Source organism: Hemiscyllium ocellatum, chromosome 5, assembly GCF_020745735.1.
Source record: "Hemiscyllium ocellatum isolate sHemOce1 chromosome 5, sHemOce1.pat.X.cur, whole genome shotgun sequence".
NCBI lineage: Eukaryota > Metazoa > Chordata > Chondrichthyes > Orectolobiformes > Hemiscylliidae > Hemiscyllium > Hemiscyllium ocellatum.
The window spans coordinates 106,837,457-106,909,545 of record NC_083405.1 but is presented as its reverse complement, the minus strand read 5'-3'; the positions used below and the strand labels follow the sequence as shown (position 1 = coordinate 106,909,545).

The 72,089-nt window shown below is 42.3% G+C and overlaps 1 protein-coding gene across 1 annotated transcript; it reads left to right on the top strand.

The window, feature by feature from the left end:
* Positions 1 to 64,496: 64,496 nt before the first annotated feature.
* Positions 64,497 to 67,521, top strand: fzd8a (frizzled class receptor 8a). The gene has a single exon (XM_060825096.1). The coding sequence runs from the start codon at positions 65,148 to 65,150 to the stop codon at positions 66,936 to 66,938; it is 1,791 nt and encodes a 596-aa protein (XP_060681079.1). The 5' UTR covers positions 64,497 to 65,147; the 3' UTR covers positions 66,939 to 67,521.
* The last annotated feature ends 4,568 nt before the right edge of the window (positions 67,522 to 72,089 follow it).

Sequence of the window (72,089 nt, the reverse complement as noted above, 5' to 3'; positions counted from 1 at the left end):
CCTCCCACAATGCAAAGATGTGCCGGTCAGGTGAATTGGCCATGCTAAATTGCCTGTAGTGTGAGGTGCACGAGTCAGAGGGCAATGGGTCTGTGTGGATTACTCTTCGGAGGGTCAGTGTGGATTTGTTGGGCCGAAGGGTCTGTGGGGAATCTAATCTAACCTTAAAAATAATACTAAGGAAGGTCAGTAAGAGCAAGATTAGGGGCAAAGGTTGTCTTCATATAAGGGCCAAATTCTAAACAGACATTAATTTGATGGGGTAAGTTTTGATGCTGAGACCCTGGATTCCAACATTAACTCTGCTTTTCTTTCTTCAGATGCTGCCACATCTGTTGAGATTCTCCAGCACTTTCTACTTTTCTTTCAGATGTCCACCATCTGCAGTTCTTTGTTTTTATTGGATGGATTTGATGGGCATTCTCTGATTCAGGAAGTTTGAATCTGCAATGTTAGCAGCAGAAGTTCAGACCCACCAATGTACCTTCTCAGGACATTTAGGAATAACCAATAAATGGTTCTTTTACCAGCAACATACACATCCAAAAACTGAAGAATAAACAGCAGGGATTTTGACTATAGTGTCTGATCGGGGCCATGAATAAAATGTGAGTATGGCACAGAGAAGAAGGTGAGCGAAATTCAATTTGGTTTCACTGTTCTCATCCTCTGTCCATAGCATAGTGGGCGGCACGGTGGCACAGTGGTTAGCACTGCTGTCTCACAGCGCCTGAGACCCGGGTTCAATTCCCGACTCAGGCGACTGACTGTGTGGAGTTTGCACGTTCTCCCTGTGTCTGCGTGGGTTTCCTCCGGGTGCTCCGGTTTCCTCCCACAGTCCAAAGCTGTGCGGGTCAGGTGAATTGGCCATGCTAAATTGCCCGTAGTGTTAGGTAAGGTGTAAATGGAGGGGTATGGGTGGATTGCGCTTCGGCGGGTCGATGTGGACTTGTTGGGCCGAAGGGCCTGTTTCCCCACTGTAAGTAATCTAATAACAGAGGTAGTTTTGAATTTATTTTCTTCTATTTTTCTTTTCCCTTTTAAAAATCGGCAGTAGTATATATCCCAAACTTTATTTGTGAAGGAGAGTTCTGAAGAAAAGTCATACCACACTTGAAACATTAACTCTATTTCTCTTCACAGACACCACCAGGATTCTCTGTGTTTTGTTCCTGTTTGTGAAGCCCATTTTTAAAATGGCTCACTGCAAATTATTTAGGACTTTTAAAAAAGGATTTATTACTGTATTCAAAACCATAACTGGGACAATGATTTGCAACAATTGTCCGCACGCAGGCACACACAGAGACATGAGAAAAGAGAGAAGTTATACATTACAAAATACTTAAAGTCAAATGTTTTGGAATTATGCCAATTAAAGATTACAATAGGTCAATGTCCAGTGGTGCTTCTTTCAGTGAACTCTGCAAATTGGTCACGTTCACAAGGACTCAAATGCAGTCAACTTGCTGGTGATGGTGCAGTAATTGTAAACTGGGGATTGGTTCACTTCACAAGTAAAATACAGTATTCTTTCCAGAAATTAGACTCTTGAGTGAGATTAAGATCAGAGGCAGCTATTAGCTAAGCATGAATCTACTGTCTGTTTTCTCTTTTCGTGTTACAAGCAGATTGAGAAAGAAGTCATAAACTGCAGATGATTGAAATAAACCACCAGTTTCAGTCAAGTGACTCCAACTTTGAGCTTAGCCATTCAATCAAATCGGGTGGTTTTTGATGTCCTAGCTGAAACACATCATGTTTTATACCTACAGACTTATTAGCCATTTCATATGTAATGTGCTTCAATGGTTTCCTTTGGTCAGAACTAGCTGAGATAGATGTCTCGCCCACTACATATTTTATAGTTGGCATAGTTGGAATTGTCATACAAATGATATGACATTCCAGAGTAGTCATGAGTTAGCATTTGTCCTGGTAGTTGCCAGAAACTTCTTGAAGCAGCCTACCTGCCCAATCTTTGTTCGACAGCAGACTTTTTTTTTAATCTAGCAAGAGTCAATCCTTTACAAAATAATTATATAAGATAATGTTAACTTTAAAGAAAACAATTTAGGACATGTCTGTCCTCTGGGCAATACATATTGATTAATTCATGAGATGTATAAAACATGTGCTGGTATATTCTTTCCTTAACATGCATCCGCTCAGCTAACAATTAGATTGCTCTCATGTTACAGTAACACTGAAAGAATATGAATTATGATCTTTGAGTTGGCTTCTGACACATCCTGCTTCCACCAAAGCTCTAACAAAATGAAACGTAAGCAATTTCTTGACTGTTTAATGTGATCTGTTGGATAAATTACTATGAATTAATAAGATTGACATTCTCTAAAGTTTTACATAAACTTTGATTTATGTTTCTACTGCTAGCCACCATTTTCTGTGCAAAAGTTATTTATTAACTTTTCAGCCCATTAAGGTTCATGACCTCCACTTTCTACAAAATGTTCTACAACCACGTCACACATTGCACCAGCATTGCTCCCATCCTAACAACCTCAATATTCTTAAATCAACACAATATGAACTTGAATGGTGTCAGGGTCTTTAAAGGTGAAAACAACCTGATCAAATTCTTTAAAGACTATTTCCTGAACTTTAGGGTGGGTCATGGGGAGGACAAAATGGCAGATCAAAACCTGACCCATGATTGCACAAACCTGAACAGAACTGTAGAATTTCTGGCCTGGTTCTATCTGATTCATGTACTTACTGCTTCACCAAAGTCTCAAGTGATTGAACAGTACAGAGAAAGTTCAAAGTTGTCCATGTATTCTTAGCAAGAGTATGGGCATTGACAACATTCAGTAATAGTATTGAAGATAAATGCTCCAGAACTAGCTGCCATTTGCTCTTCTAGTACATAGCGTCATAAAGTCATAGAGATGTATAGCATGGAAACAGACCCTTCGGTCCAACTCATCCATGCCAACCAGATATCTTAAACTAATCAAGTTCCATTTGCCAACACTTGGCCCAATCCTTCTAAACCCCTTCTATTCATAACCTTATCCAAATGCCTTTTAAATGTTTCAAATGTACCAGTCTCCCCCACTTCCTCTGGCAGCTCATTCCATATACGCACCATAAACTCTGAGAAAATGTTGCCCCATAGGTCCCTTTTAAATCTTTCCTCTCTCACCCTAAACCTCCACCCTCTAGTTCTGGATTCCCCTACCCTGGGAAAAGATCTTGTCTATTTAACCTATCCATGCCTGTCATGATTTGATAAACCTCAATAAAGTTACTTCTCAGCCTCTGATGTATCTCTAAAACATTGGCATCTACCAAACATATAGAAAATCACTCAGGTACACCCAAAAAGCAAGATAATCCAATCAGACCATCTACCACACCATCAGACTACAGTCAGCAAAGTGATGGAGGGAGCCCTCAACAGTGCTATATAATGATAGTGACTCAATACTAAACTGCTCTTTGACAATCATTTTGGGTTCTCCCTGAGTATTTTAAATTCTGACCCCATTACAGCCTTGTTCAAATATGGATAAAGGATTAAGGTTGGGCTGAAAGTGACTGCCCATGATACCAAGGCATCATTTCACCAAGTGTGGCATCAAGAAGTCCTCGTAAAACTGAGATCAATGGGAATCATGGAGAAACTCTCCAATAATTGGAATCATACCTGGCATAAAGGAAGATGGATGCAATTGTTGGAGGGCAATTGTCTTCAACCTAAGATATCAATGCAGGAGTTCCTCTTGATAATGTCTTAGAATTAATCATCTTTAGTAGCTCCCACCATCATAATGTCAGAGCGGAGATGTTCTCTGATCATAGCCCAATGTTCAGTACACTCAAAACTCCTCAAATATGGAAGCAATCTGTGTCAATGTGAGCCTTCAACACTCATTCCCTCTCACCACCATCACCACAGTGCCAGCACTATGAACCTTTCCCAAGATGCACAGCATAAACTCACCAAGATTCTTGAGACAGCACCTTCCAAACCCCTGATCTCTATCAATGAGAAGAGTGAGCTCAGGATATGCATAGGAACACCATTAACTCCAAGCCTGTCTTCAAGCCACAAATTATCCTGACTTGGAGATTGATAGCCTTCTGCAGTGAAGAATTTCACAGATTCATTGCCATCTGAAAGAAGAAATATCTCTTTATCTCTGTGCTAAATGGGTGAACTCTTATCCTGACATTATGCCCTCTGATCCCAAGAGCCTCCCTCACATCTTCCTTCTCGAAAAAAACAACCTCTCCACATCTAGTCTATCAAGCTCTCCATGAATTTTGTACTTTCAACAAGTCAACTTTCATTCTTCTAAACTACAATGAGTATAGGCTCAACCTACTCAACCACGGCTCATGGGACAATCCCTCTATACCCAGGATCAGCTTAGCGAACCTTCTCTGAACTGCCTCCAAGATCAGAATATCTTCTCTTAAGTAAGTGGAACAAAACTGTTTGCAGTATTCAAACTTGCCTTCTCTATATTTTCTAACCATTCATGAGATGAGGGCAATGCTGGCTGGGCCAGCATTTATTGCTGATTCCAAATTGCCAAAGGTAGCTAAGAGTCAACCACATTGCTGTGATTCTGGAGTCGTGTGTAGGCCAGATGAGGGCAGGATAGCAGTTTTCCTTCTCTAAAGGGCATTTTAATGAACCAGATGGATTGTCCCTGACAATTTTAATTCAAGATTGTTTTGTTGACTTCAAGTTCCACCATCTTCCAGAACAGGATTTGAACCTGGGTCCCCAGACCACTACTTGGATCACTGAATTTATGGATCTAGTCGTAATATCACTAGGCCTTCACCATCACTTTATGATTTATACATTAGGACTCCAAATTCATCAGTACTGTAGCTTTCTGCAGTCTTTCTCTTTTTAAATAATATTTAGCTCCTCTATTGTTCCAGTCAAAATGGAAAACCTCACAAAATGGACAGCAAGATTTTCTTTAAATATATAAAAAAGAGAGTAGCAAAACTGAACATGGGCCCCTCACAGAACAAAGCAGGGGGAATGATAATGGACGATCAGGAAATGCCAGAAGGGTTGAATAAATGCTTCAGTCTTCACTATAAAATACACGAATAACATTCCAATGTTACTAAATGATCGAGGGGCTTAAAGAGGAGAGGAAATGACAATAACTATCACTGAGCAATAGTGCTAGGGAAACTAATGGAGCTGAATACCAATAAGGCACATGGACTTGGTGGGATACATCCTAAGTTATGAAAGGAAGTAGCTACAGAGATAATGGATGAATTAATATGAATCTTGCATGAATCTTTCAATTCCAGGAAAGTCCCAGAGGATGAGAAAACTGACAATTTAACGCTATCGTTGAAAAGAAAGGAAGGACACAAAAACAACAGTTAACTACAGGCCATTTAATTTAACATCTGTCATTGTCAATGTTAGAATCTATTATAAAGGATGTAATAGCAGAACATTTAGAAACATATAATATGACCTACCAGAGTCCGCAAACAAAGGAGTAGCATATGCATATAATACACTTGGATTTTCAGAAGGCATTTAATAAGGTACAACACAATTTAATAAGATAAGAGCCCATGGTTTTGGAGGTAATATACTTATATGGATTGTGGATTAGCTAAATTGTAGAAGACACAGAGTTGAGATAAGGAAGGGTCACTTTCTTTAGCCACTCGTGGGACATGGGCATCACTGGCTGGCCAGCATTTATTGTCTGGTCCTGGCTGCTATTGAACTGAGCAGCTTACTAGGTCATTTCAGAAAGCAGTTGAAAGTCAACCATGTTGCCGTGGATCTGGAGTCACATGTAGATCAGACCAGCTCAGAATGGCAGATTTACTTCCCTGAAGGACATGAGTGAGCCAGATGGATTTTTTTTCCCAACAACCAGCAATGATTTCCACTGTCATGTGTAGATTCTTAATCCCAGATTTTTTTCACTGAATTCCAATTCCACAATCTATCATGGCAGGGTATGGGCCTGGGTCCCCAGTTACTGGATTAATAGCCTAAAAAAAATACCACTAGGCCTTTGCCTCCCCAACTTTCAGTTTGGCAACATTTAACTAGTGGAGTGCCACAGCTGCTGTTTACAAGTACCAATAATTATCTCAATTTTAATGACTTAGATGAGGAAATTGAATGTACAGTAGCCAGGTTTGTAGATAACTCAAAAGCTGTATGATGTGGGAGCTGGCTGATCCCATTGTGAATGGCAGTGACCACATCTGCAGCAAGTGTTGGTTGCTGGAAGAACTCCAGATCAGAGTTGATGATCTGGAATCTGAGCTTCAAACACTGCGGCACATCCGGGAGGGGGAGAGTTACTGGACGCTTTGTTTCAGGAGGCAATCACACCTGGGAGATTAAGTAATTCACATTCAGTTAGTGATCAGGGACATCAGAAAGTGACTGTAAGTGAGGCAGGTAGGGGGAACCTGAGTTCAGGAGTGCAGGAGCCTCAGCCCTTGACCTTGTCCAACAGGTATGAGATTCTTCCTCCCTGTATGGATGAGGAAAAGGACTCTGGATAGGATGAGCCAGCTGACCACGGCACCATGGTACAGAAGGCCATTCAAGAGGGGGGAGCAAAAAGACAAGTAGTTGTTATAGGGGATTCTATAATTAGCGGGACTGATAGTATCCTTTGCAAGCTGGATCGGGATTCTCGCATGGTGTGTTGCCTGCCCGCTGCCAGGGTGCGGGACATCTCCGACCGGCTTGAAAGGATATTGGAGCGGGAGGGGGAGGATCCAGTTGTTGTGGTCCACGTTGGTACTAACAACATAGGCAAAGCTAGGTTGGAGGACCTGTTTGGGGATTACGAAGCACTAGGAAGGAAATTGAAGTACAGGTCCTCAAGGGTCATAATCTCTGGATTACTGCCCGAGCCATGTGCCAATTGACATAGGGATAAGAAAATTTGGGAAGTAAACATGTGGTAAGGGATTGGTGTGGGAAAGAGGGATTCCACTTCATGGGGCATTGGCATCAGTTTTGGAACCGGGGGGATCTGTACCGTTGGGACGGTCTCCACCTGAACCGATCAGGTACCAATGTTCTAGCGAAGAGGATAAATAGGGTGGTCAGTAGGACTTTAAACTTCTGAGTTAGGGGGAAGGGAAAGTGACAGAAACAGGGAGTATGGAGTTAAATGGAAAGATAAGCAACAGGACAGCATATGTGCAGGCGGATTTAAACTCAAGGCAGATTGGGAATGCAGCAAACAGGAAGGATAACTTAGGACATCATATGATTTCCAATATTTCAAATGATAAAGTTAGCATTAAGGCACTTTACCTGAATGCTCTTGGCATTCATAACAAAGCAGATGAACTAATGGCGCAGATCATAGTGAATGATTATGATGTGGTAGGTATCACAGAGACGTGGTTACAGGGGGGGTCAGGACTGGCAGTTAAACCTCCAAGGATTTTCAACTTATCGAAAAGACAGGAAGTAGGCAGAGGGGGTGGGGTTGCCTTGTTTGTTTCGAACAAAATTAAATCTATGGCACTGAATGACATAGTGTCAGATGATGTGGAGTCTGTGTGGGTGGAATTGAGGAACCAGAAAGGCAAAAAATCCATAACGGGAGTTATGTACAGACCTCCTAACAGTGGTCAGGACCAGGGGTGCAACATGTACCGGGAAATAGAGAAGGCATGTCAGAAAGGCAGGTCATGGTGATCATGGGGGACTTCAATATGCAGGTGGACTGGGTAAATAATGTTGCCAGTGGATCCAAAGAAAAGGAATTCATGGAATGCTTACAGGATGGCTCTTTGAAACAGCTTGTCATGGAGCCCACAAGGGAGCAGGCTATTCTGGACCTAGTGCTATGTAATGAACCAGACTTTATAAAAGATCTTAAAATAAGGGAACACTTAGGAAGCAGCGATCATAATATGGTAGAGTTCAGTCTGCAGTTTGAAAGAGAGAAGGCAAAATCGGATGTAATGGTGTTACAGTTAAATAAAGGGAATTATGAGGGCATGAGAGAGGAACTGAGAAAAATAGACTGGAAGCAGAGCCGAGCGGGGAAGACAGTAGAGCAAAAATGGCAGGAATTTGTGGGCATAATTGAGGACACTGTATAGAGGTTCATTCAAGAAGAGAAAGATTATCCAGGGAGGGATTAGTCAGCCATGGCTGACACAGGAAGTCAGGAAATGTATTAAAGAAAAAGAATGATCCTATAAAGTGGCCAAGAGCACTGGAAATCAGAAGATTGGGAAGGCTACAAAAACAAACAGAGGATAACAAAGAGAGAAATAAGGATAGAGAGGATCAAATATGAAGGTAGCTGCAAATGTGTTGCTGGTCAAAGCACAGCAGGCCAGGCAGCATCTCAGGAATAGAGAATTCGACGTTTCGAGCATAAGCCCTTCATCAGGATATGAAGGTAGGCTAGCCAGTAATATAAGAAATGATAGTAAAAGTTTCTTTCAATACATAAGAAACAAATGACAGGCAAAAGTAGACATTGGGCCACTTCAAACTGATGCTGGAAGCCTAGTGATGGGAGATAAGGAAATAGCAGGAGAACTTAACAAGTACTTTGCATCAGTCTTCACAGTGGAAGACATGAGTAATATCCCAACAATTAAAGGCAGTCAGGGGGCTGAGATGAGTATGGTTACCATTACAAAAGAGAAAGTGCTAGAAAAGCTAAAAGGTCTTAAAATTGATAAATCTCCTGGCCCCGATGGGATACATCCTAGAGTTCTGAGGGAGGTGGCTGAAGAAATAGTGGAGGCATTGGTTGAGATCTTTCAAAAGTCACTGGAGTCAGGGAAAGTCCCAGATGATTGGAAGATCGCTGTTGTAACCCCCTTGTTCAAGAAAGGATCAAGGCAAACAATGGAAAAATTATCGGCTAATTAGCCTAACCTCGGTTGTTGGTAAAATTCTAGAATCCGTCATTAAGGATGAGGTTTCTAAATTCTTGGAAGAGCAGAGTCTGATTAGAACAAGTCAACGTGGATTTAGTAAGGGGAGGTCATGTCTGACAAACCTGTTGGAATTCTTTGAAGAGGTGACAAGTAGGTTAGACCAGGGGATGTGGTCAAAAGGCTTTGATAAGGTACCACATGGGAAGCTGCTGAGCAAGGTGGGGGCCCATGGTGTTCGAGGTGAGCTACTGGTATGGATTGAGGATTGGCTGTCTGACAGAAGGCAGAGAGTTGGGATAAAAGGTTCTTTTTTGAAATGGCAACCGGTGACAAGCGGTGTCCCACAGGGTTCAGTGTTAGGGCCACAGCTGTTCACATTATATATTAATGATCTGGATGAAGGGACTGGGGGCATTCTAGTGAAGTTTGCCGATGATACGAAGTTAGGTGGACAGGCAGGTAGTACTGAGGAAGTGGGGAGGCTGCAGAAGGATCTAGACAGTTTGGGAGAGTGGTCCAGGAAATGGCTGATGGAATTCAACGTGAGCAAGTGCGAGGTCTTGCACTTTGGCAAAAAGAATAAAAGCATAGACTACTTTCTAAATGGTGAGAAAATTCGTAAAGCCAAAGTACAAAGGGATCTGGGAGAGCTAGTCGAGGATTCTCTAAAGGTAAACATGCAGGTTGAATCCGTGATTAAGAAAGTGAATGCAATGTTGTCATTTATCTCAAGAGGGTTGGAATATAAAAGCACTATTGTGCTACTGAGACTTTATAAAGCTCTGGTTAGGCCCCATTTGGAGTACTGTATCCAGTTTCAGTCCCCACACCTCAGAAAGGACATACTGGAGCGTGTCCAGCGGAGATTCCCACGGATGATCCCTGGAATGGTTGGTCTAACATACGAGGAACAACTGAGGATCCTGGGATTGTATTCATTGGAGTTTAGAAGATTAAGGGGAGATTTAATAGAAACGTACAAGATAATACATGGCTTGGAAAGGGTGGACGCTAGGAAATTGTTTCCGATAGGCGAGGAGACTAGGACCCGTGGACACAGCCTTAGAATTAGAGGGGGTCAATTCAGAACAGAAATGCGGAGACATTTCTTCAGCCAGAGAGTGGTGGGCCTGTGGAATTCATTGCCGCAGAGCGCAGTGGAGGCCGGGACGCTAAATGTCTTCAAGGCAGAGATTGATAAATTCTTGATGTCACAAGGAATTAAGGGCTACAGGAAGAATGCTGGTAAGTGGAGTTGAAATGCCCATCAGTCATGATTGAATGGCGGAGTGGACTCGATGGGCCGAATGGCCTTATTTTCACTCCTATGTCTTATGGACTTATGTGAGAAGGCAATGGTCTACAAAGAGTCTACAGAGGATTATAGATAGGTTAAGTGAGTGGAGAAAAACTTAGCAGGTGGAATTTAATGTAGAAAAATAATGAGAAACACACCATAAGAATTAGAAGCGGAAGAAGACCCATCAGGTCTGCTTCACTATTCACTGAGATTGTGGCTGGCCTCATAACCCTCATCACCAAAACTACTTCAGTCAGAGGATAGTGAATATTTGGAATTCTTTTTCTTTAACATTTCCAAATATTTATTTCTGTATTTCTACAAACACAAATGCTGCTTCTCAAATCCAGATTTGTTTTAAAATATAAATAGTTACTGCAGGCAATGGTCTGTGGTAATGATGCTTCTCCACAGAACCATCTCTAACCATGATTAGGAAATGATTCTTAGAATGAATATATTTTCCATGAACCTTCCTGCATTTCGAATTGGTTGGACCTTTGCAGACACAAGGCCTGGGATACATGAGCCATTAACTCAGCTCTCCTCTGTTAGTTGGCACAACATGATAAAAACATATGTGGAATTCTTTACTGCAGAGACTATACAGGCTGGGTTGTTCAGTATATTAAGGGTTGGGATAGACTGATTTCTGATCAGTAAGAGAGTAAAGGATTGTCAGGAAAAGGCAAGAAAGTGAAGTTGAAGATTATCAGATCAACAATGATCTCATTGAAAGGTGAAATAGATTTGATGACCCAAATGGCCTAATTTGACCAAATGGCTAACTAGTCTCTGGGTCCAGATGAATTTCATCCTAGGCACTTAAAGGAAGTTGTTAATGAAGTCATTGGTGCTGATTTTCCAAAATTGACTAAATTCTGAAAAGGTGCTATCAGACTGGAATGTAGTAAATATAACATCTCCATTTAAGAAGGGTGGGAGGCAGAAAACATGAAGTTATAGGGAGGTTAGCTTGATGTCTGTTGTAGGGAAGACATTCAAATTGATCATTACACAGAGTATATCTATCCAAATGGACAAACTCAATGTATTCAGGAAGAGTCAGCATAATTCAAGTTAGGTATCCTTGCAAGGTAGACATCCTTGCCTACCTTGAAGAGGTTCTCCTCCTCTCTCCTCAAGAATCTCAGTGAGTCTCTCTCTCTCTCACTGCAACCCCCAGGTACTCTTTGCTACCTTTGCCCCAGCTTCACCCCTCTCCTGTTTATCTCTCCACCCTGGAGGATCCCTGCCTTCAGTCCTAATGAAGGGCTTGAGCCCGTAATGTTGATTTTCCTGCTCCTCGGATGCTGCCTGACCTGCTGTGCTTTTCCAGCACCACTCTAATCTAGACTCTGATTTCCAGCATCTGCAGTCCTCACTTTTGCCTCCATTCTGGGTCCTCAGCTTGGCATAATTTATAACAATCATTTATATGAGATGAGTGAGGGCATGGTAGTTCAATTCACAGATGACACCAAGATAAAAACAATATCAAAGAACTGCCTAGGGTTGAAATCAGAAACATAAACAGAGATTGCTACGAAAATTCAGCAGGTCTGACCACATCTGTGGAGAGAAAGCAGAGTCAACATTTTGCGTCCAGTGACTTTCTTCAAAACTGATTGTAACTAGGAAAAGATTTGTATATATGTTGAAGAAGGGTGGTTAGAGGGGAGGAGTGAACAATAGGTGGAGATGGAGCCCAGAGAGGATGAACAATAGTTGGGCAGACAAAGGACTGAGTAAAGGTCAGCCTAAGAGAATTAATGGCTGCTAATGGGGACCATCAGTGGCTGAGTTAGTTGTGGTAGCAACCAATGTGATGACAAGGACTCAAGTGTAAGGGTTCAGGCAAGGACATGGGAGAAGATGCTGAGGCTCAGAAATTATTGAACTCAATATTGAGCTCCAGAAAGTTACAGGGTCCCCAAGCGGAAAATGACGTGCTGTTCTTTCAGCCTGTGCTGAGCTTCACTGGAGCATTGCAGCAGCCCTAAGACAGAGATGTTGGCAAGGGAACATGGTGGTGTGTTGAACAGGTAGGCAGCTGGAAGCTCATTTTTGTGAAAAGAACATAGGTGTCCTGCAAAGCAGTTGCCCAGTCTGCGCTTTATTTCCCCAGTGTACAGGAGAACACAAAGTGAGCACCAAATACAGAGACTACATTGAGGGAAGTGAAGGTAAAACACGCTTTACCTAGAAGGTGTGTTTGGGACATTGGATAGTTGAGATGAAGAAAGTAAATGGACAGGTATTACATCTTCTGTAATTCCATGGCAAGGTGCCATGGGTGTGTGGGGCCGTGCTTGGAGTGAGGGAACAGTAGACTGGGTTGTCTCAGGGGGCACGACCTCTGCGGAATACTAACAAGGAAAGGGACGGGAATATGTATCTGGTGTTGGCATCCCAATGAGGTGGTGAAATAGCAGCTAATGATACTTTGGAAGTGAATGCTGGTGGGAGCGGCTTGTGAGGGCTAGCGGACCATATTGTAGGAGGGAAGAGAAGGGATAAAGCTGACGTGCTGTAGGTATGGGAGCTGAGGGCCCTGTCAAAACCATGGTGGTTAAGAATTTGCAGTTGAGCAAAAAAGTGGATATTTCAGAGGTCACTTGTCGAAGTTAGCACTATCGAAACAGATGCTATGCAAATGGAGGAACTGGGAGAATGGAAGAGAGTCTTTAGAGGAAGCAGAATTTACAGTCACAGTAACTGTGGGAATTGAAAGTGTGTTGCTGGGAAAGCGCAGCAGGTCAGGCAGCATCCAAGGAGCAGGAGAGTTGATGTTTTGGGCATGAGCCCTTCTTCAGGACTGTGGGAGTTGATGGGTTTGTAGTAAATATTGGTGGTCAGCTTATCTTCAGGTATGGAAACAAAGATGCCGGGGAAGGGAAGGGAGGAGTCAGAGGTAGGCCAGATGAAGGTGATGAAGGGCTTACGCTCGAAACGTCGAATTCTCTATTCCTGAGATGCTGCCTGGCCTGCTGTGCTTTGACCAGCAACACATTTTCAGATGAAGGTGAAAGCAGGGTGGAAATCGGAAGCAAAACATAAACTTTTCCAGTTCCAATTGAGAAAGGGAAGCAACACAGTCAATATCATCAATATACTGGAGAGAGTCTTGGAAGGGTCTCAAGCAGGATTGGAACAAGTAATGTTCCATGTACTCCACAAAGAGAGAGATATAACTGGGGCCATTGCAGATACCCATCACCACAGCTTTGGTCTGGAAATCTGCCAGATCTGCTGAGTTTCTGTCTCTGTTTCTGTGACTCTAATGTTGTGAAATAAATGTAAACAAGTTGCAGACAAATACAAATAGTTTGAGAAAGTTGGCAAAAATCTGTCAGATGGAGTTTAGAGGTGGAAAAATGTGAAGTTGTTCACTTTGGCCGGAAGAATATAAAAGCAGTGTATTGCTTAAAAGGAGAACGGCTGCAAAATTCTAAGGTGCAGAGGGATATAGGTAATTTGGTGCTAGTGTCACGAAAAGTTTGTCCAGCATGTAATCAAGCAGGCTAATGGGATGCTATTCTTGATAACAAGAGGATTGAACATAAAAGTAAGATTGTAATGATTCAGTTATACATGGCATTGATGAGACCACTTTTCAAATACTGTACATAGTCTTGGTTTCCTTATTAAAGGAAGGATGGATATCAATTGGAGACAGTTCAAAGCAGGTTTACTAGATTGGCAATGGAAAGAGTGAATTGTTTTATGATAGGTTGGGCAGGCTGGACTTGTTTCCACTGGAGTTTTCAAGGATGAGTAGTGACTTGTTTGGGGTAGGGTAATTAGCGAGGTACAACAATTGCTGGTGTAGCCAATGAAGTCACATCCCACTAATGAGGAAATTTTTTTAAAAAGTCTAACACACATAAAAGTCATTAATTGTGCAAAACCAAACTCTGCAGCATTGGTCAGCTTTCAAACTATTTCTGCTGGGTTTAAAGTGAATACTTTAGTTCCATGTTATTCAGGTCATCACATATGCTTTGGGAGGAGTCCTTCCGGTATTTCTGGTGAAATTGGAGAAGTTTGCTCTTTCAGAACATGTAATTTTGTTACAATTGCAACAGAGGATTGTTTTACAAATGTATTTATGAAGATGTTACCACCTTACAAACTGAAGAGCTGTTTGTAAACTACAAATATAACAGACTTCAGTCAAGTCGATGTTGCTGTAAATTTGAGTCCAAATGTTTTAGTGATAAATGACATTTGAAATTTGATGATCACCTACTGTAGCAAAATTAAAAGCATACTACATTTCAAAGTGTGGTTTGAAGATGTTTTTCTGAGAATCAGTTTTGACAGAAGTTAAATAATAACCACATACCACAGGGCATACAAATTTGGTTAATATTTAACTAGGCACTTGAAGTGTAAATAATTCTGTCAGCCTTACCACAATGTGGACTTTATTCTTCACGCTATCACAAAAGAAAAGCCTTCATTTTATAGTTCTGTTGTGCATAGGTACAACATTTGGCAAAGCATCTTAGATATGTTTATCCACCAGATTAGATAACATATGTTTAAATCTACTATATACCACTACGTGCAATTAGTGAAATGAGTCATTTCTATTTCTAGTGACTTAACTTTGCAGGACAATTCTTATCATGACAAGAAAACTTTACTCAGCATGCAAGTGAAATGCATAGCTGGAGTTTTAATTGTGTTTCAATATGAAAACAAGTGACAGAGGAAACACAGCGGATTACAAAAATTGCAAACACTGATTAGACAGTTTCCCAACCCCCTTTATGGTTGGCAACTTTCTGATGACCAACGGCAAGGTGTTTGTGCTTAATGATTTCTCCAACAAAATGTGTTCACTTAAAGTACATAAGCCTCCCCCAGAATCACCACAGTAGGTTTTCCTGCTAATGAAAAAGTATCACACAATCAGCCAACACAATGCATCTATTAGCAAGACAATTCAATCTGTTTGCAGAACAGCACTTTATCTACTTGGTAGCGAACACGTGTTAATTATTCTTGTTAGTAAGGTGTAAAATAATCATTATCACCTAACAACTAAGTTTAAACTCCTGCAGTTTCTTTTTCCCCCTTTGTGGGAAAGCTGTCCATGCTTTGTGACAGAAATTGTATCCTTTTAATGTTTATATAATGTATGGCTAATTGTAAGGTGCTCTGTGCTGATTAATTGTTTCAGGAGATTTTCTCTGGAGTTCTTCTTCTTCTGTGTGAGTGAATGCCATGCTCACTAGTTTAACATGCCAATGCCCAAAGGATATATAATTGACTGTTTATAATGAGGAAATACATTAAACTAAAGCAATTCCACAATATCTTAGGGCTTCTGGTGCTTTGGATTTGCTCCTGGGTCATGCAATGAAAAGAAGTGAAATGCCTGTATTTGCAGAACACCTTTTTCTGAGTCTCCCAATTAAACATACACCATTCCTCTTAATTTTCATACATTCATTCCCAGTGTGATAGCAGGGATTAGTCTGTATGAAGTCTGTACACACCGAGTGGAAAGAAAGGAACTGTCTTGATATCGTTGTCTCCTGCACCTCAATTCAATGATACTGTCTGTTCAGGGTTGAAAGTTCCTGCCATGCTCTTCGTGTAACAGGCCAAATCTTGGCCTGCGATCTTCAGGCACATGGAACAGGCCATCCCACGAAGTAATGGGTGGCATAGTGGCACAGTGGTTAGGACTGAGACCAGGGTTCAATTCCCGCCTCAGGTGACTGTGTGGAGTTTACACATTCTCCCTGTGTCTGTGTGGGTTTCCTCCGGGTGCAGGTTAGGTGAATTGGCCATGCTAAATTGCCAGTAGCTTTAGGTGAAGGGGTAAATGTAGGGGAATGAGTCTAGGTGGGTTGGTGGCTCGGTGTGGACTTGTTGGGCTGAAGGGCCTGTTTCCACACGGTAATTTCTTTTCAGGACTTTCTTTTCTTTCCTTCTCTGCTACTGCTCCACTTCGAAATTAAGCCATTTGGAGTCAAAGCATGATGCAACCAAGATTGTCACAATTCTGAATGATTTGTGCCAAATGTTTTCCAGCCATTCATGTCAATTCTGTTATTCTTCAAGGTGAATTTCAGATTGTTTATGTAGCATGTTGTTTACCCTCCCCAGAATGCTCGCGCTTTGGAGTTGAGAAGGGGGGAGATGCTTTCCAACCATTTGGACACAGTGTCCTGTTGAACACAGTTGGTTTTGCAGGATTTTTTGCCTTAATGGTTATAGAACTGGCTTCAAAACGAATACTAGCATTTGTTTGACAGTCCTCCCATTTAATCCAAATATGTAATGCAACAGAGCAATATGTTGGTTATTAGTTTTGGGAATATCCTGCATTAATATAGCCTTATTCACAAAGTCAGAACTGCCCAAGATACTAAATAACTTTTGAAGTCACCAGAGTAATCATTCAAGTAACAATATGGAAATTGTGTTGCTGCTCTTTGAGAGTTCAGGCCACTTTACAGATCTTGAGTACCTTTAAAGTGTAATAACTCTGCAAAATAGAGAACATGGCAGTCAATTTGCGCACAGCAAAGACTCATACACAACAGTGAGAAAACAACCACAGAATCCCTACAGTGTGGAAACAGGCCCTTCGGCACAACAAATCCGCACCAACCCTCCGAAGAATGACCCACCCCCCCCGTACATTTGCCCCTGACTAACACACCTAATCTACACATTCCTGAAACATTGTGGGCAATTTAGCATGGCCAATTCACCTAATTTGCACATCTTTGGATAGCAGGAGGAAACCAGAGCACCCAGAAGAAACTCATGCAGACACAGGGAGAATGTGCAAACTCCACACAGACAGTTACCTGAGGCTGGAATCGAACCCAGGTCCCTGGTGCTGTGAGCCACTATGCCATCTTAAGAAATGAGAGCTCGTCCAGGATTTGAACCCGGGACCTCTAGCATATATCCACCATCGAACGCCCAAAGCGAGCACCATACCCCTAGACCAACGAGCCCCAGATAATATGTTTAATTGAATTGAATTAGCTTTCAGCGTTAAAATTTCAAGTTGAGTGACCCTTCCTTGGAACTTTAAAGTTTACAAGTTGCAACTTATGGCACCATCTTAGGTACAAAATACCTAGGCATAGATTCTTCAGTACAATTCCTATTTTTAAAAAAATTCAAAAAATAAATAAATAAAAAGTGCAGTATGACCAATCATAGGAATAAATTAGAAAATAGGGAAGTAAAAAGTTCAGAACAATAGTCCTTCCATTCCAGTCCACACTAGCACCTACCCTCCTGTCTGCACCAGGCCTTGATTCAGGTGCCAGGCTTCACCTCGGGGCTGAAGGTCCATACTGAGGCCATGTCAGGCCAAGTGATCACCATAGATCTCGAGAGACCATCGTGCTGGGCTAAGAGACCATCAGGAACTGCTGAGAGACCACCAAACTGAGCAGCTGATGAGAGACCACCACACCAGGCTGGGAGATTGCCTGGCCAGGTTGAGTGACTGCCATGCAGGGCTGAAAGACTGCCCACACCAGACTGAGAGACCACTGGGCTCTGCTGAGAGGATGCCTCGCCGGGTCCTTGTTGAGGCTGAGCGTCTGAGTCCATGGGGAGGCGGGAGTTCAGGCAGGATACCACTGAGAAGAAAGAAGATAGAAAGATAGCCACAAAGAGAAGAAATTAGAAAAAAAGAAAAAGAAATGGACAGAGCAAACGAACATCAGCTGAAGCGTCCTACTCTGCCACCATCTTGGAATTTTAGTGGTGCTACTTGAGAGTTAATTATTGATCAAGGCAGAAAGAATGACTCTCCTGCTTTTCTTCGAAACAGTGCCTTAGAATCTATTAATCCACCTCAGAAGGCGTCGACAAAAAGTCACATTCAAAAACAGAAATTGAGAGAGAAATTCATTTGTTCTGGCACATCTGTGGAGAGAAAGCAGAGTTAATGTTTTGAGTCCAGCAACCTTTGTGCAGAAGTTCTTCAGTTAGCACTTTGTGTCCAGTGACACTTCTTCAGAACATCTGATGAAAGATCACTGGACTTCCTGATGAAGGGCTTTTGCCCGAAACGTCGATTTTACTGCTCCTCAGATGCTGCCTGAACTGCTGTGCTCTTCCAGCACCATTCTAATCTAGACTCAAAACATTAACGTTATTTTCTCTCGACAAATGGTGCCAGACCTATTGAATTCCTGTTTTTGACTTCCTCAAAACTGGACGAGGGTGGGGATTATAACCTCATAGTTTTCTGACTCAGAGCTAAGCAACATGATGTCCAAACAAAATGATCTGCTTTCAGTACCTTTTTGTTGTTAGTGCTCACCATGCTTTTTATCCTTAAAGATTGAAGGCTAATTTATTTTGAGAGGGTTGCAGTTGTACCTCTTTTCTAGCTGCAGTGTTGTCCCCAAATGCAGCACCATATCTAATAGTGTACCGCACACATGTACTCATGCATGCATTCACAGACACAGATGTTAACATGCAATTTCAAGATGGCAAACAAGCAATGATTACTTGAATGATATCAAAAACAGCAAAAAGACAATCAAATAAAACAGTAAAAGGTGAAAATAGGTTTGAATTTGAGGACCAACATAAAATGGTAAATATTCTCAATGATTGTTTAATCCAAATGAAGGTATGAGGAACAGGTCCTTTCAAGCAACGATATTCATTAACTGAACATTATGGCCCAAAGCAAATAAATATGAGGGGAAAGTGAGGACTGCAGATGCTGGAGGTTAGAGTCAAATCCTCTAGGATAGGAAGTATTTATCCAATGAAAGGGATGGGGGAAGAGATTTGTGAAGCTGACACTATGATGGCATAATTGGATGGATCTGCCAAAAGATTGGAAGCAGCCTAATGTGGTGAACAGAGCGGAAAATGTGTTGCTGGAAAAGCGCAGCAGGTCAGGCAGCATCCAAGGAACAGGAGAATCACCATTTTGGGTAGGAGCCCTTCTTCAGGAATGAGGAAGGTGTACCAAACAGGCTAAGATGAAAGGTAGGGAGGAGGGACTTGGGGGAGGGGCGTTGGAAATGTGATAGGTACAGCATCCAAGGAGCAGGAGAATTGATGTTTCGGACCTATTGCATTTCCAATGCTCCTCCCCCAAGTCCCTCCTCCCTACCTTTTATCTTAGCCTGCTTGGCACACTTTCCTCATTCCTGAAGAAGGGCTCATGCCCGAAACATCGATTCTCCTGCTCCTTGGATGCTGCCTGACCTGCTGCGCTTCTCCAGCAACACCTTTTCAGCTCTGATCTCCAGCATCTGCAGTCCTCACTGCACTTTGGATGCTGCGTGAACTGTTGTGCTCTTCCAGCACCACTAATCCAGAGTCCTCACTTTCTCCTAATGTGGTGAACATAATCAACAGAGATGACAAGACAGACAACAGGCAATTACAGATCCGTTCTTTGTAAAATCTTGGAATGAGTTGTCAGGTGTGTACCTGAGAACTGAATATTATAAGCAGTAGTTAGCTTGTGATTCAAGGAGAGGGTCTTGCCTGGCTGACTTCTTCAAGGTAATGGACTCAAGTGAACTATTGCAACCCTATGGCTTGGTGTACATTGACTTCCAAAGGCCTGTAACAGTCTCTGAAATGAATGATAATTAATGAGGTTTGGAGCTGTCAGAACTCAAGATAAGACTGGAAATGGACGAGAAATAAATGAGGGAGGAGAAAACAAAGAGCAGTTGTAAAGACACTGGTGTCTAATTGGTTGGAGATTCCCTCAGGGCTCAGCACTGGAATCACTACTCTTTCCAATTTACATAAAGCATTTGGGCTTAGAAATGCAACACAAAATGGACAAATCAACAAATAATTCAGTTTTAGAAAGTGCAGTAGGGCTAGCATGTACTTTTCCATTTTAGCAACATGTGGACGACTTCCTCTCATTAGTCATTGCAACACAGCATCTTCCTTATTTCAGTTCACATTCTGTGACATTAATACAATGCGAACAAGGAATGGAGGTTAAAATAAGTTAAACTACAATAATCACCTGCAAAAGCAAAATGTTGTAGAGGCTGGAAATCTGTAAAACAAAGACAAAATGCTTGAAATACTCAGGAAGGTCTGGGAACATATCTGCAGAGAGGAACAGAGTCACACTTCAGGTCAACGACCTATTATCAGAAGGGCTGTGAGAAAACGAAAAGCACATGCCTAAAATATTGGATTGAAAAGTCTAAGGAACAGACATGGAATGGGAGATGAAGAGGTGAGTCAATATAGGGAGGAAAGGTTCTTAAAAATAATTCCATATAATATTCCCACCACCAGGATCTTTTCCACAGTCAGGCAGGGAATGTGATTGACCACCATTCCATCAGGATTATCAACCAATAATGATGGTTAAAGCCCGATCTGGGGCTGATTTTACAGCCTGACTGGTATTTTACCAACAGCAGAACACCACATAAGGAGGTCACTTTCCCATCTCCTGCGACAGGCAAGGTCTATTTGAGACAAACACTCCATGTACAAAATGTGGTTGGTGCTGGGAATACAAAATGGGTCACTGCAAAAATGTTTCTCCTGGTGAACTTTCCCTTCTGCTCTGCTCTGTTGCTCTGCTTCAGCTCTTGTAATGTTTAAATTGGATCTCCGCCAACAAGGATGCCTCTGTGTTTATCACACCCTCTCAGCCCACAGCCTGTCTCACAGTGCTCACATCTCCCAGCAATGGGTGCTGAGGTTCCAGAAATGCCAGCCTTCTGTTTGGACCAGCATTATCCAGAACCCTCCCACTGTCTTTAACAGGATAGGGAAGCTAACAATTAAGAAATCATCTCTAGAAACTACTAAAGCAAATACATTTTTGCATCGTTAGCGCTGAACCTGCTATGTATTTCCAGCATCTTCTGTAATTGACCAAGAATGCTACATTTTGTTTCACATCAGAAATGGTAAAAATGTCTCAATTAAGTAAAACCGAGGTTTAGTGGACTCCTTCCCTAACATCACTGCACTATGAACAATAAAAGAAATCCAACATATCCTTGTAATGAACATTATGCAATAATATATTTCACATTGATGCTTTGAAAACATGTATTCTCCTTTAGAAAATAAAATGTATCTTTTTAAATGTTCAAAATGATTAAAATAGAAACAGTTTCAAATTGATCAGGTGGAGGGCATGGGAGATTAATAGTACAGTTCATGATGCAACAAAGACAGAATGGTTTGAGAAACAATGGTGGTTTTTGTATGTGCTTCAGTGCCAATTCCTGCCAGCTTGTGGTAGAGGTAGTTTGCTGTCACCGTCCTCTTCCTGTGACTAAGTCTAAGAGCCTTCTTGGTTTACAGTGGGGGAAGAAAACAGCTAGTGAGACTTAACAAGAAGGCGCTCAGGTCTTAATCAAGGTCTGGTTTATTACATGATAGTAATCAGGTACAAATTAGATAAAAATTGGAAGAGCTGTGGATGCAGAAACAAAAACAGAAGTTGTTGGAAAACCTCAGCAATTTTGGCAGCATCTGTGAGGAGAAATCAGAGTTAATGTTTCCCGACCAGTGACCCTTCCTCAGTTATGAAATTGTTATAAAGACATTGAGGAGACCAAGAAGGTCGGTCTTCACACTACAACATTCTAAAGTGCTCTCTTTCCCCACCCAAGTCCTTATGATATCATCAGATTGGACGGAGCTTAATACTCTCTCCAACATTAACCCTTCCAGCACCATTATTTTATGCATAGTTGCCTTCACGTGAGACATGAATGGCTGTACAGGAAACAACTAAATGCAATATAAGGGAATAAAGAAAGAAACAAATTAACCTGGGTAACAGAAAAGGATAAAACATGTGGAACAAAATGAAGCCGGAAGTTGCGATCTAAAATTGCTGAACTTTGCTTTGAATTCCAAAGGCTTTGGAGTGCCAAATCGAAAGGTGAGGTGCTGAACCTCAAACTTCACGATGCCTTACTGGAACAGGCCAACACTAACAATTTCAGCGAAATGGAGAATTAAAATGACAAGCAGCCAGAAGCTCTGGGTCATGCTTGCGGACTAGACTGAGGTGCAGTAGCAAATGACTCAACCATTTTCTCAGACCTTTTGCATGGTCTCCCCACGTAGAGGAAGACACATTGTAAATAGAGAATCACAGGAATCTAAATTGATGAAAACACACAGAATTTGCTTCATCACTTGGAAGGAGTATTTAGGGATGTGGTCATTGAAAAGTGGGTTTTAAAAGGCCAAGGGTATGGATCTTCTGCACTGGCATGGGAAGGGACTGAAGGGAAAAGAGGAGATGTCAGGGGTGACTTTGGAGTGGGTTATGGTGGAAGTGGTCCCTTCACAATGCTGAATTGGAGGAGGGGGGAAGGTATGTTTGATGGTGATGAGATTGTAAGCAATCTTATTTAGATAAAGACAATGGCGGTGGACGGGAATGGAATTGGTCATGAATCTACAGCTTTTGTGGCAAAAACTGAGGACAATAGCTTTGTTTTTCACAATTTATAACTGATAGCAGTGTGAATCACCAAATTTTGACAAACAGTTGATGGCACCAAGATGGTGATTTGAACAAGTGAAACGATGAAGAGGTTGATCTGATGGTCAACAGGGTAGATATAAATTCAGCCGATGGATGATAATGGCCAAAGAGTAGCGTGTCGATGAAGAAAAGGAGGGAGCAAGGATGAATCCTGAAATCTGAAAATATTGGCTAGTGCGAAGGAGGTTAATAGGTGGAGAATATATTGTAAAGAAGAGTCATATTCAAACTTGAAATGTTAATTTTATTCTCTCTCTCTGTAGATGATGCCAAACTTGCTGATTATTTCCACCGCTATTTTTGTTTAAGTTTCTAGTATTCACTGTATTTTGCCTTGATTTTTTGTTTCTTTCTTTAGGATGTGAATGATTGTAATAACTATGAATGGTACAATACATCTTAATTAGCATGGGAACTCAAGGGGAAATAGCGAGTCAGTCAGCAAACTTACTGGGATGGACTCAAGAGAGCAGAGGATCACCATAGCAGGGAATGAAAAGAGGAGTGGGAGGAGACAATCTATTGGTAGAAGCAACTTCAGGCCAAGGGCAGTAAGGAAACGCTTATGGGAAATTTTTTGGGGACAAATTAAGAGGTTGGAGGTGTGAGAGAGAGAGAGAGAGAGAGTGACTGAAGTTCCACAGCAGAGATATTGGAAGTCATGGACTAAATTTTTCTGATAAGAAAGCCAATGGGCCGAGCCTTTTATCAGCTAGGTGAGAGCCACATCAAATGTTTTGAAGAGATTTCAGTACAACAGTGATTGGCACTGTGCCAGGGACACAGGTTCAATTCCAGCCTTGGGTGACTGTTTGTGTGGAGCTTGCACACATGTCTGCGTGGGTTTCCTCCGGGCACTCCAATTTCCTTCCACAGTCCAAAGATTTGCAGGTTAGTGGATTGGCCATGCTAAATTGTCCCATAGTGTCCAAGGATGTACAGATTAGATGGGTTAGGCAGGGGAAATGCAGGGTTACATGGATATGGTGTGGACCTCGGATGGTTGGTGTGGCTTCAATGGGCTGAATGGCCTGTCCTTGCACTCTAGGGGTTGCATGATTTCTACAATGAGGTACGGTGAGCTTTCATGTCATATCTTACCAAGTTTGCCTTATTAACAAACTATGGCATCTCTCACATCCAATTACAGTTTCATCATACCATTCCTAGAAAACTCGCTACTGCCAGGATATCCCAGAATTAACAAAGATCCCTTGCTCACAATATTTTTTTTAAAACTGCTGTGCACCCAGGCAAGCACCCAGTCTGGAGGCTGCTTGTATGGTTCATTACATTTGCCCCAGACATGGCAGACAGGAGGTTGTAAGCACCCCACAGTGTGGACGGGGACCTGCTGGATCGGGTGTTGCAGAGTGATGCTTGCTGTTCCTCCCCTGGATTATGCAAAGGAGGTCACAAAACCAAACTATGCCAACCTGGTTGAGGTTGCCACCTGGGTCAAGGCATTCTCAGCAATCGGGGAGTTAACTGGCCCTGTAGGAGGAAGGCCAATGTCTCTTTCACTGCATCGGGGTAAATGTCGCCATCTTCTCTCTGGTACTTCACATTCACTCTATTTCTGCTATAGTAGGCTCTTTCCATCTGCAACCGAGGATCATCTCAACTATTACCTGCAGCACTTTCCCTTATGCTCTCATCTACATCTAGGAGCAAACAGTCCCCATTAGGGTGGAAAGAGTCAAGACTGGTGGTGAGCTATCCAACATTTGGCTCCTCTCTCCTTTTGTGGAGAACATCTTGTTTTTGACTGCCAGTGACTGCCAATGGCTGCTAGTGGCTGCCTGACTGTTCCAAGTCTATGGACCGTTATTGGAGACTGCCCTTGACTTACTATGATGGGACTCGCTGAGTGAAGGCTATTCCCCCCTTACTTGACTAAGGCCTGCAGACAACCATGGCAAGTTTCTACTTTGGATGGCATGAAAAGCAGAAGTTATACCAATCTGGTATCTCTGCCTGGGGGGACAAAGTAGCACAAAGGTAAGACAAGCCACTGCAAGGCAGGGATGCTCTGAGCTTCCAGGTAGGCCCAAAGTGACTGAAAACAATGTCAGCAAGTGATGATCCCCAGGATGTAGTCTGGTCCAGACCATGAGCTGATGGTGTGTTTCCCTGAGTGCACAATGCCTTTGCTGTGGCATTACAGTTTTAGTTACCAGTGCAGCCTGAGGTATACTGAAGTGCAGAAGCGTCTGTAACTGTCACGTGTGTCATGTGGGATCTCAGAGGCTGGCACAGGTTGGATGCTAATAATCATGGAGTGAGTTTGGCCAGTGACCATGGAGTGTGCCTGAAGATTTGGTACCCAGTGTCCAACGTGCAAGTCCTTCACAGCATGTCTCTAGGTACCTGCTCTGTCTTCTGGGTAAATGTCTGTCTTGATTGGCATTTGATAAGATAAAATGCTGAATATTAATGTGGTGTACTGGGCCATGAATAAGGCATTTAGCAAGCAATAATCCCCCTTAATTGGCAAATCATCACTGCCATGCCACTTGTCAAAAGAGTAAAAAATGGAGAGAACTGCTCCCGATCCTGTCACAATTCCCAGTATAGCCCACATCACTCAGACTCTGCCCTTTAACTTTTTTTATACTTGCTGGAGATGTGGATTATAAATTGTAAGAGAATGGGATTTTCATTGTTTTATTCAGTGATGTGTAGACCAGCAACATTATAACATGTATGCAGTTTTAAATGCAAGCCTCTTTAATGAATTCAGACAGTGTAAAATTATTTCATTTTCTTGTTTCATTCAATAAGAAGTTATATCTTATGCATTTAGCACAAGTTTTTTTCTCCTTCAATAATACTCAAAACATCAGCACCATGGCTTTTTAAAATTTTCACATTTGACTAACCCTCAAAAAGACTAAAGAAGCAGATTAGATCTGCCTCCGTAAGACGTAATGACTTGACAGCCACACACCGTTTTATCTAGCTTTGTAGAATAATGTTTGGAAGTTTAGTTAAAAATTTGGAAACAACAAGCAACCTGTGGGTAATGCGGGAGTGACACAATTCCTGATTTTAACAAAATGACTGAGGGAGTTAATTGAAAGGAGAAAGTGGAACACAAAATTTTATCCAAGGCTTAGAGATCTTTACTCTTAGGAATAAAAGCATGTGGAAATCCTCAGGAGTTTGTAAATACAAATCCAAAAGCATTAAAGAAAGAATCTACCAAACACAAGGCTAAACTAAAGTCTCATCAATTTACTCCCGCCAGGGAAGCCTTAGTTTAAGCTTCTATGCATGCATTCTTAGTGCTTGTGACAATAGCAACATTTCCTTTTTGGCTAATGGCTCCTGAGCCTTGTCTATTATTCACTGATTAACTGGCCCATTCATTGCTGAGACCACTAATGGCACACTCTTCATAGCTTTCCTGCATTACTGTAACCATTAATGAGACATAATTATAGCTCACACCAATCCTCTGGCCAAAGAAGTTCTAAAGTGCTTTTTGCCAAATGAGTTCCTTCAGAATAGTGTGTAAATTTACTTTATTATTACACGCGGACAAGGAGTTCTTGTTTGGGGAAAAAAAAGTATATACAGTATTTGAGCTGCCTAATAATTAGAATCTAATAGAAAAAAAGATTATAGTTGGGAACCAGATTTTAACTGAGATAGATTTGAGACACAAGAATGGTTGTGCGGTTTATTTGTGAGGAAAATAAGGATATTGCTGTCAAGAGAAGATTTGAGAAAGGAACAGGGTAGAGAGAACACGAGGCAGTTATCCTGAATTAACACATCTCAGAATTAGGGACAGAATTTAAAAGTTGTTAAAGATCTAAAAAGGTGAAAAGTCCTGAACAAACTGGGACTGATATCTACCTGGTGCTAATGGAGATCCTAATTGTTTCACACTTAATGAAATACTTTTTATGCATGGTCACCGTTATAATGCAGCAATATATTCAAATTTCACAATGTTGATGGGTAATTACTCCTGAAGTAAAAGTTCAAGAACAATCAGATGGGAGAGTGACAAGAACAAGGTATTCTTGAGAGAAAAGTAAAGGCCATAAGACCAGGTTAATGATCATCAACAAAACTTACTTTGATGAATTCAAATGACCGTTGATTCTCCAGAAATCAGAAAGCAACCAGGCATAACTTCAGCAGGTGCACTGCTTGCTGACTTTTAGAATTGCTGTTGGGCCAGAACTTCCTGGGGTCTTCCTTTATTAATTTGCGACTGTGAGGTTCCAAGTCCATTTGGAACTTGGTGCAAGAAGAATTTTCAGAGGCCATGACAGAAATCTCCACATCCCTGAAGTCTTAAAAGGGCTGTTGGTAAAATTAATCGAATGCAACCATTTTAACATCGAGGATGATCAAAGATTAGCTTTGAGAAAAGTTTCTAAATATTCACTGCGTTTTTTAGTTTTTCCACAAACTCCTTGGTAAGTGGAAACATGGCAGTCTGGATAAATGCATAAGCAACAAAGAGTATCTGTGTAAAAGAGGTGGAAGTGACAAAAGACTCACCACCCTATTTGAGAGGCAGGCAGATTGCCTTGTTTGGTAAAGACAACATAGACTTCGTATCGAGAAGGGTTATTCACCACATGCAAACCTGTGCACAATTTTAGTCTCCATTTGAATTAAAGCTCAAGATTTAATGGCCAAAGAAGATGGATTCATATTCCAGCCAAAAAAAGTTGAGTATAAATCTGTAAATTCTTCCAACGTGCACAATGGCAGGTATAAAGAGTGAGCGAGAGTTCTGTTCAGCTTTGTATAGAGTCATACAGCATGGAAACAGGTTGTTTTGGTCCAACTTGTCCATGTTGACCAGATTTCCCAAACTAAACTAATCATATTTATCTGCATTTGGCCCAATTCTCTCTAAACCTTTCCTCACCATGTACCTGTCCAAATGTCTTTTAAATGTTGTAATGTTAAATAGAGTCATAGAATCATAGAGATGTACAGCATGGAAACAGACCCTTCGGTCCAACCTGTCCATGCCGACCAGATATTCCAACCCAATCTAGTCCCACCTGCCAGCACCCGGCTCCAAACCCTTCCTATTCATATACCCATCCAAATGCCTCTTAAATGTTGCAATTGTACCAGCCTCCATCACATCCTCTGGCAGCTCATTCCATACACGCACCACCCTCTGCGTGAAAAAGTTGCCCCTTAGGTCTCTTTTATATCTTTCCCCTCTCACCCTAAACCTATGCCCTCTAGGTCTAGACTCCCCTATCCCAAGGAAAATACTTTGTCTATTTATCCTATTCACACCCCTCATAATTTTGTAAACCTCTATAAGGTCACCCCTCAGCGTCCTACGCTCCAGGGAAAACAGTCCCAGCCTGTTCAGCCTCTCCTTGTAGCTCAGATCCTCCAACCCTGGCAACATCCTTGTAAAACTTTTCTGAACCCTTTCAAGTTTCACAACATCTTTCCGATAAAAGGAAACCAAAATTGCATGCAATATTTCAACAGTGGCCTAACCAATGTTCTGTACAGCTGCAACTTGACCTCCCAACTCCTGTACTCAATACTCTGACCAATAAAGGAAAGCATACCAAATGCCTTCTTCACTATCCTATCTACCTGCGACTCCACTTTCAAGGAGCTATGAACCTGCACTCCAAGGTCCCCTCGTTCGGCAACACTCCCTAGGACATTACCATTAAGTGTATAAGTCCTGCGAAGATTTGCTTTCCCAAAATGCAGCACCTCACATTTATCTGAATTAAACTCCATCTGCCACTTCTCAGCCCATTGGCCCATCTAGTCCAGATCCTGTTGTATTCTGAGGTAACCCTCTTCGCTGTCCACTACACCTCCAATTTTGGTGTCATCTGCAAACTTACTAACTGTACCTCTTATGCTCGCATCCAAATCTTTTATGTAAATGACAAAAAGAAGAGGGCCCAGCACTGATCCTTGTGGCACTCCACTGGTCACAGGCCTCCATGTTGTAGCATGATGGAATTCTTGCCCGCAGAAAGCTGTGGATGCCCGGTCACCGAGATCACTAGATTTTTGGACACGAGGGTGAATTAGTGGATATAAGGGGAAGTTGGGATGGGAATGTAGAACTGAGATAGAAATTCAGTCAATGAGAGTTTGCAAGGCCTTGTGGCTTATGCCCTCTTCTTGTTCACATGTGGCGCCAACCACACCACACAATGCACAGAAACAGCAATGATTTTCACCCACAGCATTATGAACATCTGGGGCTGCTGAGACATGGGACCCCAAACAGATGGTTCATTGTCATTCAATCAATTCAGATCCATCCAGTTCAGGCTGATCTAGTTAATAAAAAAGGGTCATGATCATACTTTGAGGAAGTGGTCTTAAAGGAGCAGAGGAGAAAGTGAGGACTGCAGATGCTGGAGATCAGAGCTGAAAATGTGTTGCTGGAAAAGCGCAGCAGGTCAGGAATAGGAGAAATTCCTGAAGAAGGGCTCATGCCTGAAACGTCGACTCTCCTACTCCTTTAATGATGCCTGACCTGCTGCACTTTTCCAGCAACACATTAAAGGAGCAGAGGCGCACTTTCATCCAGCCTTTAGCCCTCCCACAAATTGACTATCTTCATCCACTGCAGGAATTTGTATTTTCTTATTTCAGCTGTTCAGAGTTGAAAGTCCAGCCCTTTAAAATTATCTTAATTATCAATCACCTGTTATTGCAATTTGAAAATTGACAGGAAACATTAATTGACTGAAACCCAATCGAGCCTGCATTCTCCAGTCCCATTTCACTTCGAGTATGTGCTGAGGCGTGGTCATGGTTTGACTTCTTGTTGCTACAGCTGAGTGTTTTACAGAAGTCATAATAGACTTGGAGTGTTCACAGATGTAATGCTTTTCATAAACTTCAAGTTTTTTGAGAATTATATACATCATATAACAAGAAAGAAATTAGCACATACAATTTATGGGCGGCACGGTGGCACAGTGATTAGCACTGATGCCTCACAGCACCAGAGACCCGGGTTCAATTCCTGCCTCAGGCAACTGACTGTGTGGAGTTTGCACATTCTCCCCATGTCTGCGTGGGTTTCTTTCAGGTTTCCTCCCACAGTCCAAAGATGTGCAGGTCAGGTCAATTGGCCATGCTGAATTGCCTGTAGTGTTAGGTAAAGGGGTATGGATGGGCTGTGCTTTGGCGGGTCGGGGTGGACTTGTTGGGCCAAAGGGCCTGTTTCCACACTGTAGGTAATCTAATTCATATGGCTAATGGAGATTCTGTAACTTAACTTACAAATGTTATTCACACATCTTCATTTATTTATTCAATATCTCAAACAATCAATCTCTGATGTGTCATAATGGTCATCACGTTTTCATCTGAGGATAGAAATAGATCGAAAGTGTCACATGCTCCAGAAGTTGTTGAGACATTTTCATTCTTGGAATGACATGAATCGAACACCCACATGTTGACTTGTAAGCAGTAGGTAGCTATTCTCTAAGAGCGTAACATTCCAAAAATAATGAGACAGTGGAAAATAAGTGAACATGAAGGTTAGGGGAAGATACATTTGCTAAATTAGCGCATTGGGCACGTGTGCTACCAACCAAGCAAATGAAGATTTGCATGTAAACACAATAACCCATTTGTTACAAATTTTGCTGAAAGTAATTCAACTTCTAAGCTGCAAAAAATATGAGTGATTTAAAATTTGGAAAGAGATACAAAAGAATTAGGGTGGCACGGTGGCTCAGTGATTAGTACTACTGCCTCACAGAGCCAGGGGCCCGGGTTCAATTCCAGCCTCGGGTGACTGTCTGTGTGGAGTTTGCACATTCTCCCCGTGTCTGTATGGGTTTTCTCTGGGTGCTCTGGTTTCCTCCTGCAATCCAAAGATGTACAGGTCAGGTGAATGGGCAACTTAGCATGGCCAATAATGTTAGGTGCATTGGTCAGAGGAATGGGTTTGGGTGGGTTACTCTTTGGGGGGTCGGTGTGGACTTGATGGGCCGAAGGGCCTGTTTCCATATTGTAAGAAATCTAATCTAATTGGGTTGCAGGTTCATAGTTCCTTGAAGGTAGAATCACATGTAGGCAGGGTCGTGAAGAAGCTATTTGGTACACTTGCCTTTATTGATCAGTGCACTGAGTACAGGAGTTGGGTTGTCATGTTGCAGTTGTACAGGACATTGGTTAGGCCATTCTTGGAATATTGTGTTCAAATCTGGTCTCCCGGCCAAAGGAAAGATGTTGTTAAACTTGAAATGGTGCAGAAAAGATTTACAAGGACATTGCCAGGGTGAAGGGCTTGAGCTTTCAGGAGAGGCTGAATAAGCTGGGTTATTTTCCCTGGAGCATCAAAGGCTGAGAGCAGACTACATAGAGGTTTATAAAATCAGAAGGGGAATGGATAGGGTAAATTATCGTGGTCTTATCCCCAGGGTAGGGGAGTCCAAAACTAGAGCACATAGCTTTGAAGTAAGAGGGGAAAGAGAGAAAGGGACCTAACGGACAACTTTTTCATGCAGAGGGTGGTGCGTCTATGGAAAGAGCTGCCAGAGGAAGTGGTGGAGGCTGATACAATTACAACACTTAGAAGGTATCTGGATGGGTACATGAATACATAGAACATAGAAAAATACAGCGCAGTACAGGCCCTTCGGCCCTCGATGTTGCGCTGATCCAAGCCCACCTAACCTACACTAGCTCACTTTCCTCCATATGCCTATCCAATGCCCATTTAAATGCCCATAAAGAGGGAGAGTCCACCACTGTTACTGGCAGGGCATTCCATGAACTCATGACTCGCTGACTAAAGAATCTACCCCTAACGTCTGTCCTATATCTACCACCCCTTAATTTAAAGCTATGCCCCCTCGTAATATCTGAATAGGAAGGGCTTAGAGGGATATTGGCAAATGGTCTGTTTATGTGCTGTGCATCTCTGTGTCTCTAATCCTGAAAATGCCCAGTAGGTTAACACTGTGGCTCAGTGGTTAGCACTGCTGCCTTACAGTGTCAGAGAGCTGGATTCAATCCTAGCCTCGAGCGACTGTCTGTGTGGAGTTTGCACATTCTCTCCGTGTCATTGTGGGTTTCGTCCAGGTGCTCCAGTTTCCTCCCCCAATCCAAAGATGAGCAGGTTAGATTATTTGGCCATGCTAAATCGCCCATAGTGTCCAGAGATGTGTAGGTCAGAGGTTAAAATGTAGGGGAATGGGTCAGCATGGGATAGTCTTTGGAGGATCGGTGTGAATTTGTTGAGCCGAAGGGTCTGTTTCCACACTGTAGGGATTCTTTCTAGATCAATCAGTATTTGAAAAGGAAACATCACTTAATGGAAATCTAAGACTAGATTTCCATAATCCAGTACCCTCCACTGATGCTCAATACACCCCACACCTCCCTACCTGTCAAATTCCCAGAATTATTTGAAAACCTGTCAAAAACCATTCTTGGTGAATGCTATTGCCCATCCAAAGGCCTTGCTCTTTCTATTGCTCACACAGCTGCTGCACATTTCCAGCAGTAGCTAAAAGGGAGATTATAGAGGAGAAGTTCCTGCAGTGAAGCTGGTGTTTGGTAGGTGTGTATTTTGAGAGTTGATCTGATTCAGCAATAACTGAAGTGGGTGGGAATTCCACAGTTTAAGAGCACAGCTGAAAGTGGAGTATTTGGTGAGGCTGATCCTGTCAAAGGGGAGGGGGAAGAAACACAAGAGCTGTCAGTTACATCAGAGAAACCGCAGGAGGTGATAAATAAGAAATAGAAACGAGTTCAAATTACGCTGCTGGCTGGCTCCTTTTAAGCAACCGGTGATATTTTATTTCTGAATGTTGCTACTCATTTTATTTGAGAAGAGTGTTCATATAACAGATGCAATGCAGAGCTATTTTCAATGGTGTTCAAAAATGGCAACTGATAATCTGAGACAAATAAGACTCCCACCTACACTACAATCAGAAATATGTTGATAAGAATTTTACAGAAACTACAGTTAGATAGTGATTGCTTAATTCTTGAAATTAAATATTGGATGGAATTTTATAAAGTCCTGAGCAATGTGGGCTGTGGCAAGAAGTCTGGGAGAATTGTGGGAGAAGTTCTGCAAGGCCTATGTCAACATTGGGAGTTGTGAGCTGCATTTTCCAATAGAGTTCCAGGTGTCAAGACAAGACTCACACTTGGCAGAGGTGAGATGCTTGTTATGGGCACTTGTTGATTTTGTCAACTTATTTGACTGCAGATCTTGTCTTACTAATATGCACACTCCTATCCCAACATCTGCTCCACACAAACTAGATGTAGAGAAATGTCTACATGGGCGTCTGAGTGGGGACCTGGTGATTCCAGTTTGCTGCTTACTGTGAATGACCTCCCTCTTAGACATCTTAGTACCAGTATCTCAGGGAGTAGTCCGTGGGTAGTGTTGTGCATGTAACCCATGTTCACGGCATTGGACACTTCTCAGCCTCTCCACATCACCAATTCATTCACATTGAGCTTCAAAACTGCAATTTGGGACACTTCAGCAGCTTTAATCATTGCAAAGTGCTGCAAGGGCACTTTGTGCAGACACAGACACCCAGTGTGGGTCAAATTGTATCCCAGAGTGTTTGTTTGGTCTCTTCAGGAACACTTATTTTAGCTGACCTGGGTGCGTCCCTGCCTTGCCTTTTTGTGCTTTTGGCCCCTCAGCCAGAACTACCAGGGTCACAGTGCATCCATCTTGCCTCCTTGCCATTTTAAGTGAAACTGAGTACTGAGTGAAGAGTGTGGTGCTGGAAAAGCACAGCTGGTCAGGCAGCAGTCGAGAAGCAGGAGAATCGACGTTTCGGGCAAAAGCCTGAATGAAGGGCTGATGATGAGGTTTTGCCCGAAATGTCGATTTTCCTCCTCCTTGGATGCTGCCTGACCTGCTGTGCTTTTCCAGCACCACACTCCTTATCATTTTAGCAGAGACACAAGTCAGGAAGCTTGTTATGGCTGTCAGTGGTCCCTTGTGAAGAGAGCTTTCAGTCAGGGGTTCTGACACAAAAGGTGAAAGGCAGCCCTGTTACTAGTCCACGAGCTTGGGAACATTCAGTCAACAACTAGGGATGGCTAGAGTCCAGATTGCCTCCTCACCAGAGGTAAAGCTCTAAATGCTGGGCAGCCCACCAGCCATGTCCCCTTTCTGCCCTACTATGGCAAGTACCAAATTTCCCTCTTTAACCATTAGAAAGTGAGGACTGCAGATGCTGGGATCAGAGTCAAAAAGTGTGGCGCTGGAAAAGCACAGCTGGTCAGGCGGTATCCGAGGAGCAGGACAGTCAACGTTTTGAGCACAGGCCCTTCAGCAGGAAGAGCTCTTCTATCACGTCTGGAGGAGTGATAATGAACTGTGCAGAGCAGCTCCGGACTGACAGTGCTTGCCCAAGTATGCAGCAGCCTTTTAAAGATGGCAGCAGTGCCAGGGATGTTAGTCTTTTCTGAGATATCCAGGCAGAGGCTTGGAAAAGGTATGGGAAGTGGCAGAAGTGGGCTAGCACAAAATGACAGGAATGCTAGAGAAATAGGGTAGATCGCTAATGAGATAAGCTTGGGACAATAGCATGAGAAAACTTGCTATGCCTCACAGAGAGAAAGCTAACTTGATGAAGTGAACACTTAACCAAAAAAAACCATAGGATTCAGCCCATTGTTTTCAATATTGATGCATCAGACACAGTTCTGGGGTGCCATGCTGCAGGAAAGATTGACAAGTTTTGGGCAGAGTACAGAAAATAATCATGGAAATGACTCTGAGGATGAGAACGTTAGATAGATTAGAAAAGCTGTGACTGAGAATAAATGGCTGAGAGGAGATTTGATAGAGGTGTCCCCAAAGTCATGAGAGACCTGGTCAGAGTAGAAGGGGAAAAACTGCTCCTGCTCTTGAAATGATGAATAAGAGGGCACAGATTAAAATTAATTTGTAAAATGAGAATAAGTGATCTAAAAAAAATATCCTTTTTGCATAGTGAATGTACACCTTGAGAATGTGGTGGAGGCAGGTTCAATTGAAGTACTCAGAAGGGAATTCGATAGTTATTTTAAAAAGGAGAATGTAGAGATATTGACACTTTTCCCACTTGGAGAGCTGATGCAGACATAATGGACTGAATGGCCTTCTTGTAAAAGTTCTGTAATTCAGTGAATGTTTTTATATTTCTTTTTCTCCTTTTCCTTTGAAGTCTCTTTTGAGAACAAACTCAGAGGTCCACTGTCACCATCTTAATAATGTTACATTTCAAATGGCCACTGGTGAACCTGTAAGAGGACTCAATTCTGGTTAAGCAACTTGCTTGTCCCTCCTTTACTGTCACTGTAGAGAAAGCTAGACTTTGTTCAAATCCTTCCTGGGGTGGCATGTTGAAGATACAAGATCTCAGGTATGTTGAAATCACACCAGCCAATTTCCTTCTTTGTTCTGGTCGGCTGGCAGATGGGTACTAGTGGAAAAGTTGCATTAATACTCAGGAAATGGTAAGTCTGCTTTCCAAGCCCAGCTTGCCTGCAGGGTTACCCCAACTGGGCATTTTTGGCCACATTAAAAAAAAGTAAAATATTCGTGCATTTGAACCTTTTTTAGCGCTGATTTAGAGTCATAGAGTCATACAGCATGAAATAGGCCATTTGGTCCAACTCGTCCATGCTGACCAGGGTTCCCAAACTAAACTAGTCCCACTTTCCTGTGGCTGCTCCTATCCCTCTAAACTTTTCCTGTTCATGTATCTGCCCAAATATTTCTTAAATAGTGTAACTCTACTTGCCTCAACCACTTCCTCTGGCAGTTCATTTCATCCCATCCTCCGTGGGAAAAGTTGCCCCTCAGGTCCCTTTCAAATCTTTCTTCTCTCACTTTAAACCTGTGCCTTCTCATTTGAACTCCTCTGTCCTGGCAGAAAGCTCTTTGCTACTCATTATTTATGTCCCCCATGATTTTATAAACCTCTATAAGGTCACTCTTCAACCTCTTACGCTCCAGGTAAATCCAGCTTCTCCTTATAATTCAAACCCTCCAGTCTCAGCAACATCCTTTCCAATGTAATAGCATCCTTCCTCTAGCACAGCAATCAGAACTATACACATTACTCCAAAAGGGGCCTCACCAATGTCCTGTGCATCTGCAACATGGTGTCCCAACTCATGTACTCAGTGCTTGAACCAATGAAGGAAAGCATGCCAAACCCCTTATTCACCACCCTGAGTACCTGTAATGCTACTTTCAAGGAACTATGTACCTGCACTCCTAGTTCTCTCTATTCACCAACATTCCCCAAGGCTTTCCTATTAACTTGATAAGCTCTTCCTTTGTTTGTTTTACCAAAATACAACACCTCACGTTGACCTAAATTATCACGTCCGCAATGTGAAATCCATTGATACCCATCATTCAGACGATGAAGTTAAAACTGCATTTGAAAGACTCTCTTGTTTTATTTTAATTATCTTTTTTGTTGAAAGATCCTAGAGGTGCAGGAACTAAAAGTAGCTAGTTACTCCCATACTAATTAAATACGTATTCAGCCATAGCAATTTACGAATTCACATCTGAGTCCGTCTTGGCATTCATGCAAGTTCCACACATTTTTTTTTCAGAATAAAACACAGGATAGCAATCAGAAGTGAGAATCCAAACTGATTCTTTTCCTCCCAACCCATCTGGTATAAATTGGCCAGTGCTTTGTGGCATTGTATCCCATCGGAGTAAACTTGAGTCTGGATACATCTCCCATTTCAATTAATTTTTGCACAACTTGATGTGCAGCAGTATTCATAGTCACCAGTTTCAGAAGTGACTGCCTGATTTCAGAAATATTTAGATTAGATTACTTACAGTGTGGAAACAGGCCCTTCGGCCCAACAAGTCCACACCGACCCGCAACCCACCCATACCCCTACATTAACCCTTATCTAACACTGTGGGCAATTTAGCATGGCCAATTCACCTGACCCGCACATCTTTGGACTGTGGGAGGAAACCGGAGCACCCGGAGGAAACCCACGCAGACACGGGGAGAACGTGCATACTCCACACAGTCGCCTGAAGCGGGAATTGAACCTGGGTCTCTGGCGCTGTGAGGCAGCAGTGCTAACCTCTGCGCCACCCTTTTTTACAGGGCTGCTCTTTTTTACAGACCTAAAATACACAAAGTCTGCAAAGTTTGAAGTTTGCTAACAATCTCTTTACTGATCTTTTGATCTGAAAGGACCGGCTGGAATCATGAAGATTTATTTTTATTGGTGGTATTCTATTTGAAGGAACCAGGTGGGCAGGTAAAAGGACAATGACATAGGAAACATGTTGCTGTGACTCCCATGTATACAGAATTCAACAGAAATGTTACACACTGGAGCTTCCCATCTATGTCTAAGGTTCCTGGGAAAGTCTCTTTAAACAGAGGTGATTTTTCAGTTTAAGCAATCTCTGGTGTTTCTTTCCACCTGAATTTCACCTCAGAAAATCAGTCTGTGGATTACGATGGAGAGAATAAACAGTTCCACTAAGATCAATAGTCAAATGATGCCTGAGGCATCATTTGTTGATCTAGTAACAAACAATAATCTGCAAACATTTGCTCTGTGCAGTTTATTTTACATGAACTCAGTGTTCACATGTGTCTTGTCAATATATTTTGGCCTCAACCTGTCCCTATGTTAACTTTTCTTACCTCTTTCAAACATTTGCTCTAAGGTGAAATGCAGCGTATGAGGTAACATTAGGGGTGTTCAAGAGCATTGATTCTCACATTTTTCCATCATTTAATTATTGCTTGTCACGTCGGTGAGTGTGACATTCTTTCACACACCATTTTATGAGCGGTGTTAGCCAATTTACTTTGAAGAGCTTAACTGTTGACTTAGCCGAGTTGGAATGTCATGTTAAACATTTGTACATTGATATCCTTAATAGCAATTTCTAGACTATTCTTTACTCCCAGCTTTGATGCAATAGGTTTATTCAGTCTTGAAAGCAATATTCCTGAAAGAGTGGGACATGTTAGACATGTAAGTGATATTAGTGAACTGCTAAATAGTATTGTGGGTGTGTGTCAAACCTCTCAAATATCAGCTCATCACTGCAATAAACAGCATTCAATAGAAGAGGGCTATTTTCAGTTAATACAATGAGATGATACTGTACTCACTGGCCAGGTTCCAGAGGTGTAGTGAGAAGGGGACTTTCATACTAATATGATCCGATACTGATGCCCATTAGAAATCCTGGGATCAGCTTTTTTATTATAATTCTTGATAGGCTGAGGGTAGCAAACATACCAGTTACTGATTACCTATGCTTTTGCTAACCAGGAAAATGCATGAATGGTGGAATGAAATGAAAAGGACTCTACGCCTATTTAATTGGATGAGCTAACTGGGAAGGAATTAGAAATAATATCAAAGAAGGGAGAGAAACTGAGGAAAGCAAATCTCACCAAAAACTGATATGGAAAGTTACAAACCTCCAGCAGAGATTTTGGTCTGACTAATTTTTAAAAAATCTCATTGTATGTGTATTGTATGGGGAGAGGCTGATTCTAAGTATCTAAGAATCACATCTTCATTGGTAAAACTATGCACTGAGCGCTCACAAAATGGCCATTTTCTAAGAGGAACAGTTGCTTGCTATAAAAAGAGTCTGATTTGCACTTAAGCTGTATGTTTTGTTTGGGAAATATCCATTTACTCAAAATTGGACATAGTTACCAGGAACATTTATTATTAGTATTAGTATTAATATTTAGGATTTTGTTTGGCTGTGACATCTCTTATATGCTAACTTGCTATGTCTGCAACAGACGGTAAATGATTTAGAGTCTGAATGTGTTGCGTGACTCCCAAATAACCGTTGCTTATGATTGCATATATGTACAGAAATTATACGTAAGTCATTAATCCTCCCTGGTGGAAGCCATTAGTAATCAATAACACCGAGGGCCAAATTTTCAATCAGGGTCAGGATTTGGATGAGGCCGATAATTTGGTGGAGTCAACCATTGAGTCAATTTCCCAGCATCATCCCAACCCCAAGCTTTTTTTTCAAAGAGGCTGTGCCATGGTTCATTGATTGCCTTCCAACAAGTAGTGGCAACAAGCAGAATTATCTGCAAGTTAGTTCAGTTAAGGAGACATGACAACTGTGGTTTCCCAGCAGTGGGATAAGGATAGAAGGACGATTGTTCAAGCATTGGAGCTCTCTGACTGTAATCAGTGATATCTGCCTGACCATAGCAACTGGAGGGGCTCCGCTGCAGGTAGCTGTGGCTGTTTCAGAAACAAAACTAAATTTACCTGACCATTCCTCTAGCCATTGTCAGATGTGAGTGGTGGAAGGCTTCTCATTGGTCCTCCACCATTGAGACCTGTCTGATATTGGATGATCTAGACTTTGAATTGAAATGAATTTAATTTATTCCCATTTCAAAATACCACTGAGCATGTCTATAACACATATAGGGCCCATTTCCCTATTCTTTTTGGAAGTTAGCATCTCTGGCTAGACTAGTTTCTAAAGGATGTAAGCTTCCCCCTTGAACCACCAGCAGTCCATCTACTGTAGGTAAATCAACAGCATTATTACAAAAAGGGTTCAAGGATTTGACACTGCCATAGTGAGGGAACAGCAAAACAGGATGGTACGTGTGGTACGTATCTTGGAGGGGATCTTTTGGGTGGTGACATTCCCATACACTTGTCCTGCCATACGGTAGAGATATGAAGTTTAAAAGAAGCAGATTTAGTGCATCGATGTGGTGCACATTGTAGATAATAAACACTTCTACCACTGTGCATCAATGGTAGAGGGGGTGAGTGTTGTCAATCAAGTGGGCTGCTTTGTGGTGTCAAGCTTGAGCATTTTGGAAGAAAATGCTGGAAAATCTCAGCAAGTCTGGCAGCATCTGTAAGGAGAGAAAAGAGCTGATGTTTTGAGTCTAACTGACCCTTTGTCAAAGCTTTGTCGAGCTTTGACAAAGGGTCAGTTAGACTCAAAACATCAGCTCTTTTCTCTCCTTACAGATGCTGCCAGACTTGCTGAGATTTTCCAGCATTTTCTCTTTTTTGGTTTCAGATTCCAGCATTCGCAGTAAGTTGCTTTTATTTATTGGGCATTCTGGAACCAGTCTCAACCAGGAAAGTGGAGAAGCTTCCATCATATCCCTGGCTTTCACGTTGCATTTGGTGGAGAAGTTGAGGGGTGAACTTGTAGAGGTTTATAAAATCATGAGGGGTATAGATAAGGAGAATAGCAAACTTCTTTTTCTTAGGGTTGAGGAGTTCAAAACTAGGAGACACTTTTAAAGTGGGAGGAGAAAGGTTTAAAAAGCACCTGAGCGGTAACTTTTTCACACAGTGTGGTTCATATGTGGAATGAACTGGCAGAGGAAGTAGGTGCAGGTACAGTTACATCATTTAAAATACATTTGGACAGGTACATGATTGGAATGAGTTAAAGGGATATGGGCCAAGCGCAGGCAAGTGGGATTAGGTCAGCATGGATGAGTTAGATGGAATACACTACAACTGCCAAGTTTTTACTCACTTAATCCATTTGTAGCTACCTGAAGATACTTTATATCATTCTCATTACTTGCCTTCCCACCCAAGGGACTTGGGGGAGGGACGTTGGAAATGCGATAGTTGGAAGGAGGCTAAGGTGAGGGTGATAGGCCAGAGTGGGGGTGGGGGCGGAGAGGTCAGGAGGAAGATTGCAGGTTAGGAAGCCTAGGAACCCTCCAACCACAAGGGATGTCCCCCTCCCACTCCACCAAGGACATGCAGGTCCTTGGACTCCTCCATCACCAGACCATAGCAACATGACGGATGGAGGAAGAGCGCCTCATCTTCTGCCTAGGAACCCTCCAACCACAAGGGATGAACTCAGATTTCTCCAGTTTCCTCATTTCCCCTCCCCCCACATTGTCTCAGTCCCAACCCTTGAACTCAGCACCACCTTCCTAACCTGCAATCTTCTTCCTGAGCTCTCCGCCCCCACCCCCACTCCGGCCTATCACCCTCACGTTAACCTCCTTTCACTTATCGCATTCCCAACGCCCCTCCCCCAAGTCCCTCCTTCCTACCTTTTATCTTAGCCTGCTTGGCACACTCTCCTCATTCCTGAAGAAGGGCTCATGCCTGAAATGTCAATTCTCCTGCTCCTTGAATGCTGCCTGACTTGCTGCGCTTTTCCAACAACACATTTTTCAGCTCTGATCTCCAGCATCTACAGTCTTCACTTCCTCCTAACTACTAATCTAACCTATTGTGGGCGAAACGGTGGCATAGTGGTTAGCACTGCTGTCTCACAGCGCCTGAGACCTGGGTTCAATTCCCGACTCAGGAGACTGACTGTGTGGAGTTTGCACATTCTCCCTGTGTCTGCGTGGGTTTCCTCCGGGTGCTTTGGTTTCCTCCCACAGTCCAAAGATGAGCGGGTCAGGTTAATTGGCCATGCTAAATTGCCCGTAGTGTCAGGTAAGGGGTAAATGTAGGGGTATGGGTGCCCACCACTGTGTGTAAGAGTGCCCACCACTGTTTTACATTTGGGACACATTGGAGATGCTCCTGCCTAAATTTTGCCAATCATTTCGGTGCTATATGAGCCCTATGGAGTATCTTTAACTGAATGGCCTGGGTTCTGTTACAAATGGAGATGTTTCTGGCATTTTCCCAGATGTCATCCCACATTTCTGCAGAAATTTCCAGCCCCAATTCCTGATCCCATGTTCTAAGCAGGTGGTCCATGTCTTCCAACACTTCATTATGTAATAAATGATAAAGAGTGCTGACCAAGGGTAAACCAATTGGCCACAACAATATATGTTCTCTATCTGATTTATAAAGGCTATCAGATAGCATAATCTTCTTTCGTATGTAATCTCGAATTTGGAAGTATCGAAAGAGGTCTCCATTAGGTAGTCCAAATTTCTGATGCAGCTGTTCAAAAGACATCAGGATCCCTTCCTCAAACAGATCCCCTAAACAGGAGATACCCCTGGACCTCCAGGATTTGAATGTGGTGTCTGTGAGCCCCAGTTGAAAACCCCATGCCCCTACTATAGGAGTATAGGGGGATGTTTTATGTGAATTACCCTCATTTTGCCACATTATATTCCAGGCTTTAATTGTGTTTAATACAATAGGGTTTTTACAGTGGTCCATAATGATTTTCATTTTAAGGGCACTTTACTTGAGAAGCCTCAATGTCCAGCCAGATTGATTGCGAGTCAGACGAGACCCAATTGGCTATGTAGCTTAATAGGGAACTCAACTGATACTTCCTAAAGTCTGGAAAATCCATCCTTTCCCTTAGCTGTGGAAGCTGTTGTTTCCTTAACTTAATGAGGGGCCGTCTATGATTCCAGATGAAAGAACCCAGCCAACCATGCAATTTGTGGAGTGTCGGCCTCGGCAGCATCACCAGGAGCATTCTCACAGGTTATAAGAGACGGGGCAAGACATTCATTTTGATTAGGGCTATTCTACCCAGCCAGGCAATTGGAAGATCCCCCCAGCGTTGAAGGTCCTGCCTTATCCTTTCCAGTCGATGCACAAAATTGACCTTGTACACCTGGCCAAATACTGGGGTGATAAAAAATGCCCAAATATAAGAAACCCTCCAGAGACCACCAAAAGGGAAAGTCCAATAAGTAGGACATAGTAGCGAGGCCATCCATCGGCATGGCCTCCAATTTTGAAAACTTAATAGTGCCTGAGAATGCAGCAATTATATTAATAATTTGGATTAAGCAAGGCACAGACATCAGGGGATTACTAAGAAAAAGGAGAACATCATCTGCATAAAGGGTAATTTTATGTTTACCTGTACCAACCCGCGGGGCTGTTTATATTAGAGTCAGCCTGTATAGCTTCCAGTAGTGGCTCAATTATTAGAGTGAATAGCAACGGTGAGAGAGGACATCCCTGACGGCAGCCACTACCCACACTGAAGCTATCCGAGCCTAATCCATTGGTAACCACAACTGCTTTGGGATCATTATACAATGTTGAGACCCATTTAGCAAATACCTTTCCAACGCCAAACCCTTCCAATGTATAGACCAGGTATGACCATTCAACCCGGTCAAATGCCTTCTCCGCATCCAATGAGATTACTATTCCCGGTATTTTTTTCCTGATGACAGGCTTGAATCACATTCAAAACCCTTCTAATATTATTAAATGATCTACACCCTTTGATAAACCCCATCTGATCCTCTTTTAGGATATATGGCAATACCCTATCCAGCCTCAATGCTAATGTTTTAGAAGGAATTTTAAAATCTATGTTTAGCAAGGATATTGGTCCCTATAATGCGCAATCTTCTGGGTTCTTTCCTTTTTTGAGAATAAGGGAGATATTCACCTCTTTCAGTGAAGGCGGGAGGCAGCCCTGACTATATGAGTGGTTGTGCATGTCCATAAATGGACCAGCTAATACTCCTGTAAACTCTTTGTAGAATTCAACCTGAAATCCATCTGGACCAGGTGTTTTACTGCTCTGAAGCTGCCTGATTGTGTCAAGTATTTCCTGGGTTGTTTGGGGAGCATTCCGAACCGATACCTATTCCGGGGTTAAGTCCAGAAAGACCAGGCTTTTAAAAAAGGACTGCATCCTCCTGGCTCTATCTTCACAATCCTGTGATTTATACAAATCAGAATAAAACTTTCTGAAGATTGTGTTGATGCTTTTATGATTGTAAGTCAGAGTAGCAGCACTTTCCCTGATGGACGTGCTTGAGGGGCCTTTTATTTACTTGCGAGAAATGCTAAGTATCTACCAGGTTTATCGCCAAATTCATATAATTGCTTTGCAAATAATATTTCCCTCTTTGCCGTTTGGATAAGCGCAGTATTCAGGGCTGTCCTAAGAGCAGTAATCCATTGTAATTTAGCAATAGAAAGTCTATCAACGTATGCTGTTTCAGCTGCTTTTAAGCGAGCCTCAAGTAGACGCTGTTGTTCTCCCTTTAGTTTTTTCTGGGTCGCCGAGTATAAAATGATCAGACCTCGCACATCAGCCTTAATGGTCTCCCACATCATTGATGGGTTAGTAGCTGTACCTGAATTAATTTCCAAAAAAGTTTTAAATTCTTGAGAAAAATATTTTACAAATTTACTATCCTTCATTAAAAAGGAATCCATACGCCAATGTTGGGAGGATGCCTCATTGTTCCTAGCCTTAATTTCCATATACACAGCAGCATGATCAGAAATTATTATATCACCTATTTTGCAGGATGATATAGAATTCAAAAAGGTTGAAAGGGCAAAAAGCATATCAATTCTAGTGTGATTCTAGTTAATGTGGATTAGAGTAAATAAGAGAAATCTCTGCCTTGCGGGTGGAGGCACCTCCACACATCTACTAATCCTAACTCTTTATTCAAATCCATCAATTGCCTGGATGTGGGGGATACACCTGTATTACTCTTGGATATCCTGTCTATCTCTGGGTCCGTAATGTAATGAAAGTCTCCCCTATAATTGTATGACGAGCCCCAAGAGCTATCAGTTTGGAGAAGGCTTCCCTTATAAATTTGAAAGGATACGCCGGGATACAATACAGATTAAAAATCCCATATTCCTGTCCATTTATAAGGGCTTTAATCACTATATATCATCCAGATTCATCCTTTATCTGACTTAGGATTTTAAAAGGGAGATTCTTCCGAATAAGAATGACTACCCCCCTATGTTTTGAGCTGAAAGAAGAAAAGAAGGCCTGATCAAATCCACCCTGTTGTGATTTCAAGTGTTCTTTACCCAGTAAATGTGTCTCCTGTAGGAGAGCTATATCAACCCTTTCTTTTTTGAGGTTTGATAGTATTTTCTTCCTTTTGACTGGTGAATTACTCCCCTTGACATTCCAGGTGCACCATTTAATCGAATGACTAACCATAATTGTCCAGGCAAGTCCGAGACCCCCCAGGAGGAGAAACCCCATCCAAAACACCCCGAGCATTGACCATAGAAAATTCACAAAAATAGAGATTCTTTAATACACTCACATCAATATAATAAAAATCTATTTCTAAATAAGAAAAAATATAAAACATATTTAAACGGAGATTTTCCCCCTTGTTTCCAGAGGGCATCACTTCCTTTCCGAAAACCCATCATATCCTCTTCCAACCAGTGCCCCACCCTCAACCCAGGCACCCCATAATGAAATAAAGAAAATTCAAGTGTACTATAAAGCTAAAGTTAACAGTGAGTACCCTATCCAACTCCCCCTCCCCACCCACACCAACAGCTAGATATATTTGGTAACGTTAATACCACATATAAACATATAAAAGTATAAAATGACAATCTCAGCAGATAATAGTAACACAAAATAATAGGGGGAAACAAGCCCGCTCTAAAAGAAAGAGATAAGGTAGGACAAGGCAGGCACCCCTCCTCACCTGAATCAACTAGACCACCCAGCTTATACATATAATAAAAAGGAAAATTGCAAAGTGGAGAACAAATAAGCCCCCCTCCCTACCCCCGGAGATAGTGGGGTGGGGTGCAGAACAACATTATTCATCACATGAATGAACTCTTACAATTTATTTAAGAGAGTCCAAAAATTCCGGGGATCTGAAGTTATAGACAGATCCTTCATGGTTAAAACATAGCGTCGCTGGGTAGCGCAGGGAGTATTGAATGTTTAAATCCTTTAAACATTTCTTCATTTCATCAAACACCCTCCTCTTGCGGACCAAAGCTGGGGAAAAATCCTGAAACAGCATAATCTTGTATCCTTTGTAAGTCATGGCTTGGGATCTTTCACGAGATTTCTGGAGGCTTCCAGGAGCATTTGCTTCTCTCTATAACACTGAAGCCGGTACAGGAACAGGCGGGGGCACAGGTCCGACCTGGGCTTGGGTATTGCAATCTGGTGGGCCCATTCTACCCTTACCTGGCCTGATCCAGCCTCCAGCTTCAACATCTGAGGGAGCCACTGCTCCAGAAACACTACAAGCTGGCCTTTCTCTTCCTGTTCGGGAAGGCCCAGCAAACGAATATTTTTTCGACGACCTCGATTCTTGAGGTTGTCGATGTGATCTCCTAAGGCCCAGACTCGCTGTTCAAGAGTCCGGATCCAACCCACGGCCGATTCTGCAGCAGCCTCGGAGGTCGCAGCCTTTAGCTCCTCCCCTCCAACTCGATGTTCGATTTTTTTCTATGTCTCAGTTGTGCTTTCGCAACACGACCGACAACGATTCCCACCTGCTCCTGGACTCTTCTATAAAGGCGTCAATTTTCTCTTCAAGCTTGGAAATCACTGCAACAAGGCTCACCACCATAGGTAAGTCCCCCGGGGTGGCTGCGGACACCTCTGCTGCAGCTGGGGACAGTGGGGGAGGGGTTCCTGCTTGCTGCGAGCTGCAGGCATTCTTTCCCTTAGTCATTGAACAGACCACTAAACTACTCAAGTTTGGTGTAAAATGACTAGCTGTATTAAATAAAAGTTATTTTAATTGATTTGGCAGGTGTAGTGGAGGCAGGCAGCCCACTTTGCCTGAGTCTTGGGCAGAGTACTACAGACTCAGACTTGCTGGGTCGCCGCCATCTTGGATCCCCCGCCAGCTAGTTCCTTTAATACCCCAGAATGCAACTCATCAGGTCCAGGGACTTTGTCAGACTTTAGTCCCATTAGTTTCCTTAGTACTTTTTCTTTAGTGATAGTTATTATATTTATTTCCTCCACAACTTTTGCCCCTTGGTTATTTGGTATTTCAGAATGCTTTTGAATCTTTTACCATGAAGACTAATGAAAAGTCTTTATTCATCACCATTTTGTGGTCCCCATTATTATTTCCCAAGCCTCATTATCTATGTTCACTTTGGCTTTTCTTCCTCTTTGTGTATTTAAAGAAGACCTTATTATCCCTTTTTATATTACTTGCTAGTTGACCCTCAAATTTTATCTTCTCCTTCTTTATTTTTTTTCTGATCATCATTAGCTGGTTTACAAAACTGTCCCAATCATCCAGCATGTGACTAATCTTTGCCACGTTATATGTTTTTTCTTTCAATTCAATATTGTTCTTAACCTCCTTGGTTAATCCTGCTTGGGTTATCCTCATCCTAAATTTTTTATTCCTCACTGGGATATATTATTGTTGTGAGTCATACATGATTTTCTTGAACATGTACCACTGTTGTTCAACTGCATTTTCTTCCAACTCCTTTCCCAGTCCATTCCAGCCAACTCTGCACTCATGCCTCTGTAATGACTCTGATTTAAGATTATCACAGTTGATTAAAGTCACCCATGATTAATGTACTGCCTCTTTTAGCTGTCCTCAATATCTTCTGATTTACTCTCTGTTCTGCAGCATAGCAACTGTTGGGGGTCTATAAACTCCATCCACTGGTGTCTTCTTTCTCTGGTTATTATTTACCTCCACCCAAATGGATTCTACATCCTCTAATCCAATCATTGTATTTAATTCCATCTCATGGTTTCAAAGTCACCCCACCACCCTTTCTCCCTGGTCTTTCAAAAGCAACATAGACGTGATTATTTAGTTCCCAGTTTTGATTTCCTTGTAAATATCGCTGTGTAGTGCCGATAACTTTAGACCCATTCACCTCTATTTATCCTGTTAAATTACTTATTTTGCTCTGAATACTATTAATATTTAAGTAAAGAGCCAATATTTTTGCCTTTTTACTACCTTTTTCCCCTTTGCCATTTTCTTTAGTACTTGCACACTGTGTTCCTTCCAGTCAGCATGACTAAATAGTTGCCCTGCATTGCTCCATAATCTTTTTTGTTGTAAATCTAAGTGTACCCATACACCCTGTCCAGAACCCTCTCATCTTTGATTTAATTAATGCCTTTTATACATTCTTGCCACTCTTTATTGTATATATCATCTAATCGTACCTATTGCGGGAATGTGGCATGGGATACGAGAGTCACAGGAGAAGTTGATTTAAGCATTTTGATCAGATTTTCAAGCCTTTTTTTCTGCTATGTTAACTGTAATCTTTGATTGCTTTTAAAAATAGTCATCAGTGTGATCTGCTTGGTATTTTCTCTCTCATCGAATGCATCTTAATGGCATAAATATAAACCAGGCCAAAAGTTGAAAAGCTTCCTGATTCTTGATTGAATATGTCTGCATAATGAGCAAGGATGATGTGATCATGAATTTTAAGACTTAACAAAGAAAGATATAGAGTGATCTTAGTACCTGCATCTCCTTTCTCACATCCGTTGTAAGAATTGGCGTACACTGTTGAGATTGGAAGGTGGATGGCTGTAACTTGATCTCAGATAATATGACCAATATCTGACAAGTGTTTGGACTGCATTTTAGGACTGCACTAAGGAGATAACTCCAAAACCATGCATTTTGAAAATAAAAATAAAAGTGGTAGTCAATAAAATTGCAACAATTTATACTTACACAACAGAGGTATGTAATAAAATGTCCTAAAGCACTTCACAGAAACATTGAATGGAGGAAAGATAATGGCGCTGATCAAAGTCAAGATTGAAGAAGTTAATTTTTTTTACACATTTTTTTCAAGGAGGTAAGTAGGAATGCAGAGGAGATTAGACTAAATGTTCAACCCTGCAAGGCTGAAATGGCTAAAGACTCTTCAGTGAACAGAACAATGGGAGCAGGCACTATAAGGAGCAGAGCAGAGGGAATATAGAACATAGAACATAGAAAAATACAGCGCAGTACAGGCCCTTCGGCCCTCGATGTTGCGCCGACCGAAGCCTACCTAACCTACACTAGCCCAATAACCTCCATATGCTTATCCAATGCCCGCTTGAATGACCATAAAGAGGGAGAGTCCACCACTGATACTGGCAGGGCATTCCATGAACTCACAACACGCTGAGTAAAGAATCTACCCCTAACATCTGTCCTATACCAACCTCCCCTTAATTTAAAGCTGTGTCCCCTAGTAACAGCTGACTCCATACGCGGAAAAAGGTTCTCACTGTCAACCCTATCTAAACCCCTAATCATCTTGTACACATCTATCAAATCTCCCCAAACCTTCTTTTCTCCAATGAGAACAGCCCCAAGTGCCTCAGCCTTTCCTCATACGATCTTCCTATCATGCCAGGCAACATCCTGGTAAACCTCCTCGGCACCCGTTCCAGTGCCTCCACATCCTTCCTATAGTATGGCGACCAAAACTACACACAATACTCCAGATGAGGCCGCACCAGAGTCTTATACAACTGCAACATGACCTCAGAACTCCGGAACTCAATTCCTCTACCAATAAAGCCCAGTACACCTTATGCCTTCGTCACAGCACTATTTACCTGGGTGGCAACTTTCAGAGATCTGTGTACATGGACACCAAGATCCCTCTGCTCATCCACACTACCAAGTAGCCTACCATTAGCCCAGTAATCCATCTTCTTGTTACTCCTACCAAAGTGAATGACTTCACACTTAGCTACATTGAACTCCAAGAATATCACAACTGATTGAGGTTGTACAGGTAGGAAAGGTTGAGGTACTGGAGAAATTTGAAGATGTGTGCAAAAAGATTTTTAATTAGTATATATGACTTCAATGAATAGCTAACCCCGGAGCATTATGGGAAAAAAGAGAGTAGTTGTGTGTTGGATAAGTTGTCATTTGCAAAGGATTGAACTCCTCCGGAGCTAAGGACAACACTAGAATAATTGGGTCTGGAGGTGGTGAAAGTTGTGGATAGCATTAAAACTGAAGTGCAGATAAGCCAAGGACAATATTACTATGAAAGCATGAATAGGTGGTGCTAGTGGTTTCAGAGATTACATTTAACTAGCAAAAGGTTATGGTTACCCTTGCACAATTTCATGAGATCTGCCATCCTTGCAGGATGATCTTCAGGGAAAGGTTAAATCATTGTGTTATTATTTCTGTGAATAGCCGTCCCAAGCACAATACCTTAAATTATGTCCTGAATGTCATTACTCTTATTGATACACAATCTTCCAGTAATTTGGATGTTTACCATGCATCTTCATCCAATTAAAAGTAAAACATACATTTAAAACTGATACAAGCAATGAAATTTTAGGAGACTGCATAAGAAATTCTTCCAACATTATTGAAGACATATTATTGAAAAAGATAATGGGTTGCTAGTTAGACATCTTTATGAGCTTCTTGTAACTTCTCAGGACAATTTCTCTGCCATCATGACACTTTGGCACATAACAAATAGCAACAGACCCAAACAGAAGCCAAGTCCAGATAGTTAAAACCCTCAAATTAATTTAAGATTTAACATCATTGTCTTATGAAGGAAGAGGTAGGAAATAGAGAAACCAGATGCATCCTCAACTCAAGGGATAGTGTTCTCAGGCGAGTTCACCCTTTACTCACAAGCAGAAACACAAACATAATGCTTATACTATATTTAAAATGAAAACATGTTTTGAAAATGTATCTCTTATAGTGAACCCATTAACTTTTATCCATCTTCTCAGAGACATGGATTGCCAGTAACCCAGAGACCATCAGGGTGTCATCCCATCGAAAATAACTCTAACTCTCTAACCAACTTTGCAAGCACTAGACTACCATCAAAGTGCAGAGGATCTAAATTGTTAGCAAAAGGATGTGGCACTGCGTGAGTTCCAGTGGAAGAGTGAAGTGCTGGTGGCATAAAAAGAGCAGGAAGTCTCCTTTGCAGCACTGAGCATTTAATACCATACTGAACAACCATCTCATAAGGTATTTTTACATTTATTCACAGAATGTAGGCATCACTAGCTAAGTCTGCCCTTATTGCCCCTCTCTAATTGCCCTCAAGATGATAGTGGTACGCTGCCTTCTTGAATTGCTACAGTCCAAGTGGTATAGATACACCCACAGTGTTGTAAAGAGAAAGATTTTGACCGAGCAGCAGCAAATGATGGTTTGAAGGGGAACTTGCAAATGGTGGTGTTCACATCCATCTGCTTCTCTTGCCCTTCTGGGAGGTAGTGGTGTGCATGGCTCATGTGGGAAGAATACCCTGGAGCTCCAAATTTCATCTCACTCCTGAAGAAGCATCTAAATATACAATCTGTAAAAAGGTTATTTTTCAATAATCTCTACTTTGCTACAAGAAAATTCTCTGACCAACAATTTTATTTTTTTTAAACAAAAACCTCCCAGAGGAATATATATATGTGTGTGTGTGTGTGTATGTATATATAGTATGTGTGTTTGGAGGATCGAATCAGCCTAACATGGTTATCATTGCTCAAAGGGCAAAGGAAAAGATGAAGATTGTTTTAAAAATAATGTTTGGCAGACTGGTAAGTCTTTACTTTTAGGAAGTAACTGTATTCCTTTAAGTGTGCACGCTATTTCTGAACCCCCACTGGCCATGAGCTCCCACCAAAAGGTTCAATCCAGGCCAGAAGCTTACTTTAAGTATCAATTAGGTTGGCCTTGGGAAATTTTGCGAGGTCAGTCATGCATAGTTTTAACACATGCAGAGCTCAGTTGGCTGTATTCTGACACTTCAGTGCCAAGATGGAAAATACACCCTACGACATCCTTATGTTACACTCTTGGAACTAGAATCTTCATTGGTCTAATTGGAGCAATGCAGAGAAAGCTTTAATCTGAATTTAACTTGATTTACACCTGGTATCAAAGTGATTGATGCTATGACTGGGTGCCAAAGCTGGAACCGTGTTCCACTTGCCAACAGTGAGACATCTTACCTTAACATTCCACAACTGGTGCAGGAATAAATATGCATTGATAAAGTCCAGACCAATGTACAACCCTCAATTAGTATAAAATTGATGTTTCTCTCATGCAAGAATTTATGAGTTCATTAAACTCCTGAGGAAGTTCAAACAGCATTCAAAATGTTTCCTCAGAACGCAGTGACAAATTAAGTGTGGTAAATTTGATAGTTCTTTCAAATTTGCTGGCAGAGGGCTGATGAGCCAAGTGGCCTCCTCCTGTGCTATAAAATTCTATGAATTGATAGTTAAATTTACAGAAACACAGAGAAGTATTTTGTGTTTGTTGAAGTAATGAGCTGAAGGTGGATTACCATACAAGGTGTACACATCCAAACCTCATAGTGCTAACACTGCAAGGGGCCAGACAACAGGCTGTAGAGGGCCCAGCTGCACCCAGTTCCACCTGTGACTGATTATTAGAAAAGCCATAAGCAAATAAGTACCAGGGTGGGGTAATGGAAAAGGTGGGTATGAACAGAAAGGATTTTCTCTATAATTTGAAATAGTGTAATGAGATTAAAGTTGTGCAGAGACTTCCTTCGACTTAACCATATTAAAGTATATTTGTGCTTGGTTTTTAAAGGGAGAAATTAAGTTGAAAGGAGCCAGGTTTCTGATTGTCTTGCTATAATCTTAGAAGCAATCTAACGTTTGCTTTGATGATACAAGTAACCAGATAAACTTTGACTCAAAGTTTAGCCAGTTGAATAAACAACAGTCAGCAAATTGAATTGTAATTTTACTTAAAAGGAAATAGGATCTGTGACCTGATTTCTTTTCATTTTGCCAATAGTGGTTTGTCCAAACAATTAATTACTGTTGAATGCAACTGGCATTTGTGTTTAATCGACATTCTGCAGGGGGAGGGGGGCGCGAGATTACTAACGCAGTGAATCTACAGCCTCTACATCGATGCCTTTCCTTGGTAAATTGAGGCAAATGTATTTCAATAGATTCCTTGGGCCTTAGTCCGTTATATAGAATTACATATGACATTTAGGGAAAAAATAGACCATTCAGCACAACTAACCCGTAGCAACCTGCATACTCACACAAGTCTCCTCTCATGGAATCTACCTTAACTCATTCTTTCAGCATACCTTTCTATTCTCTTTTTTCCTCAAACTTATCTAGTTTTCTTCTGAAAGCGTTAAGCAGTTTGCCTCTATCACAATCATTGGAAGTGATTCCCAATTTGTGATGACTTCTGAATGAATAAACTTTTCTTTTCTTTATAGATCTATTGACAACTGTCTTGTATTTAGGCCTTTAATAAAAGCATTCTCTTCACATTTACCACATATGAACAACTCACAATTTTAAAGATCTCTTTGGTGCTCTTATAACGTCTTCTTTTTCGAAAGAAAAAAATCCCCAAATTGTTCAATCTTTCCTGAAAGTTATAATTTTACAGTTCTGGTTCTAAACTTCTAAATCATTTTGCACGTTCTTTTGTGTGTGAATAATCTCTGCATAGTGTAGAAATTAGAACTGTGCACAGAAAGTTTAGCCTGACTAGAGTTCAATTCAAGTCTAGTAAAACTTCATTACTTCAAATTGCATATTACTAGAAATACGTATTCCTATGCAAAATCATCAGTGTAAAGAATGGAATAACAGTGGCCCCAACACTGTTCCTTGTCGGACATTACGATCAACTTTCCTTCAATCCAAATAACTGCCTTTGACCTCTCATAGTCTGCTTTCTATTTTGTAGCGAATTCATTATCTATTCAGTTACTTGACTCTTGATTCCATATGTCCTGATTTTTTTTTGTTACGCGTTTGCAGTGTGTTTACCTTAACAAATGCCATTGGAAAATATTCACTGTATTAAAAGAGTTTGTAGAAAAATCCACTTCATTAGTTTTCATGAAGCATGCAGACAGTAAACAAATAGACAGACTTATATGATTGTACAATTTTCAACTTTTCTTCAGATTTCCAATAATTGAGATTTTTTTATATAAAACCTCCAGTGAAACAATCATACCACATCATGGCAAGTAATCTGCTCACTGAGAAATCTAATCATCACTCACCTCTAAGGGTAAACATAGCTGCTTAACCACATGTCAAACCAATTTTGACTGTTGCTTCCATCTAGAAAGACCAAATAACTTAAGTGATTAAATCTGTCAAATTAAGCTGTACTGACAATGGGAAACAAGGTACAAGATTTGATCCCTGATCTTTGTTGAGTTAACCAACGTCCTGAAGTGTCCTTTAAACTGGACACAGCATTGCCAAGTGAAGAGAGAAAGAACAAATTTCATCTTAACAGTGCTGGAAATGTGAACCTGGATATTATCTGAATGTCACCCCATAGTTGAATTGCCAATGGATCTGGTGGAGTGATCTTAGCTAGTGTTGGAGCATTAATTTGATGAGGGTTCAAATTAAATTCCTGGTCTATATTGAGCTCCAATTTAAGCTGAAGTGATAACAAACAAAGAAAGACTTCCATTGATTCGGTGATTTTTACAGCCCCAAGTTGCCTTAAACCATTTTTAAATGTCTGTCACTGTAGATGTGATCCTGTTTACTTCGGCACTTCTGAGGAGGAAATCGGCAAGGGTAAATTGTCCTGGTTACTATGCGGCAATCGCCATTCGAAGTGTGGACATTGAGTGAGGATATGATTGGGTGTAGCATACATTGTGAAGGTTCATGCATGAATCATGACTATTTGGGGAAGTAATGGATGCAAATGGTAATGCATCCAGTTGGTAGTGTCATGCTTAGTAATGATGCTATGTGCCTTTAGTAACCAAATGGTTCCTTTCCACAACCTTTTATACTTCAGCTAAAATTGTTAATGAAAAATTATTGGAAAACAGTAATTACTTCTCTAAGTAGTTTTTTCACACATGCACAGAAGTACAACCTGTATATTGCATGCTTTACAAAATCGTAAACATAGATACTTCTGCCCTTGACAATCTTTAATTGTTTGTATTTGTGCAGGAAACTTGGCACAAATGGCTAATAGTCGAATGATTAAAATAAAACCACGGATGAGTTGGATGTCAACAAGAATTACATCTATGAAGCTTCCAAAAATCAATCTTAGGAATTCCCAAAACTAAAGGATTTTCCTCAAATAATGCACATGAAAGAATTTGGGGATTACTTTGTATGTTCTTTTTGAACATATTACATTGAATAGACATAGTTTAAAGACTGGCTTTGTGACATGGTACAAATAAGTCATAATGTATAGTCTTTTCAAACTGCCATTTCCTCTTTCAATTCTCATTGTATGTGACAACGCATGCACACTAAAATCTTGTAATTGTAAATATAAAACATCAAGATTTATTCTAAAACAAGAAAGAGAACCTAGATCTTGCAAGGGAGCCATGAAACAACTCCAATTAGTTCTGCTTGGTTTAGTCCAGCATCTGATCTGTTGAAATCAATGTCATGGAAATTAAAGCCATAACAGATAGAGCCGTCATTGTCTTTTTTCAGTGCAAGTCTCACTTCAATTGGCCATTGTTTATATATAGAATGCCTCGGACCCTTTCAGTCAATGGCATTCAGGTCAATTGTCAACTACAAAAATCTTGTCAAGTCACATCGGCAGCAGCAAAGCATGTGTAGAGTTTGAGGTTTGTTACTCACAGTCAAATATGTTTCACCAGTTTGGCGGGCAATTGTGTCATTCTTTCTTAATGTCACAGTTATTGTGTTTTCATTTTATTTATTCAAGGAATGTTGGAACCACTGGCTAGCCACCATTTGTTGCCTAACCCTAATTCCACTTGAGAAGTTAGTGGTGAGCCATATTGTTGAACCCCTGCAGGCCATGGGGTGTAGAGACACCCACAGTGTCATTAGGCAGGGAGTTCCAGGATTTTAACCCATTAACAATGAACAGCAATATATATCCAAGTCAAGATGATTGTGAATTGGAGAGGAACTCTTATCTCATGCATCTGTAAGCCATGGTTTCCTAGGCAGTAGAGTTTGCAGGTTTGGAAAGTCCTGTTGAATTCCTGTTAGTGAGTTGCTACAATGCATCTTATGGATGCTGCACTCTGCCAGCACTGTGGTCAAGGCAGTGAATGTTTAAAGGGATGCATGGAGTGTCAATCAAATAGGGTGATTTTTCAATTCATGGGGGACTGGCACTCAGTGTTAAAGGAAGTTGTACAGATGAGACATTCTTTACCTGAATGATTCTGGGACCTGTGTTCTGGTGACTCATGATTTTAGAGGAGTAGCAAAGACTTTAAACTAAATTGTGGGCAAGGGATCAATTGACAGAAAACAGTCATGGGGTCACAGAGATATACAGCACAGAAACAGACTCTTCAGTCCAACTCATCCATGCCAACTAGATAGCCTAAATAAATCTAGTCTCATTTGCCAGCATTTGGCCCATATCCCTCTAAATCTTTCATACTGATATACCCATTCAGATGCCTTCTAATTGTACCAGCTTCGAACACTTCCTCCGGCAGCACATTCAATACATGCATTACCCTCTGTGTGAAAAGATTGCCCCTTCAGTCCCTTTTAAATCTTTCCCTTCTCAGCCTAAACCTATGCCGTAAAACATCGGACACCCCCATCCTCATCATATCCATGCACCTCATGATTTTCTAAACTTCTGTAAGATTGCCCCTCAGCCTCAACATTCCAGGGAAAATAGTCCAAGTCTATTCAGCCTCTCCCTAAAGCTCAAACCCTCCAAACCTGGCAACATCCTGGTAAATCTTTTCTGAACCTTTTCTAGTTTCACAACATCCCTCCTCCTATAGCATAATACTCCAGAAGTGACCTCCCAACTCTTATACCCAGTGCACTGACCAATAAAGGCAAGCATACCAAACGCCTTCTTCACTGTCCTAGCTAACTTTGACTCTACTTTCAAGGAACTATGAACCTACACTCCAAGGTCTTTTAGTTCAGCAACACTCCCCAGGACCTTACCATTAAGTCCTGCCCTCATTTGCCTTTTCAAAATGCAGCACCTCACATTTATTTAAATTAAACTCCAACTGCCATTCTACGGCCCATTGACCCATCTGATCAAGATCCCATTGTACTCTGAGGTAACAATTTCAGCTGTCCTCTACAGCCCCAATTTTAATATCATCTGCAAACTAATTTTATTAAAGAGGAAGGAAAAGTTAAGAGAGCAAAATAGCTATAAAAATGTAAATAATCCAAGTACGGCAGAATTGACAAAACATACAAACACAATAATGTGCCAGCAGATAGGGTTATTAGTTGTGAAATTATTAAAAAGCTAGAATTGAATACACTCCAACTGAATGCAGGCAACTTTGACAAAGGGAGATGATTTAATGGTGTAAGCATGTATTTTTATCCCTTATCTCATGTTCTCTCTCACTATCTGATTTGAACGAATACTTGCAGTTGCTCTGTCTTGATATTTAATATGTTAATGATTTAGATGAGGGAATTAAAGTGTAATACATCAAAATTTATTGATGACTCAAAGCTGGGTGGAAGAGTGAGGTGCGAGGAGGATGCAGTCATGCTTCAGTGTGATTTGAACAGGCTAAGTGAGTGGGCAAATGCATTGCAAACTTATCCATTTTGGTAGCAAAAATGGGAAAGCGGATTATCATTTGAATGACTGTAAATTGAACGAGGGGAATGTTCAACAAGACTGGCTGCCCTCAAGCACCAGTCACTGAAAGTAAGCGTGCAAGTGTTGCAGGCAGTACAGAATGTGGGCGGCACGGTGGCACAGTGGTTTGCACTGCTGCCTCACAGCGCCTGAGACCCGGGTTCAATTCCCGACTCAGGCGACTGACTGTGTGGAGTTTGCACATTCTCCCCGTGTGTGCGTGGGTTTCCTCCGAGTGCTCCGGTTTCCTCCCACAGTCCAAAGATGTGCGGGTCAGGTGAATTGGCCATGCTAAATTGCCAGTAATGTTAGGTAAGGGGTAAATGTATGGGTGGGTTGCGCTTCGGCAGGTCGCTATGGACTTGTTGGGCCGAAGGGCCTGTTTCCACACTGTAAGTCTAATCTAATCTAATTTTAAAAAAATCTAAGACAAACTGTATGTTGGCCTTCATAGCGATAGGATTCGAGTACAGGAACAAGGATGTCTTGCTGCAATCGTACAGGGCATTAGTGAAGCCACACCTGCACGCAGTTTTGTTCTCCTTATCTGAGGAAGGATATTCTTGTTGTAGAGGGATTGCAATTAAGGTTTACCAAATTGATTCCTAAAATGGCACAACTGACACATGAGGAGAGAAGGAGGCGGTTAGGATTGTATTCTCTGGAATTTAGAACAATGAGAAGAATATCATAGAAACCTATAAAATTCTAACAGGACCAGGCAGGTTAGATACAGGAAGAATGTTCCCAATGATGGCAGAGTCTAAAACCAGGGATTATAGTTTAAGGATGAGGGATTTCTTAACCAAGAGAATGATGAGCCTGTGGAATTCATGACCACAGAATGTAGCTGAGGCCAAAACATTGTATACATCAAGAAGGAGATAGAAGTAGCTCTTGTGACTAAAGGGAGGGCAGGATAAGAGTAGTGAGCCCAATGATCAGTCATGGTCATATTGAATGATGGAGCAGGCTTGAGGGGTCAAATGGCCTACTTCTGCTCCTATCTTCTGCAGGAGAGAAGTGTCAAGAGACTTTAAGCATGGAAACATAAGTACGTTGCCTGTATTGGTAAGTTGCATGCAGAGTGGTGACAGAAGGAACATTTTCAGGTGAAAGTTGATGAAGGGAAAGGTTACTATGATTTGTCTTGAACACTGATGACTTTGTCAATTTAACAAAGAGGCAAAGTAAGTGGTAACCCCTTATTGTTGTTGTCGTTCCCGCAAAATGCTGCTTACGCCTTTATTTTGCTTGAGACATTGAGTTATTCAAGTGATGTGGTCCTGTTGGCATTCACTCTGCTGGACACTTCCTGCTATTGTTATTGTGTGCTGTTTTCTTTTGGGCTGATGCCTCTCCAGTGCATCAATACTGCAGATTTGGTTTTGCTTACTTAGTGAATTCACTACTTTCTTGCCTAAACTGTAGGCTTTTAACCCTCCTGCAAGACTTCAGAAACATCTGAGAGGTTTAATAAAGGGGTCCCTGATTTACAAACATCCAAGCTATGAACATCCATACTTACGAACACAGCTCCACGAAGAGATGTTATTTTAAAGATTTAACAAATGAACATTTACTGTACTTATGAACAGCTATTTCATATTGTCCTATGTGCACAAATCCAACCTTGAAACTTTCGGTGCCTCTAATAGCAAGATCACAGTGAATAGCATTCTGCAGTTTGCAATACTCATGCATGTTTTGCTGATGCTCGGAACTCTGGCAAAATCAGCATTCATGTCAGCAAACAGATACAAAGTGTGCTTCTCCATTATACACGCTGTGATTCCACCCAAGCAGAAAATCCAGTCTACTCTCTTAATCAGTGACAGTTCAGGAAATCTGAAATAAAACAGAAAATGTTGAAAATCATTCAGCAGTCCAAGTAGTATCTGTGGCAAGAGAAGGAGTCAACTTTTCAAAGTCAGCAACCTTATATCAGAGTTAGAGACGTGAGCAGGTTTCATAAAAGAATCATGTTATCCCTATGGTGTGGAAGCTGACCATTTGGCCTATCAAGTCCACGCTAACCCACTGAAGAGTATCCTACACAGACCCACCCCATTAATCCTGCATTTCCCAGGGCTAACACACCTAGCCTGCACAAACCTGGACTCCATGGGCAATCTTAGCATAGATAATCCACTTAACTTACACATCTTTGGACTGTGGGAGGAAACCCATGCAGGGACAATGTGCAAACTCCACACAGACAGCCACCCAAGGGGGGAATTGAACCTAGGCTCCTGACACTGTGAGGCAGCAGTGCTAACCACTGAGCTGCCATACCACCCCTATGTTTAAAGTGAGTACAGAGGCAGGTGAAAGGTTAAGAAATGAAAGGGAAGAAACTGAATAGTTTGTGACAATGTGGAAAGTAAAAGAAGAGATGACATATGTGACTGGAGGAGCTAAATATGACAAAATCAGAACCATTACCACAATAGCTGCTGTTCCAAAAAAAAAGCAATGTTTACTGATGTTTTTAATCAACATTAAAAAACTAAGCAAGTGTTTGTTTCTCTACTACTTTTAAAATCTGCAGCCTAAAATATTCACTACATGCAAACATAATTCTCATCCAAGTATATTGTGTTGTATTTTGTAATGTTAATGAAATATGTCAAGGTAAAATTAAGAACTAAAAGATAAGTAAAGAAAAATAAAATGTTCTGATGAAGAATCAAAAGACTCAACAAAGTTAATTCTTCCAGACCAGTTGGGATTTTCTTGCAATTTCTGTGTTTAAACCAAAAGATAAACTTGTACTTCTATCGCACCTTTCATGTCTTCAGGATGTTAAAGGGTTTTACATCAATTAAGTACTTTTAAAATGCAGTCACAGTTGTAATGAAGGAAACTTGGCAATCAGTTTTGAGCACATTGAGGTGCCAGGAACAACACAGTAATAATAACCAAATAAACTATTTTAGTGATCCTGAGTGAGCAACAAATATTGAGAGAGTTCCACTGTTCCTTTTCAAAATAGTGCCATGGAATCTTTCATATCAATATGAAACAGCAGATAGGATCACCATTTAATGTCTCCAATGCAGCACTTTCTCAGTACTGTATTCAAGTTTCAGTAGATTCTATGCACAAGTCTCAAGTAAGATTTGAACCCACAAACATTTGTTTTAAAGATGACAGTGCTATGATTTGACCACAATTAACATCTAGGTAAATACTTACTCATCAATTAATGTTAAATTAAGTGATATTGTCATCATGATTTTGTCCTGAAGGGCTCTTGTCCAAAACGTTGATTCTCCTGCTCCTCGGATGCTGCCTGACCTGTTGTGACTTTCCAGTACCCCACTCTTGACTCTGATTTCCAGCATCTGCAGTCCTCACTTCATCCTCCTGATTTCATTATCAGCCAACTGCCAAACCCAACTAACTGTAGGTGAATCATTTGTTTCTTCCCTATCTTCTTGCCCTGCCAACTAAGGTTTGATACACTCAGTTAGCACAGGGATAGTACTGCACCATTGCAAACAGGTTGAAACCTACCAAAATGTATCAAAACATTTAGATTTCTCAAAAGCTTTCATTCATGTCCCTGTGAACATGATACATTTTTGCTTTGTTTTTAATCACAGAAATTACAGAATAAACAATTTCAATGTGGACAATAGTATTTTGTAGATGTAGACTCCACATCAACATCTTTTCACTCATACTGATATAATTGCCAGTTAAACTTTGTGATTGTCTCAGATTCAATCGTCACTTTTAATTGAGCCTTCTACGTTCCAATAATACAATAAGTTAGGGTAATCTGTGATATCACATATCAGCTAAATCACCTCCTTTAATCATTAAGTGCTCGTATCAGCATAACGAAAGTTGATGAAGCAATTTCATTACTGCATTCAGAGGATTGTGAGTTTAAACGCCACTCATAAACCTGAACATATGGCTCTAGGGGAAGGGCTTTTGTGGTGCAATGGTAGTATCCCAGCTTTTGGGCCAGATGCCTGGATTCAAGTCCGCCTGCTCTCAAGGCATGTTATAACAAGTTAAAGTATCTACAGCAGCCTAGGAGGGCACTTATGGTGCAATGTATCCAGGATTCAAATCCCAGTGATTTCAGAACTATGTAATATCCCTGAATGGTTTGATTAGGAAAATATCGATAATTCTACAGTGTTTTATTACAGGATTGTCAGATGTTTTGTCCCTTGGGTGAAATGTGAAAATCATGCGTGTTCTGTTTAAGTGAATATCATAGAGCCCATGAAACGATTAAGAAAATGCAGTGATTTCTCCAATAACAAATGAATGAATTATTTATTTATTTGTCACATATATAGATATATGTCTTGAAGATGCAGTGAAGTGTTTTGGAAACCAATCTTCTACATTGAAACAAAATAGAACTACTAAATGTTCAGGTCATAACTGTTTGTAGGATCCTTCCTGTAAACAAATAACTACTGTAGAGATAGAAGGCACTATATATTCATTTTATTACTTTATTTTTGTACGGTAGTTGCAATGTGTCACTATAAACAAGGAGATTGACAAAACTGCTGATATAATGTCTCTCTACTACAATAGACGGCATTTTTCTGAAGCCGGAGTATGATACATATTCAGTCTGGGACAACAGAGACAGCACTCCCTAATCTTTGTCTGCTTCACCTGAGCATGAAGTCCTTTCCTTTCGAAACATTCTCACTTACATTCCTGAAAGTGGCATGAGAGGTGATGGAGGATATTCCATATCACAACTGACATCCAACTCTCTCAAATTAATGCCTAGCAATCAGGAGTCTCCCCCAATCCGTCACAAAGGTACTGAAGCCAAATGGGTCGTATGGTGGCTCACTGTTTAGCACAGTGCCAGGGACCCAGTTTTGATTCCGCCCTTGGAAAGTGGTGTGGAATTTGTATATTCTCCCAGTGTCTGTGTGGGCTTTCTCCAGGTGCTCTGGTTTCCACCCACAGTCTAAAGATGTGCAGGTTAGGTGGATTAGCTATAGAAAATACAGGATAATAGGGATAAGGTAGGACATTGGGTCTGGTTGGGATGCTCTTTGGAGGGTTGGTGAGGACTCGATGGGCTGAATGGCCAACTGCCACACTGTACAGAGTCTAAATGTAGCACTGCCTCATCCAAGCTCGCTCAACACAGATCATGAATTGGACCTTGGCCCTTTTTGGCTGGAGCATTGTCTGCTTCCTGTGAGAATGAATAAAATGGGAATTGGAAAATACTGTTTCTATATGACTTGGGAACCTTTCATTTCAAAATGTATTTAACAAGGTGTTGTTAAAATTGCAAGGATTCAGAAAAGATTTACAAGGATATTGCCAGAGTTGGAGGGTTTGAGCTATGGGAGAGGCTAAATAGGCTGGGGCTATTTTCCCTGGAGGGGTGACCTTATGGATATTTATAAAATCATGAGGGGCATGGATAGTGTGAACAGCCAAAGTCTTTTTCCTAGCATGGGGGAGTGCCAAACAAGAGGGCATAGGTTTAAGGTGAGAGGAGAAAGGGATTTGCGGGGCATCTTTTTCACACAGGAGATAATGCGTGTATGGAATGAGCTGCCTGAGGGGGTAGTGGATGTGGGTACAATTACAACATTTAAAAGGCATCTGGATGGGTACACATATAGGAAGGGTTTGGAGGAACCTACTCCAAATGCTGGCAAATGGGACTAGATCATATCTGGTCAGCGTCAACGAGTTGGACTGAAAGGTCTGTTTCTGTGCGGTATAACTCTATGACTATCTTAAATGAACTTGGAGTGGTAAAATTGACTAGAGTGCACACACAGATACCTTCAGGAGTTTGCTTCAAAAACATCCAAAAGTTTAGGAAGCAGCCTACACATTTAAAACATTTCATTCAGAACAATCGGGTGCTAACATGATACGGAAGACCCTGTCTTTAACATGAATCTTTAACAAAGTTTCTTAAGTTTTTCTCACCATCAATATAGTTAGGTTTGTAGTACTTAGACCAGAGCATGGCAAAAGAGTATAACATAGGCGGATGGTGGGGCTGTAACTATCTATTAAATAAGCATCATTTTTCAAAGAAGCTATCATTATTGCATGTGAATGGAAGTTAATTGAAATATGATCACTGTATTGCATTTTTAGTAACTCCTTCACTAACAACCACATTAACCAGCGAATTCACTTTGCACCCAATGTCACCAGTCTATTAGAATAAGGATTTGTTAAATGTGGTGCTTCAAAGTTTTAATTGGAGGTACAGCATAGAAACCGGAGGCGACCAATCTTCAGATACTCAATCGGTCTCTAATCCCTGTACTATTTCAGAGCTGCTACTAACGTTACTCACTGTGTAATAACACAGGGCAGATACATGAACAGTATGGCTCCCATTAATCATGTGTAAATCCATTTCACAGAATTCAAAAGCATCGCGTCTGAATGCTTTACGATATTTCTGTGAGAATGAAATACCGAAGGAGTCGTTGTGGTTCGGGCACTTGAGTTTAGGGTAGGGTGTGGCGAGGCGGGAGACAAAAAAATGGAGAGAATTTGGATTGCAGTTCGAGCCTAGGGACCCTCAACCCAGCTCCAACAAAATGCACACACCACGATGAGGGTCCTCCTGTTTTGCATTTTCAGAAATAAGGCGAGAATATAAACGCCAGCATTCACTGGCGAAGTGCAAATTGCTGAAATACACAGACGGGTGTGATCAAACGACACGGGCAGTACTGAAATGAACAAAAGAACAAAAAAAGAAACTTTTTTTTATCAGTTAAACTTCATAAGAAAAGGCACACGTGTACAATCGTTAAACTTGCTACAGCGCGGCTAAAACTTGCCCAATAGTTAAACTGTTAGAAGGACACGCGCATCAGCAATCATTTATTTACAATCCCTCGCTCAGCCCCCGTCCTTTTTTTCGCGCTGTTTGTATTTCCCTCCACTGCACAAAAGGATCTAGCGAAACCCAGCACCTGCACTCTTGTTTCGGGACAGAAAATGCTGGGAAATACCCAGCAGGAGATGTCGACGCTGTTCTATAATGTATTTATCTCTAAAAATGCCCATCGCCTTTAACTAACTGGAGTTTCCGTTCTGAGTGATGCAGCAAACCCAGCTTCTGCGTGAATCCCTGGTCGAATGAAACATCAATTCAAACACGAAAAAAAAACCCCAAACAATTCCTCTTCGAGGGGGCGGGAACTTTAAAGACAGCCCCCCTGCGAGGAACTAACAAGCGAAAATTAACCTGCTAACCGCCCAACCCCTCTGGAAGCCGTCACTGTGGGATTCTTCATTGAGGCGAGAATGGATTGACAGACGCTGTGTCTCCCCCACCAACTCTCCCTCCGCCCCTGTCACCGTGTGATTGGTAACCCGGGCCAGGGAAGGGGTGGGATTTGGCTGGTCTCACATTATAAATATACAACAGTATTAGCTTCCCAGCACTCGGTGATCATTTAATGGGACGCGGCGCTGAAATTCAGTCCTGGAGAATTTGTTTTTATTTGGGGAAGAGGAGGGCCACAGCGGGGATCGGTCGTCAGTCTGAAAGGAATCCACCTTCCAAAAGCCAGGACTGCTTTCCCCTTTTTGACCAGCCCAAAAAAAAGGAAGAAACCCGTGTCCTTTCAAAGAAGAGGGGAAAAGAAAAAAGTTAGGAGGAACTTGGATGAAGTTTTGTTTTGGGGAGGGGTGAGAGAGAGAGAGAGAGAGAAAGGTGCAGTTGTGGGCATCCTAAGTCAGACAGGCCTGCGAGAGAGGGGGAGGCTAACGTTTCACTGCTCGTCCTCTGCATGAAGTGCAGCGAAGCGCCGATGCCCAGGCTAAATGCGTGTCGGCTGCTGATCCGCATGCTGTTCTGAGATCCGGAGTGAGGAACTGGAGGTGGAGGGTTGGGAGGCGAGAGACTGGCTGCTCCTGGGAGGAGGAGGAGGAGGAGTGGAGAAGGAGACAATCTGCACTTTTGCGGCGGGACTCGAGGATCTTACCTTGGCGTTTGTTGAAAAAGAAAGTGTAAAGGAAGAAGAGGAGCTCGGTGCTGGCTGAGAGAATCTTTGTTTTTTTTTCCCTCCCCCTCAAATAAATAACCAAGCCTGGAGGGTGTGCGATGGAGTGCTGCTACCTGCTGGAGCTGCTGCTGGTCGTGGCGTGGCTGCAGAGGTCGAGGGGAGCCTCGGCCGCCAAGGAGTTGTCCTGCCAGGAGATCACCGTGCCCCTGTGCAAAGGCATCGGCTACAACTACACCTACATGCCCAACCAGTTCAACCACGACTCGCAGGACGAAGCGGGACTGGAGGTGCACCAGTTCTGGCCGCTGGTGGAGATCCAGTGCTCGGCCGACCTGCGGTTCTTCCTGTGCAGCATGTACACGCCGATCTGCCTGGAGGACTATAAGAAGCCGCTGCCGCCGTGCCGCAGCGTGTGCGAGCGGGCCAAGGCCGGCTGCGCGCCCCTCATGCGGCAGTACGGCTTCGCCTGGCCGGACAGGATGAAGTGCGAGCGGCTGCCCCGCCAGGGACAGGCCGAGACCCTGTGCATGGACTACAACCGCACCGAGGCCACCACCGCGGCGCCGCTGTTCCCGCACCGGCCGCGGGCCCCGGGCGCCGCCGCTCCCCCGCCCGGAGCCAGCCGCCGGCCCCCCCCGGGCGCCGCCGGCCCGCCCCTGCTGCCGCTGCCGCCGCCGCTGCTCCCTCCCCGGCCGCCGGGCCGCTGCGAGCCCGCCTGCCAGTGCCGGGCGCCGATGGTGCCGGTGCGCAGCGAGCGGCACCCGCTGTACAACCGGGTGCGGACGGGCGAGGCGGCCAACTGCGCGGTGCCGTGCCACGACCCGTACTTCACGGCGGACGAGCGCAGCTTCACCGCCTTCTGGCTCGGCCTGTGGTCGGTGCTGTGCTTCGTCTCCACCCTGGCCACGGTGGCCACCTTCCTGATCGACATGGAGCGCTTCCAGTACCCGGAGCGGCCCATCATCTTCCTGTCCGCCTGCTACCTGTTCGTGTCCGCCGGCTTCCTGGTGCGCCTGGTGGCCGGCCACGAGAGCGTGGCGTGCAGCCGCCCGGCGGCGCCCTCGGAGCCGCACGTCCACTACGAGACCACGGGGCCGGCCCTGTGCACCCTGGTCTTCCTGCTGGTCTACTTCTTCGGCATGGCGAGCTCCATCTGGTGGGTCATCCTGTCCCTCACCTGGTTCCTGGCCGCCGGCATGAAGTGGGGCAACGAGGCGATCGCCGGCTACTCGCAGTACTTCCACCTGGCGGCCTGGCTGGTGCCCAGCGTCAAGTCCATCGCGGTGCTGGCGCTCAGCTCGGTGGACGGCGACCCGGTGGCGGGCATCTGCTACGTGGGCAACCAGAACCTGGACAACCTGCGCGGCTTCGTGCTGGCGCCGCTGGTCATCTACCTGTTCATCGGCACCATGTTCCTGCTGGCCGGCTTCGTCTCGCTGTTCCGCATCCGCAGCGTCATCCTGAAGCAGGGCGGCACCAAGACCGACAAGCTGGAGAAGCTCATGATCCGCATCGGCGTCTTCACCGTGCTCTACACCGTGCCCGCCACCATCGTGGTCGCCTGCTACTTCTACGAGCAGCACAACCGCCCGCACTGGGAGCTCACCCACAACTGCTCCTGCCTGGGCGAGCAGGAGGCCCGCCGGCCGGACTACGCCGTCTTCATGCTCAAGTACTTCATGTGCCTGCTGGTCGGCATCACCTCGGGCGTGTGGATCTGGTCGGGCAAGACGCTGGAGTCCTGGAAGGCCTTCTGGACGCGCTGCTGCTGGGGCAGTAAAGGCACCGGCGGCTCCATGTACAGCGACGCCAGCACCGGGCTCACCTGGAGATCTGGCACCGCCAGCTCGGTGTCTTACCCCAAACAAGTGCCGTTATCCCAAGTTTAACATTCGGGATGGTTCTCTCAACCCCGGCGTCTCGTTGAAATGTCTGCGGACTTCTAATGGTATCCATTAGTCAGAAGTGAAGGACTGACTGCAGCTATGTACCTGGGGCGCTGATACTCCTTGAATCTTAACCGTTTGGGATGCACACGCTGTCAGGAATGTGAGAGGGAAAAGTCGTGTCCCTGACCAGGAACTTTTCAGCCGTTCGCGATTTTATCATGCCAGGAGTCGGTTCTTCGTTTTTTTTTAAATTGTTGACATTAATTCAAATAGAGGAACGAATGGAGTACTTGACACAGGTCGTAATGGTTATAAGCCTGGGTGCATCAACCTGCCTTAAAAATCCTGTTTTTTTAGTATCCCCAAGTAATACGGGTTTCTTGCAAAATTGTATTTATATAATTATTTGTACTATGAACACAAATCTGTAAATTGTGTACATAACAAAAGCGTTTTTTGAAGTATATTCAGAGTATGTACATTTTTTTGTATATAAAAAAAAGTTTAGTGGTTGCCTTGCAGGAGCACCAGAATTATTTGAAACAATTATTCTATTTTGGCAATAAAACAACTTTGATTTTAATTACGTTTGGAACACGCTCGGCAAGTCTTGCTATTTTCTGGGAGGGGTGAGGGGTGGGAAGAGAAATGTGCATTTTACTGGTCGGGTAGTTTGTTGAGATGTTAGTTTAGGAGCAACTGAACATTTTGGTAATTGTTGAACTTTTTACCTGGCTGCCTACTGGTTGAGTACATAATTTCTTAAACGAGGCTCCTTTCAATAGGGTTAATCTGTGGGAGTGAGCCTTTTGAATCGAGTAACTTTGATGTCTCGTTTCCAAGCTTGAAGTACTTTTTCTCTCTCTTTCTCCTCCTCCCACCTACCCCCTCCCCCTTCATTTTTAGTTTCCCTTGTTTTCAAGGACGGCGGCCGCCATCATGGTGCCTAAAAAATGAATTAAAAGAGACGTTTCTGAGACTTAACTCGTTTAAGGGGGGGTGGGAGAGAGAGAACGACTTGTAACAGTTAGTGAGCATGAAGGGAACGGAGAACAGTATTTTAAACAGCCTTTTCTGCATTGTTGACCAGATTGCAGGCAGCAAGGCATAGGCCTGAACACAGAGAAATGCCCATGAATGCCCTACAGGTGGTCCAGCTCGCATAATCCCCCAATTTAAGGCGCTCTCCTTTGCAAGACAATTGCATAACAAAGCCCTCTCTCTTTTTGCTCCTAATTGAAGCAATAGGCAAGAATTATAGAATACAAGCTGTTTTTTTAAAAAAAACTGCATGGCAATTGCCTGGACTATAGTTGCAAGCAGATCAACGGAATGGCAGCGTTGTTCAGGCGAGTGTGCTCTCCTCATAAAAGGGCATTTCACTCTTCTTAGCAGTTTGGCGGACATAAAGAGAAACTATGCTCAGCACACACGCAATTTTATGGCAGATTAGTGATAATTTAAAAGTAATTGGGAAGGCTGTGTATTAGTACGAAAAAAAATGCCCCCAGGTCCAACGTTTGTCAATCAAGATAAGAGAGGGACAGTCCCATCACTTTGGGGTCAGTCCTGCTCGTGACCAAACCAATACTAATGCTAAGCCAGCACTTACTGAAGTTTTACAGACTCAAGTTCATCAAGTTTAACAAGATGATGATAATCTAAAGTTTGCATTTCTCCATTCCACCTGGATGATGCAAAATTATTTCCAAAGTATTAATTTTGTGAACAGGTGCTGTATGAATTCAGTCATGCAATGCTCGTTTATATTACTGTACGTTTGGCTTACACGAAACAGATAATTTACAACTTGAAAGGGATCACTTCTTAAAACCATGTCAAGAATTCCCAATAAAATGTATGTAACTTTATTTTTCGCCCTGGTTATTACCATTTTTCTTCACGTTTTATGGCGGCCTGTAGAACCATCAGGGGCCAGGGCTCAGTGGGTGGCGTGTGTACATTTTATCATTGAATTTAATCAGAAAATGTCAACAGATTCCGTAAATAAACCGGTTGGAGGATGCCAAACACGAGTCGTGCTGCTGCAGCGGTGCGAGATTTGGCAGCCCTGTTGATGTGAAGTAAAGGGCTCATCCCAATGTATTTATAATAATGATTTGGAGATGCCGGTGTTGGACTGGGGTGTACAAAGTTAAAAATCATACAACGCCAGGTTATAGTCCAACAGGTTTAATTGGAAGCACACTAGGTAACTTGAAAGCTAGTGTACTTCCAATTAAACCTGTTGGACTATAACCTGGTGTTGTGTGATTTTTAACTATTTGTAATAAAACTTCCTCAGCAGCCCCTTCAGAGGGCCTGGTCTCTGGGAATTACAGCAACCCACTGTGGTTATTTTTGCGGAGGTCGTGTTAATAGGTAAAACTGCTAGGACAGGGCCCAAGTTGAGTTTCAGTGTAGTTAAAGGATTGACCAGAAACATATTTATCTGCAGGGCAAGCTTTTAATTGAATACAAGGCAGGAATGTGGACCTTTATGGAGTTAAGCACAAATGGGTGCAATACAAATCGACAGTGCCCTATGTTGTTTTCTGCCTATACATTAGAATAAATAGGACACAATTGAAACCTTTGCCACAGATTTATAAACGCATGTTCGTTTTCTTTGCCTGGTGTACAAAGATCTTCCATTTTCACAGATGCATATTGCAAGGCGCCAGGAGACAGGTAAATTGGTGAAGTAAAATGTTGAAAATATCCCTCCTGCCAAGCGCTACCACCGACACAAAACTAAAGAGAGCAAAAATCAAAAGAACTGCTGTAAATCAGAAACAAAACCAGAAATTGCTGGAAAAGCTCAGCTGTGCACAGATGCCTGCTGAGCTTTTCCAGCAATTTCGGGTTTTGGCTGTGAAAAGATTTCCCATGTAAGCGGTGGGGAGTTTTCCGAATCTCCGTCCCAATGAAGACCAACCCTAGTACAGTATTTACATTCCTTTAGCGACTTGGCTTGACGGCATTAGCTGGTGCAATGCAGGGAATCTTGGGAATGGAGCCCTTGACAAAATCGTGGTCCAGCCAGCTGGGTTCTTAAAATACTGCGATGCTATTTCCTTGTGTGAAAAAAAACCGGTCAAAGCAACGGGCAACTGTATTGGAAGCGCCCGCTGCAAGGCCTCCAGGGACCTGCGGGGTAATTAACAAAGGGGTTGAAAGCCGAGGAGGAGAGATACACGCTGTCTCTTTATCGAGTGCCTGCTCACAGAAAGATGTCAGTTCAACGATGGGAATTTCTTAAAACTGTGGCGTCATTTGCTCTTGGCGAACTTGTCTGACAGACCTATTCAATAGCAATCATAAATTCAATGTTTCACTGAATCCTCTGTGAGATTTTCTACGCCGTTATGGTTATTGACCGTCCTTTGCACTGGGTCAGATAAACATCGTGCCAATTATTTTTATTACTTACAGTATTACCCTTGATTCTTTTGCCAGGGTTATTTTGCAAGCTTTCACACGTCACCGAGTTTTTTTTTAACCTCAGGCACCTCCTGTTTCAATCGTAACTTACTGAACTCACATTAATCTATAACTGCTGTCCTCCCCACAAACCCCCTTTCTCCTGGTCTATCTCTCTACCCCCGGAGAACTGAAAACTCAGCAACATGTTATATTTCCTCCCAGATCTTAGGTTAGAGCCTTGGAGTTTTATAGCACGGAGCAGATTCTTCGGTCCAACTTGTTCATATCGACCAGTTATCCGAAGCTATCCTGGTCGCATTTCCCACTACTTGGCCCATATCCCTCCAAACCCTTCCTATTCATATAATCCAGATGCCTTCTAAATGCTATAATTGTACCAATCTCCACCATTTCCTCTGGCAGTTCATTCTATATTCACACCACTCTCTGCGTGATAAAGTTGCCCCTTGGGTCCCTTTTAAATCTTTCCCCTCTCTCCCGAAACTTATGCCCTCTAGTTCTGGATCCCCTCATCCCAGGGAAATGACCTTGTCTATTTACCATATCCATACCCCTCTTGATTTTATAAACCTCTACAAGGTCACCCTTAAGCCTCCGACGCCCCAAGGAAAACAGCCCCAGCCTATTCAGCATCTCCCTCGAGCTCAAATCCTCCAACCCTGGCAACATCCTTGTAAATCTTTTCTGAAACTTTTCAAGTGACCTTGGACGGCAAATTGCCAGATGCCGCTTTCAAATCATTTCACACTAATGTACAAGAGACACATTTGCAACACTTTATTATGGCCAAGCAGTAGGAGCTTTAAAGATAATTGTGCGCCATGTACCTTCTGATTACCACTTCTTACGTTGGAAGAACCGACCAATCTATATTGGTGTTGGAAGATTTGAGCCCTATGGAATAATGCGAGCAATTGTACCACATGGCATTGGGGAACTGATGTGGGGAAATTAACTGTCCAATATCTGGCTGGGGCTGTATTCCATGTAGTGCCAGATGCTGAGGGGTGACTTTATAGAGGCTTATAAAATCATGAGGGGCATGGATAGGATTAATAGACAAGGTTTTTTTCCCTGGAGTGGGGGAGTCCAAAACTAGAGGGCATAGGTTAAGGGTGAGAGGGAAAGATTTAAAAGGGACCAAAGGGGCAACATTTTCACACAGAGGGTGGTGCGTGTATGGAGTGAGCTGCCAGAGAAAGTGGTGGAGGCTGGTACAATTGCAACATATAAAATACACCTGATTGGGTATATGAATTGGAAGGGTTTATAGGGAAATGGGCCAAGTGCTTGCAAATGGGACTAGATTAATTTGGGATAGCTGGTGGACATGGACGAGTTGGGCCGAAGGGTCTGTTTCCGTGCTGTACAGCTCTGTGACTGTATGACTCTTATCCCTCGATTTGTTACATAATTCCATGTACTCAACTGAAGAGGCTTGGATCAGTACAAGTGTTCAGTGCTGTTGGGGGCATCATCATTTCTGGCTTTCAATGTAATAATGGTTCATGACATTGGCCTGTCGTTTGTAGGTACAGCCAACAGAACTGAACCTTCTCTTGAAAGGAAGGGTTTATATTCCAAGGAACAGAGTTCTGAAAGCCAGCTCCAAAACAAAATCACTGGTAAAATGACCCGTGTAATCGAAGCAGCGGCTAACTTCCTCATTCCGCGATGATTTGTTATGTTCATAGACTTTCCAAA

Coding starts and splice junctions, on each gene's coding strand:
- fzd8a (XM_060825096.1), top strand. CDS start 65,148: ATGGAGTGCTGCTACCTGCTGGAGCTGCTGCTGGTCGTGGCGTGGCTG.